The 72089-nt window shown below is 33.7% G+C and overlaps 2 protein-coding genes and 1 long non-coding RNA gene across 13 annotated transcripts; all 3 read left to right on the forward strand.

Annotated features, from left to right (window-relative positions):
• The first annotated feature begins 10515 nt into the window (after positions 1 to 10515).
• On the forward strand, positions 10516 to 15361 carry LOC107959621 (2-oxoisovalerate dehydrogenase subunit alpha 2, mitochondrial). 2 transcript variants are annotated; one of them, XM_016895713.2, is made up of 9 exons: positions 10516 to 10896; positions 11490 to 11627; positions 11723 to 11905; positions 12140 to 12297; positions 12407 to 12506; positions 12870 to 12981; positions 13093 to 13232; positions 13358 to 13543; positions 14120 to 15361. In XM_016895713.2, exons 1-9 carry the CDS (start codon positions 10618 to 10620, stop codon positions 14285 to 14287), a joined length of 1464 nt encoding a protein of 487 aa, XP_016751202.1. In that variant the 5' UTR covers positions 10516 to 10617; the 3' UTR covers positions 14288 to 15361. The 2 variants fall into 2 exon arrangements, with proteins under 2 accessions (XP_016751202.1, XP_016751203.1); XM_016895714.2 differs by lacking the exon at positions 10516 to 10896 and having other exon boundaries at positions 11487 to 11627; positions 11728 to 11905.
• A 6514-nt stretch (positions 15362 to 21875) lies between these two features.
• LOC107959620 (cation/H(+) antiporter 15) lies at positions 21876 to 24803 on the forward strand. The gene is made up of 2 exons (XM_041114401.1): positions 21876 to 22237; positions 22325 to 24803. Exons 1-2 carry the CDS (start codon positions 22016 to 22018, stop codon positions 24614 to 24616), a joined length of 2514 nt encoding a protein of 837 aa, XP_040970335.1. The 5' UTR covers positions 21876 to 22015; the 3' UTR covers positions 24617 to 24803.
• An 8605-nt stretch (positions 24804 to 33408) lies between these two features.
• On the forward strand, positions 33409 to 38421 carry LOC121229648 (uncharacterized). 10 transcript variants are annotated; one of them, XR_005927534.1, is made up of 8 exons: positions 33409 to 33625; positions 33815 to 33912; positions 34011 to 34258; positions 34345 to 34688; positions 34790 to 34914; positions 36815 to 36911; positions 37019 to 37162; positions 37472 to 37845. It is a non-coding gene; the product is annotated as an uncharacterized lncRNA (long non-coding RNA). The 10 variants fall into 10 exon arrangements; XR_005927529.1 differs by having other exon boundaries at positions 33422 to 33625; positions 34787 to 34914; XR_005927527.1 differs by having other exon boundaries at positions 33432 to 33625; positions 33759 to 33912.
• Positions 38422 to 72089: the final 33668 nt, after the last annotated feature.

A 72089-nucleotide genomic window follows, 5' to 3' on the forward strand; every position in this document is an offset into this window, starting at 1 on the left:
TACGTCCTCGGACACTAACACCAGATGATAACTTTATTATCTCCAAAATATTACAAACAAATAGAATTCCTTAAGAATTCTCAAATGGGAGAAGAGAGAAAACTAAGAGAGAAAGATTGGTTGGGATAGTTGAAATGAGAAATGGTTAGGCCTATTTATAGTTAAGGTTCAGGGACTAACTTGCAAATGGCCTAAAAAATTAGGGACCAAAATTGCAATTATCCCATTCAACTTTAAACTCAACTTGCCAACCACTTTTTACTTTCTTCTTTCAGTGCCAATTGCACCTTCCACCATTTTTGACTTTTCAACAATCTCTACCTTGAAGATTTGATTAGGATAATCACATCTTCACACACTTCCTTCAACTCCCCAAATTTGATAAAATTATCTTTTGTAGTGCCTCCAAATGCGCTCTTAAGCGCCATACACCTGAACGTGCTCAAATTCTCAGGATGTTAATCAAGTTCAAACAATGATTAAAGTTGATTGTTGTTACCACCTTGGTCATCATATCTGCGGGATTATCTGCCGTCGAAATCTTCTGAAGTAGAATTTTTCCTTTTTCAAAGACTTCCCGCACAAAGTGATATCTTACGTCGATATGCTTGGTTCTTATTTTTCGCTAAATGAATAGCGCTCTGACTGTCACAATATAGACTAATGTGACTTTGAACAACTCCCAAGTCTTTCAACAATCCATCAAGCCAAATAGCCTCCTTAACAGCTTCTGTAACTGCCATATATTCTGCCTCTGTAGTAGACACAGCTACTGTAGACTGTAAGGTAGACTTCCAACTCACTGGGGCTTTCGCAAGAGTAAACAGATACCCCGTAGTTGAACGACGTTTATCTAAATCACCAGCAAAGTCGGAATCAACATATCCAACTACAAACTGACCAAGTGTTTCATCCTGCTCAAAAATTAAACCAACGTCTACGGTTTTTCGAAGATACCGTAGAATCCATTTCACAGCTTGCCAATGTCCTTTTCCAGGATCATGCATATACCTGCTCACAACTCCAACAGCTTGTGAAATGTCAGGCCGCGTACACACCATCGCATACATCAAACTCCTAACTGCATTAGCATATGGGACTTTCGCCATATATTCTCTTTCTTCTTCAGTTTTCGGAGATAATTGAGCACTAAGTTTCAAATGAGAAGCAAGTGGGGTACTTACATGTTTTGTGTTTTCATTTACACCAAAACATTGTAATACATTTTTCAGATATTGCTTCTGATTCAAACAAAGCTTGCCTCTCTATCTATCTCTACTTATTCCATGCCGAGAATCTTCTTAGCCTCACCTAGATCTTTCATCTCGAACTCTTGATTCAACTGAGCCTTCAGCTTATCTATCTCCTTTTGGCTCTTCGAAGCGATTAACATATCATCAACATACAAGAGTAGATAAATGAAAGATCCGTCATGCAGCTTCTGCAAATACACACAATTGTCATATTTGTTTCTTGTGTACTTTTTCCTTCTCATAAAGCTATCAAATCGCTTGTACCACTGCCTCGGGGATTGCTTCAATCCATATAGCGATTTGTTCAGCTTACAAACCTAATTTCTACCACCAGCATCTGTGTATCCTTCGGGCTGAGTCATATAGATCTCCTCTTCTAACTCACCATGCAAGAAAGCCGTCTTAACATCAAGTTGAGCTAGCTCCAAATTCAACTGTGCTACTAAGGCCAACAAAATTCTAATGGAGGAATGCTTCACAACAGGGGAAAATACATCATTGTAGTCAATTCCCTCCTTCTGAGCGTAGCCTTTAGCTACCAATCTTGCCTTGTAGCAAACATCTTTCTTGCTAGGAGATCCATCTTTCTTTGCGAATACCCACTTGCATCCGATTGCCCTTTTACTATAACATCCCGAAATAGGGCCTAAAAGGAATAGTGGTTGCGAAACCACAAATCCGATGTAGAAAATTTTATTTTATTATTATTTTGAGGTTCATGGTATGATTGCATGATTGTGTGAAAATTTCGTGATGAAATTCTATGCATAAAGTGCTTAAGTTGAGGTTAGGGACTAAATCGAATAATTTGCAAAACTTGCATTCTAGAAGTTTTTAGTATGAAATTACTTTGGAATATTAATTAGGAGGGTTTAAATAACAATTTGACCAATTTTAAGTTCATGGACAAAAATTAGGACATGGAAGGAATTTTTGAAAGTTTAGTAAGGAGGGGTAATTTGGTCATTTGGATATTAAATGAATTATAAAGGGAAAAATAACACAAAAATGATCATCTTCTCAATTAGTTTCTGCCGATTTTTTTTCTCCTCCATAGCTGGGGTTTCTTCAACTTTCAAGCTTCATAGTAAGTGATTCCAAGCCCCGTTTTTAATGATCTTTACGTTTTTTGAGTCCCGGTAACTTGATTAAGCTTATTCTAGCAATAATTCAACCTAGGGTTCATATTTGGAAAAATACCCATGGCTGAAATTTGTGTATTTTGGTGTTTTATGATAGAATATGAGGTTTTAAATTATGTTAAACAAATTATGCTACTCGATTTTAAGTGAAAACGAGTAAAAGGGCTTAAATTGGAAAAAAAATACCAATAGTCATAAGTATACGTTAGAGTGTGATTTTGATATTGCCATAGAAGGGAAAAATGATCAGCATGTCATAAAACATAAGAAAATAGGATGAAGTTTAATTTACGAGCCTTGGGGCAAAAGTGCAAATATGTGAAAGTTTAGGGGTAAAAATATAATTTTTCCAAAGTTTGGGTCAAGGACTGTTTTAATAAATGTGAATATTAAATAAGTTAAATTTGCTATTATATATCAAGAAGAATGAAATTCGGGATTAGATCAGGGAAAAGAAAAAGTAAAGGACTAAATTGTAAAGTTTAGTCACATTTTGTATCAAGGTAAGTTATAGTAAATAAATGCAATATTCTTTTATTTTACATTATTATTGTCAACTTCCAGCATTTATATATTTATGTTATGAAAATATTTAAAGTCGAATTTAAGGTGAAGTGACAGAGGAAAAGTGTTAGAAAGCCCCGGTTGAACCCTAGGAATGTTAAGATATTAGGGTTGACAGGACAGAACAGAAATGAGCCATGTAAGTCCATATTAGAAATATGGCTTTGGAGACAGGATTGAGCCATGTAAGTCCATATTATATATGGCATTGGAGACAGGAATAATTCATGTAAGTCCATGTCAAAGACATGGCATTGGCAGGATATTGATAGACAGGAACGACCCTAGTATCCTTAGTATTCTGAGTGGTTCAACGGGTCAGGATACGAGTTAGATTACAGTGAGTTAACAGCAAAGAAAAAGTAGAACTTATGAAAAAGGAAAGGTCAGGTAAGAAAGAAGGTAAGGGAATAAAGAAGAAGACATAAATTAAGAAGTAAAGAAATTTATGACGTTAGATGATATTATGCATAATTATCCATTATGTTGAATGTTGTGATTTATTTGCTTGTAAGCTTACTAAGCCTAGTGCTCAATCTCTTTATTTTCTTCTTCTTATAGTACTTATCTAGTCATTCGGGGATCGAAGGAAACGTCGGAGGCCGATCACACTATCAAAGAAATAACTCGGTATAATTAGACGTTTTGTTTTGGATATGGCATGTATAGAAACTTAGCTACTTTTGGTATAATATGAACAATGAATGATGTGTAAATACTTGCTAGTGATTAGCTAATAAAATAGCCAATGATATACATGTTTATTAATATGTATGATTGAATGGTGATTATCACATGAAAATTATGAAAAAAATGTGAAAGTAACCTAAAAACAGATTCAAGTAACAGAAATGACGTAACTTTGAAAAATCACTAAAAATTGTAGAAACATAGTTTGAAGATTAATAATATATGAAATTAAATCTTATTATGTATATTTTCTTATGGAATAAGCAAAAAGGGTAAAGGTATTATATTTTATGAGATATCTGAGTTTTAGTGAAACAGGGTCAGAGCGATTTCTAGATCCCCTATTTCAACTTTGGAAATTCACCATAAATTGTAAAAAAACTAATTAGAAGGTTTACTTTATATGGTTAAAATCCTTGTTGAATCTAGTTTTAACAGAAACAAACGGCTTAGTCATATGAATTTTTTACAGGAAGAAACATGGTTCGAAGTAAGAACAGGTCAGTGCAGTCGAGTTTTGAAATAGGGGAAATTTTAACTAATAAACTGTACTAATTGGCCAAGTCAAAAATTCTAGAAAAAAATTAATAGATAGATATATGAGTCTAGTTTCAGGAAAAATTTACGGATCTTAATTTTGAGTTTTGAAACTCGAGAAATGAATTTTTAAGCAACCGTGATGCAGAAAAATAGTTTATTCCAAAAATTAAAATAAGTGGTTTAGAGTTGTTTAAAAGGTAAGATAAGTTTAGTAACACCTCAAGCTTGACTCCGGTGACGGTTTCGGGCGTGGGGGTGTTACATTTACCTTCCGGTAATTGCGCCAACTCTCAAGTATTGTTCTTCCGGAGAGACTGCATTTCTTCATCCATTGCGCTTTTCCATTTGTCACTTTCTAAACTTTGCATTGCTTCTTAATAAGTGACAGGAATATCATCATCAACAACGAGAAGGGCGTAGGCTACCATATCTGTAAATCGCACAGGTCTACGAATTTCTCTCTGTGACCTTGCAACTGCAACTGGTTCTGGTGTACTTAATGGTTCTTGGGTCAGAACCTCTTCAACCTCTAATTCCTCCATTGTGGCTGGAGAATTAGACTTATTAACTGGGCAAATCCCCATCTGCTCAAACTCCACCTGTTTTGGAGTACACTCCACCTGCTGTGGAGTATCGCTTGTCTGAATATCTTCATTTGCTACCTTTTTCAATTTGGCAAATTCATTAAAGGAAACATCTCTGTTATAGATCATTTCTTTGTGTCTAAGCACCAAAGACGAAATTCCTTCACTCCAGAAGTGATTCCCATAAAGAGAGCTTTCTTTGCCCTCGGATCTAATTTTGACTCCTTCACATGGTAATATGCAGTGGATCCAAACACATGTAAGGAATCATAATCTGTAGCCGGTTTTCCAGACCATACCTCTATAGGAGTTTTTCTTTCTAATGCAGATGATGGCAAACGATTAACAAGATGGCCAGCGTATGTCACAGCCTCAGCCCAAAATTGCTTGCCCAACCCAGCATTAGACAACATACATCGAACTTTCTCTAGTAATGTTCGATTCATACGCTCTGCCACTCCATTCTGCTGTGGTGTATCCCTAACTGTGAAGTGTCGAACAATACCATACTCTTGACACACATCGAAGAACGGATCACTTTTATATTCCCCTCCATTGTCCGTCCTAAGCCGCTTGATTTTCTTGCCAGTCTGGTTTTCGATCATAGTTTTCCATTTAAGAAAAACTCCAAGCACTTCATCCTTAGTTCTCATGGTATACACCCAAACTCTTCTGGAAAAGTCATCAACAAAAGTAACAAAGTAGTGTTTTCCTTCCAACAAAGGTATTTTGGAAGGCCCCCACACATCTGAGTGAACATATTCCAAAATACCTTTTGTATTATGGATAGCAGTGCCGAATTTCACTCTCTTTTGCTTTCCCAGAACACAATGCTCGCAAAATTTTAATTTGCAAGTCTTTGCACCTTTCAACAATCTTTGCTTTGCCAGAATTTGCAAGGATTTTTCACTGGCATGTCCCAACTTCATATGCCACAACTGCATTGAGTCCAATTCTTTGTTACCGAAAGCTGCAGCGACTGCTCCAATAACTGTACTGCCTTGGTAGTAATACAAGTTATTTTTCCTGATGCCCTTCAATATCACAAGTGCGCCAGATGTCACTTTCAAAACCCCATCTCTCATAGTAACAACTGAACCATTGGATTTCAAGGCTCCTAATGAGATGAGATTTTTCTTCAAACTGGGCACGTACCGAACATCAGTCAGAACTCTGCTTGATCCATCTTGATTCTTTAATTGGATTGAACCTATCCCAACAGTTTTACAGGTATTGTCATTGCCCATATAAACAACTCATCCATTTAGTTCTACTAAATTAGAGAACCACTCCCGGTTAGGGGACATATGATAGGTACAACCCGAATCCAATATCCACTCATCTGAATGGAACGACGATGATGATGCAACTAGTGATAGTTCAGAGTCACTGGTATCATGCTTTACAACACAAGCATCTACAGCAGCTTTTCCCTTATTCTTCAGCTTTGGACAATTTTTCTTCCAGTGTCCTTTCTCATGACAAAAGGCACATTCATCTTTCCGAAGTCTGGACTTTGACTTTGATCTCCCCTTCTGAGTTTTCTTCCGAGTGTACGAACGACCTCAGACTACTAAAGCTTCTGTATCTCTGATTGAGTTTTTTTGTTTGTCCTTCTTTCTCTGTTCATAACTATATAAGGCCGCACAGGCTTCGCTCAGAGATATATCACTCCTGCCATGAAGTAGAGTAGTTTCTAGGAACTCAAACTCCTCAGGAAGTGACCCCAACAGCATCAAAGCCAAATCTTCATCTTTGAATGTCTCATCCATATTTAGCAAATCAGTGACTAACTGATTAAATTTGGTGATGTGATCATTCATTGTGGTACTTGGGACGTAAGTGAAGTGAAACGGTCTTTTCTTCAAGTGGAGCTTATTTTGACTGTTTTTCTTCAAAAATTTTTCTTCAAGTGCCACCCATAACTTATTTGCAGAAGTCTCTTTTGAAAAAGCATACCTCTACTCTCGAGAAAGGCATGATCGAATTGTGCCACATGCCAACCGATTGATCGCCTTCCAATCTTTCTCCTGTACATCATCTGGTTTCTTTTCATCAATGGCAATGTCTAGACCCTGCTGAAAAAGGGCATCTAGAACCTCACTTTGCCACATACCAAAATGGCTTGTGCCATCAAAGATCTCCACGGCCAATCTTGCATTTGCAATTGTCGGTCTTGTCCATATGGACGATGTTAAAGCTCCTAAACATTCCTTTTTCTTCATAATCTTTCAATATACCTAAGGAAATTTTTTCTGATGTGGAAGATCAGTTTAAACTGCAACCACAGAGCATACTACGATTAACCTTCGGCTCTGATATCACTTGTTGTTCCAATAGGGTCGGAAGCGTGTAAATTATTGTACTAAAAAATCATACAAAGTTCAATTCCCAGGAAAGAGAGGTGGATCACAAGGATCTCTTAAGTGCCAAGTCTTTCCTTAGTCAGAATATCCCTTTTATCGTAATTTAATAGTACAATTAAATACTACTATTATACCCTCAAATATTGAAAGAAAAATAGGACAAGAAAAAATACAAGAGTTTTAACGAGGTTCGGTAAATTATACCTACTTCCTCGGGCACTAACACCGGATGATAACTTTATTATCTCCAAAATATTACAAACAAATAGAATTCCTTAAGATTTCTCAAATGGGAGAAGAGAGAAAACTAAGAGAGAAAGATTGGTTGGGATAGTTGAAATGAGAAATGGTTAGGCCTATTTATAGTTAAGGTTCAAGGACTAACTTGCAAATGGCCTAAAAAATTAGGGACCAAAATTGCAATTATCCCATTCAACTTTAAACTCAACTTGCCAACCACTTTTTACTTTCTTCTTTCGGTGCCAATTGCACCTCCCACCATTTTTGACTTTTCAACATAGGGGGCATGGGGTTCGGGGATTTGCATTTCTTCAACCTTGCTGTTTTAGCGAAACAAGGATGGCGTCTCATTCACAATAAGAATTCACTTTGCTATAAAGTCTTTAAAGTTAAATACTTTCTGAATTGTTCCTTTATAGAAGCCAAGATTGGTTGCAACTCCTCTTTCCTTTGGAGAAGCATTTGGAACAACAAAGCTATTTTTCAAAAGTGCTAGATGGCCTATTGGAAATGGTCTCACCACACGAGTTAAAGAAAAAGTTTGGATTCCAACCCAATTAAATTCCTTGGCTCCATCCTCTTGTACCAACTTCAACGAAGTCTAAGGTTTGTGAACTTATCGATGCAAGCTGAATGGTTTGGAGGGATAACCTTATTAAGAGGAAGTTCTCTAAAGAGGAAGTAGAGGCAATTTGCAAGGTTCCATTAATGAACCAAAATGCTGAAGATAAACTGATTTGGAACTGGAATGCTGATGAGAATTACTCACTTCAAAGTGGGTATAGCTGTTTGCTTCAATCGGCTAACGAGTTGGGACCTCATAGAATTGTATAGAAATTGATATGGAAAGTGAGAGTGAGCAACAAAATCAAGATCTTCTGTTGGAGAGTCTGCAATAATATTCCCCCCTCAGGTTGTGCTTTGAATGCACGAATACAAAGTGCGAGTTTTGCTTGTTTAAGATGTGTAAATGAGTTAAAAGATATTATGCATGCCCTACGTGAATGTCCTATTGCGAAGAGTACATTAGCCTTAAGTGGATTTTCGAATCAGATTTACGATGGGGACGTGAACAGCGAAGGAAGATGATTTTGACAGGTTCCTTTTTTTTATTTGGAAATTATGGAACTCGAGAAATTCTTCATTTTTTCCAATTCCAATGATATCAATGTGAGAATTGCTGAAAGTGACAAGAATTGCTATAAGGATTTCACTGAAGCAAATATGAGAAGCAAAAAATGTGATGGTTATTCACCTTGCTGCCAATGGAGAAGCCCAACCTCCAATTTTGTTAAGGTCAATTTTGATACTAATTTTAAGGCATCAAACAATAATGGAGGGGTGGGAGTTGTGTTAAGAGACTTTGAATGATTTGTGGTCAGTGCAACAGCTTTAAAATTGCCAATTGTAGCAAACACTGCTATTGCGAAAGCTATTGTAGCCGTCAAAGCCATTGAAACAACTATTGACATGGGATTTTCTTATGTTATTTCTGAAGGTGATGCAAGAGTGATTATGAAAGGATTGGTTAGTAAAGAAGAAGACTTTTCCGAGATTGTACCAATTCTTGACAAGGCCAAATCCTTGCTGCAACAATTTGATAAGTGTCATATCAACCATAAGTGACAAGAAGGCAACAAGGCTGCCCATGAGCTTACAAAATTTAGCAGTACTCTAGATAACGATTTGTATTGGATAGAGGACTATCCTGCTTGTATCCAGCAAGCTATTTTGGATGATGCTGTCAATCTCTAATGAAATATTTGATGTTTCCATTCAAGAAGAAGAAGAAGAAGAAGATATCAAAATCACAATTTTAAGTATGATAAGGGACCAAGCACTAATCTATAATGAAAAACAGAAAGAAAGCACTATACCATGAGGTGCCACATGTCAATAGAAGAAAGGTTGACTTATTTAAGGTTTGCTTAAACTTACCCTTCAAGCATTAGAATTGATAGCATTAACAACTACTTGACTTCGCTAATTATTTCATTTTCTTTATAAGAACATTTTTTTCTTGTATAGATGAATTTCATTCCTTCAACTACTTTTGAAATTTTATTTTGTATAAAAAAATATAATATACAATTTAATTAACAATGAAATATTTTTTTAACAAACAACGATTAAATATTATATCTACACTTTAATTAATAATTCATAATTAATTGATACTAATTAGATTTGATTATGGGCCGGGTCGATGTAAAGTTTTATCTCAGACCTGAAAATGGGCATAAAATTCTGTCCAAACTCGGTCCAGATTAAAAATGTTAAACCTAACCCCCACTCAGTCTGGCCATATTAATTTTTTAAAATTATTTTTATATAAAAATAAATTTAAAAAAATATAACACATCAAATACACTAAAATATTAAAATAAATATTTCTCAACAAATTAAAAATATATTAAAAAATATTTTTATACTTAAATGACATTAAAATAGTTATAACTTAATAAGCAAATACCTTTAAAATAGTAACAAAATTAATAATAACACAAGAGTTATACAATATCTAAATAATAATAATATAATAACGAAATTATAACAAAATAACAACAAACCAACTTATTAGGGCCAAATCAAGCCAAAATAAAAAATTTTAGCTAAGACCCTATTTGTTAGAAAATAAACATTATTATTTTTATTGAAATATATTTTTAAACGAATCTAAACGAATAATTCGACTCATTGGTTTAATACGAAAAGAAAGCACGCAGGTAGTTATTAATAATAAAAGAGACGGAAAGAAGCAGATAAACGGGTGACGTAGGAGTCTACATGGAATCGTTATCGTGAAAGGCGTTTTCAACCTCTATTAATTCTTTATTATGCACATTATATTATATTATTAATATTAGAGTCATTATACTGTCTATCTTAATCAAGGACGTCCACGCTCCTACCATTACTAGTCATTATACTGTTTATCTTAACCGACTGATTAACTGAAATTAGTTCAGTTTGATATTTAATTCAGTTTTGAACACTGTAATAAGTAAAGAAAAAAGGAAAAAAAATAAAATTCTGTTTGGCCTTTGCTAGCGAGTATGTTGTTACGCTCAAACTCGCGCGTGGTAATAATAGCTTTAATCTCATTGATTAAATCCATGAAGCGTATCACGTCTAGAATACCTATCCTCGTCGGCGTATTAACCATCTAAAAAAGCTTCCTTCCTTTATTTGTCCTACGAAAATTTTGTTTTGACCATCTAACTTGAATCTCTTTTCCATGGCTTTCAATTTGAAAAATCCAAGAAACATTATCAACAACCTTAAATCAAAGGTCGGATTATGGAGTTTAATGAAGCAGAGTCATAGTACTTGTTGTTACAGCTCTTGTCTGAATACCATTCATCTTCACCGTTTCCTCCCATTAACTACTCTACCACAATTCACAAACCCAGAGTCTATTTCCCATAAAAAAGGACATTTTCCCCATTTTCAGCGTTTTCAATCCACCACAACTGAGAAACAGATTGATTCTGTCCCAAATGATGAACACAATCAGGTCTGGATTTTCCTTTTTTTAATGTTTTACTATAAATAGTAAGGGTTGTTGTTTCAAGAATTTTGTTAAAATTTATGTTTCTCTCTTACATGTTTCAGGAGTCTTGATCGATCAGTTGTTATCTTTTTGAGACCATTAGTTGTATACATGTTAAATTTCCTTTATTTGTTGTAATTCATTGAATTAGATAAAAAGCACTTAACTTTTGGCTGAAATTAAAATCATAGCCAACTAAGGAAGGTTGCCAACATGATCATTGGGATCTAGATTTACTTATCTGTTCTGTTTTGGAGCTTTTCATGTTTTACTGATATTACAAATGGGTGGTTTGGTTGGATATTACTACATCATTTATGCTGTTTAGGTTTCTTGGATTCCATTGGTACTGATTATGAGAGAGATATCACTTGGTTTGCTATTGGAATGACGAATCCGTAAACGAAACTAATCGATTGCATGATCTTGTACTGATGCTTTATAAGCCTTTGCAGCAGATGATAGAATGGGACTCTGTTTCTGTACTTTTTATTCTTCAATGTGTTGACAACGTAGAATAGTTTTAAAGGCTAATGAAAGCTTTCATTTCATGTAAGGTATTGGATTTTCCAGGAGGAAAAGTTGTTTTTTCTCCTGAGATGCGGTTTTTATCCGAATCTCCTAGTGTGTATTCCCAGTGCTACCGAGTTCTTGATGATGCTGGTCAGCTAATTAGTCACAGCAACTTTGTACCGGTATATTCACCTGCTCAAATCAATCATTTCGTATCGTTTCTTTTAAATGTATCATTTCAGCCAAAAAGAATTTTATGGATTACATACTAAATTAGGTCAGTGAGGAAGTTGCTGTTAAAATGTATAGCAACATGGTCACCCTTCAAACTTTGGATACCGTATTCTACGAAGCTCAAAGGCAAGGAAGAATTTCCTTCTACGTGACCTCCATTGGAGAAGAGGCTATCAACATTGCATCGGCAGCAGCACTTACATCAGATGACATTGTTTTCCCCCAGGTTAGAAGAACATACAATTCCTTCGAGCTTCATTTTTCACTACCATGCATAGAGCATAACTTTTAACGATTTACGAATTTATTTTCATCCCACATCTTGTTTTTAACCCTATGTTCACAGCATACAATTTCTCGTCTACACTAACCGATATAGACAGCTTATTTAATTAAAGTATAACTGTTGAGAAGTTATACGTGACCACCATGGTTGAAAATTAAATGATGTGATTTTCAGTACAGGGAGCCAGGAGTTCTATTATGGCGTGGTTTCACCTTGCAAGAATTTGCAAACCAGTGTTTTGGAAACAAAGCTGATTATGGGAAAGGCAGACAAATGCCTATTCATTATGGATCTAACAAGCTTAACTACTTCACCGTATCATCAACTATTGCGTAAGAGATTAAACTTATCTTTGTGGGAGTTTGCCGGATAGAACTTTCTTAAAATCTTAAGATCTAATTCTGGAAATAAGGGCTATAAACATTCCCCACTGTTTTGCAGTACACAAATTCCTCATGCAGTTGGTGCTGCATATTCTCTGAAGATGGACAAAAAAGATGCATGTGCTGTCACTTACTTTGGTGATGGTGGCACAAGTGAGGTAAATATGAATACTGAAGTTCAGTTTTGATTGAGAAAAATATTTGTTTCTATAATCCATACAATTGCCTCATATGCTACTTATTGTAACTAGACAAGCATAATTTCAGTAAATGAAAAGCTTTTTTCTTTCCCGTACAGAGCTGTACAACTTGAACTAAAATCTCCGACTAAACTCCACCTCACCCTTAGAACTCCGGCGAAGTCTAGGGGGAATAGATGGAATCCACTGGTTATATCAGAAAACCTTTTTGTCCCTCTATTCCTTTCTGTTCCTTTGGAGCAGGATATATATACTGAGTCTCATTGAATTTTAGCTTATGCCTTCTGGTGCTTTGTTTCTAACACGACCAAATAATGGTAGGGAGATTTTCATGCTGCTATGAATTTTGCGGCGGTCACAGAGTCTCCAGTAATTTTTATCTGCAGGAATAACGGATGGGCAATTAGTACACCCACTTCAGACCAGTTTCGAAGTAATGTTGGATCTTTTGTTTTTATGTGCATTTTTTTATTTTAACAATCCTTGAATCTATCAACAATTTATATATATCCCATCATATATTTTACTTTTGCACATGTTGTAGGTGATGGGATTGCTGTTAGAGGGCAAGCTTATGGAGTCCGGAGCATTCGTGTAGATGGTAACGATGCACTTGCGATGTATAGTGCAGTTCGCTCTGCACGTCAAATGGCTGTAAATGAACATAGGCCCATTTTAATTGAAGTAAGTCTTCTGTTGTTAAGTCTTTTCCATCAGTGGCTTTTCAGCAGAACCAAGAGAGGCGTACGCATAATGCTGAAACATAAATGGGACATCTGTTCATCTTTTCTTCTACCATTTCACTTTAGGCTGTTACATATCGAGTTGGACACCACTCCACATCAGATGATTCCACCAAGTACCGTCCTGCCGATGAAATTGAATGGTGGAGAATGGCAAGAGACCCTGTAACAAGATTTAGAAAGTGGATTGAGATAAATGGTTGGTGGGGTAGTGAGGCTGAGTCACAGCTCAGAAGCAGCATTCGGAGTCAGGTATAACACTTTCCCTCTATTCTTCTCTTCTATTAATCCTGCAACTTTTGGACAATAGTCTCAGAACATAAGTGCTTGGAACTGAAACAGCATTTCTTGCACCATCAACCGAGAGCAGTAGGCTAGCAGTATTTGTTATAAGTTGTAGCTGATAAAATAGTAGTACTTACTTCTCAAGTGATAAACTCTGATAGCAGTAAGCATCAGATACACTTTCCCTCTATTCTCCCTTTCAATTAACAATTTCCTGCTACTTTTGGACAACAGTCTCAGATCATAAGTGCTTGGAATTGAAACAGCATTTCTTGCACCATCACCCGATAGCAGTAAGCATAGCAATATTTGTGATAAGTTGTAGCCAGATGCAATAGTAGTACTTACATCTCAAGGTGCAATGTATGTGATAAACTCTGATGAGCTATTAGAACTGCAAAAGTCTGAAGGCTGTTCATTTCTTGATTTTTTGTGTTCTTTTGTTTGTTTTACATGCCCTTTAACCCTTGATTAAATTATTTTATACTGCTGGTTGCAACCTAAATTCTGAAGTTTCTTACTGACAGTTAGTCTTCTTGACAGTTATTGCATGCAATTCAGATAGCAGAGAGAGCTGAGAAACCTCCAGTTAATGACTTATTCACGGATGTATACGATAATATTCCGTCCAACCTGCGCGAGCAAGAGAAACTTCTGAAAGAAACCATCAATAGACACCCCAAAGATTACCCTGCAGATGTTCCGATTTAGGTGAACCATATTTACTTACAAGCAGTGATTAGTTTTTCTACGAAGCTTGAACTTGTGATCCTGCAATTAGTTACAATATGAAGCAGACTTAATTATGATGAAGTATTAGAAAGCAAGAAGCTTTCTTGGATTCAAATGCCTGGAACAGTGAAAAGGATGAAAAACAAATTTGTTTTTGGATAAGTAATTTTATAATCCAAAGAAGCAGGATGACATGCAATATCAAGACAATGCACTGTATGCAAGTAAAGGAACAATCAAACAATATTCTACATACGATGCAAAAACAACAAGCATAACAGAATACTATCTAGCCTGTTGCAGAAAAACTAAATCTGAGATTCTACAAGCCTCACAGTTCCCTATTGGTTGAGTCTGCTGCAATTCCCTGCAGACCAGATAACCTCATCTTGATGGTATCCTTTCAGGTCAAGTAGCTGCATTACTTGCTGCTTCCCAAACTGCCTATATCTTATGTTCCTCTCCTACCAAGTCTGGTAGATGCAAGCTGCCGAAGCAATCCTTCAACTTTGTTATCGACCGACTGAGCTTCCCTTGCCAGTCAACAACCGTCCTCTGAAATAACTATAGGATTTGTTTCCATATTTCTTTGGAAAAGCTGCAACTAAAGAACGGGTCTCTTGGACTCATTGTCCTGTCTGCATAATACACAAGGTGCTGCCATCTTTTATTCGCCATTTCATAGGCTGTCCTTGGCAATCTATCGAGGATTGCCATCGAAACCATTATGGCATGCTTTGGTGTGTGTATTTTGCACCAAATCAACCGATGCGATGGCACTTTCTGCTGCTTAGGCCATGATATTGTTCCACGTTTTGGTAGTGGATTGAGTTGCCCCCTGTCCTCTTCAGTCTGCTCCAAAGCAATTCATGGTGATCCTCCTTATGCAAACATGGACTAAATGACTATTAATTTTTTACACATGCATCAAGTAGTTAATGTTTATCTAGTACATACATGCATCTTATTACAAGCAAACAACAGACCCAACATTCTTTTCTTCTTCGGTAAATGTAGCTTGTTTTTTATTATTGAGACAACAATCTTTTTGCACATGCCCGAACTTCTTGCAATTGTAGTATTGTTGCTTGCCTCTATTCCAACAATCTTTCTCTTCATAACTATTCTTTTTACAAATTCGACACCATTTATTAGATCCAATATCATTGTCTAATCCAGCATTGTTGTTGCTTCTACCTCGTCTATGTGAATTTCTTCCTCTGCCTCAGCCTCTTCCAAATCTACCACCTCTAGGAGGCTTGCCTTTATTTTTCATTGAAGATTTCTCTCCATTCTTGGAATCAATGGTAAGCTCGGATTAAAACACACTCAACGAAATTTTGTAAGTGACATAACAATCTTTACTCATAAGATTTTAATGAACCCATCAACCCTTGAATAGTCATGATGGATAGATCCTTAGTTTTTTCAATAACAACTACCATGGGATCAAATTTTTCTGTCAAGCTGAACAGAATTTTATCAATGACTCTACGATCATCAATCATGTCTCCATGTGCTTTCATTTGATTCACCAACTCGGACAATCTACTATGATACTCATTTATGCTTTCGTGCTATTTCATGTTTGCATTCTCAAAATCTCTTTTGAGTGATTGGAGTTTTAACAATTTTCACATTCATGTCTCCTTCAAATTCTTGTTGTAGAATATCCCAAACTTCTTCGGATTTCTTTGCTCTTATGATTCTAGAAAATATGACATTCGATACTCCTCTTTGGATCAGCCCGAGAACTCCAGCATCCGTGATCTTATTCTTTAATTCTTCAGGTTGTTCTTTTATAGCATCTTCTAGATCTTCATAGCCTTCCTTAACTAATTCCAAGGCATTCAAGGAAGTGAATAATGTCTCCATCGCGATTGCCCAAAAAATCGTAATTTTCATCTTTGAAGATAAGAACTTGTATATTGCTGTAAGTTGTGCTTGCAGAAGCCATGACCAATTTTATTTTTTACACACACTCACTTTGTAAGGATCACTAACTCTTGACACTACTTTGTTGAAGAGAATTTTAGAGATGGTAAAAGAAAGAAACTTTGTTCTATTTTTTAGTTCACTCGCATCATATTTTCTTACACTATTACATTTTCTACATCACTTACACCCCTTTATATAGTTGTTACAATAGACTCTTAATTTTTTATACATGCATCAGGTAATTAATGTGTATCTAGTACATACATGCATCTTAGACAAATACATTCATGCATCTAGAATTTCTTAGATTCATCCACCTTAGTCTCTTTGATTAAATGCACATATTGATGACAATCACATTATCTAATATCTATCAATATTCTCCCAAAGGATCTCTCGGGAGTTCATGGCTCAGGCATTACTAAACTTGGTAAACAAGTTCTCAACTTTTGCTGCTTTTCCAAGGGATTATTCGAGACTGGCAACAATCAAAGGAGCATCGACCCTCTAGAAGAGAAGTTGAACGAAAGAGAAGATGAGTTGTTTGAGATAGATATGCAGAAGGCATAGATGCGTTCCACCATGGAGAATGCAAGGAAGCTGGCTTACAAGATAAAGGGAGAATCAAGAATCCGACTACGGAGGACGTTGACAATTTCATATTCATAACAAAGATGTATGTGTACCGTGCCTCACCACTGTTGGATCAACTGCATCATGCACCTCAAACAGTTCTACTTGTTCTCATCAACAGTTGAGCAAGATGGAGATTGGAAACCCTTCACGCTAGACTTGAAATTAAGTAGCTATGTTTTTGCAAGGGTTCATCTTTAAATTAGATGATGAAATTTATTTGATAAAAATTTTATTGTCATCACATAGTTAAAATCAAAATAAAAAACCAAAAGGTAACCTATTAAAATAATTACCCAATTATTAATATATTTCTGTTTTGGTCACTTAAGTTTAAAATTTTCTATTTTAGTCACTGACATTATCAAAGTTTAATATTTTAGTCACTCTTCTGTTAAATCACTAACGATGACTTTTTTTTTATTGGCATAATAAAAAATTTAGCCCTCTAATGTTAGCAAATTCTATAAATTTAGTCTTAACCTAAAAAATTTAACAAATTTAGCTATTAACTTTGCACATTTTGTTAATTTAGTCTTGATTATTAAAAATTAAAATTTAAAAATTAAAAATAAAATTATTTAAAAGTTCATTTTTCAATAAAAATACATAAGATTTTATAAAAATACATATAAAATTATAAAAGAAATATTTATGAATAAATGTATATCTATTTTTCTCATTTTCTAACATAAAATTTATTTCTTAAAATAAAAATTTTATAAATAAAATAATAATCTTATACGTAAAACAATTTAAAGGAAAAACCCATGAAGAAGACTTACACAGATTCAACTTTTCCCCTTTTCTTTTTCAACATTAACGAGCATCATGTTCAGGTTGGGTCAAAAACCATAGCCTAAGGTCAAAAAAGGTGAGAACCAATGTCTTTAGCTTGTTGCCTAGAATGAGTATGTTGCGTTTGAAGTTGTTCTTGAGAACGAGCATAATCGAGGATATATAGATGAGTATGAGGTCTTGAAAACTAATATCTGGAAGGCCAAGCTAACAGCTCCACAACGAATTCTTAGTAATTCAATGGTGTGATAATGGAAGATGTGGAAATCAAGGAGATCAAAGTGTTATTGGTGTTAGTGGTAGTGGCAAAGGTGATGGTCAATGCTAGACAATTTTGGCAAGGACTAAGGAGCAAGGTTAAACGTATAATAAAATGTATTATTTATAAAATAAACTATAAAAAAGAAAAGCTTAAATATGGTTGAAGTCTTGTTTGAGGGTCTTTTAAAAATAATTTATTTATAAAAGTATTATTTTAATAAATAAAATTTATGTCTGAAAAAGAGAAAAATAAGTATGTATTTATTTATAATTTTGAATGTATTTATTTATAATTTTGCATGTGTTTTATTAAAAAAATAAACTTTTAAATAATTTTTAATTTTTAAGAAGTAAAATTAAATTGACAGAATGTGTAAAGTTGAGGATTAATTTTTGTTGAATTTTTTAAAATTAATACTAAATTGATAGAATCTTTAAACATTGGAATGTTAAATTTATCATTATGCCAATAAAAGAAAGGTCAACACTAGTGATTTAACGTAGGAGTGACCAAAATATTAAATTTCAGTAACGTTAGTGACTAAAATCGAAAGTTTTAAACTTGGGTGAACTAAATAGAAATACACTAATAGTTAGATGACTATTTTTATTAACTTTACGTATTAACTGGATATGACTAATCCTCTTGCCACGTGTGCTCTCTTAAGAGGTAAACATACATCTGGGCACGAAAATGTGCTCCATTTCTTTGAGCAGGAATAAACTCCAATCACATGATTAAAAGATATTATGAGCAATCATCGCGCTAAAAAAACTTAAGGTATATGTACAGCCCAATTAACAGAGCCCAAACACCAAACCCGAGGCCCAAATTCGGAGCCCAAATCCAAAAAAAAAAGGGAAACCTAATCCCCCTAACCCTAGCCTAGCGCCGCACGTCCTTGCCCCTGGCCTCCTCACCTGCTCCGCCGTTCACCTGCTTTCTGCCATTGCCCACACGCCACCACCAACTCCTCTGGCACCTGCAATCAAAAGAAAAAGAACAGAGCAGAGCAAGGCAGCAAGCAACAGTAGCCACATTTTCTTAATATTGTAATCGGCTATAAAGCCTAAAGGAGATCAGTTCATAAAAAAGGGGGATTTTTCTTTTTTTTTGTTTCGGTATAAAGAAACCGATTGCAAACCATTGTAGAGGGGACAACAGTTTAATAAAAACAGAATGCAAATCAAAGATTTAAAATAAAAGGTTGATTCTTGCGTTTCATTTTTTCTTGTTCTTGCATTCTTCTTATTTTATTTTATTTTTATTTATTATTTTTACTCATTTGTAACGAAAATAAAAAAGAGACGAGGAGAAGAGGCCTTACCTGCGCCGTGCCGGACGGAGAGGAGACGAACGGCCTCCCTTCGTTTTTCTCGGGTACGGTGCTCATCTCATGGGATTCGGCCTCGAATCCATGTCCGAGAGACGATCGGCTCTAAAGGGGACCAAAAATGGCCCATTTTGTGCCTCCAACCACCGTGTGCGATGGCCGACGGACGTCGGCCCGATGACCGGAGGCAGTCAGATTTGAGAGAGAGCTCCAAAGCTCTCTGATTTTTTTTTATTTTTTTTTTAAAGAAGGATCTGAATCTGTTTTTTTTTAGGTTTTTTTGTATTTATACTAAATGCTAAAACGGCACCGTTTTGATAGGGTCAGGACAGCCCCAAAACGACGTCGTTTTGGGCTCCTGACCCGAGACCCGACCCGTCTGCCTTAGGGGATCCGCGTGTTTTAACGGAAGGGCTAATTGCGCGTTTAGCCCTTCCGCTTTTTTAATGCTTTTAAAATTAGGTTCTTTTAATCTTTTAAATTTACCCAAAATTTTTTCGTATTTTCAACTTCGTCCTTACTCGAACTATGCCGTTTTAAAGGAAGGGTAATTTTCTTTGATCGACCCTCCATGTTACATGCGTGTTTAGATCAATCCCTCCCCTTTCGTTTATTTGCGCTTTGAACTCCCCGAATCTTGTTTAATGTTTAATCTAATCCTTTAGTGATTTTGTTTATTTTCTTTACAAATTTTATATTATTATTGTTATTGCATTATTATTATTATTATAATTGCTTTTATAGATATATACATATATTATTATATATTTTTACATATACTTATACACATTTTTTTGTAATATATATATATATACATATAAACATACCTATTTTATAATTTATTTATACATGCATATATATTTATAATACACATACATATTTCTAACCTTTATAAATATATAAATACATATTTTTACATATATATATGTACATATTTTATATATTTTATAATTCATACATGTACATATTTTTCATACTTCATAGCTTAAAACCATCTATGTATATCTATATGCATTTTTTATAAATACATGTATATAAAATATATTTTCATACACCTTTATTATATATACATATTTATATACTTACATACACTTCATACATATTTATTTTTTCTTTATATTTTAAAACATACTTTATATATATTTCATATATTTTGTAACTTACGTATACACACATATTTTAATTTACATTTCTATACATATATATATTCCTTTACGTTTTATTTGTGTTCACTATTTATTTCATTTTATTATCATTTTGAATGAAAGTTTTGATTTATTTGTTTATATACATTGTTATTTTATATGATTGTAGGACTAACGTTTATTTATTATCGTTGCTATTGCTCATATCATTTTATACTTTTGTATTCATTATGATTTTGCCATGAATAACAACAATGCAAATTGCTTTCACATTTTACTACGATTTTAGTGTTTTATTTTACTCGACATAACATAATTTGTTTTGAATAAATAATATTTCGTCTTTAGATTCGAGAGGATCGTATCTTAACTTACTGGGTTTCGATTTTCACGATAAATCTAAATGACGAATCTTTTTAAACTCAAATTTTAAATGATCTCGGGATTAAAAAATTGCGTCCTAACTTACGGGTCGTGACATCATTTTTAAATCCGAGATGGCTAAAATATCTTTTAAATAAGCATTTTTCATTTGCGTGTTGGGAATTTGAGACATTGTATCCTAACTTACTGGATATGATTCTCTTTCTCGATTAACGTGAAATATGCTACTTTTCCCAAAAATTTTCATTTTAATATAAGGATCGTATTTTTAAAGTTCTTCAAAGTTTTCGACATTAAGACATTAAGTAGTCAACTAGGTACCAATTTTGGGCGTTACGAGGGTGCTAATCCTTCCTCGTACGCAACCGACTCCCGAACCCGTTTTTTTAAGTTTTGTGGACCAAAACCGTTGTTTTAATAAAATCAAATCATTTATTAAAAACAACCGTTTTTCGAGGTAATCCAATCACACCTCATAAAAAAGGATTGGTGGCGAGTCCCATTTTTGTTTTCATTTTCCAAAACCCAAGTTAACCCCGTTTTCATCCAAAAAATGGTGCCAACAGTATATAAATTAATATTTCGTTAATTAATCATTATTCAATTATTAGTATAAGTGTATGAGTTAGTATTTTGTATAATTAATCGTTGTTTAATTGTTAGTATTGCTGGTTAGTTTTAGGGATAGGAGGAATTATGGAAAAGTTTAACTCCTCAACAGAAGTCTCTTTTCAATGCATTGTCCCATGTTTTAAACATGTATAATCGGAAACTAATTGTACCAATTTTGATATAATATGGTTGAGAATAAAGTTTTAACTGATTTTACATCGAATGTGACTTGTGGACCGTAAAAGATTAGAGATTTTACCAAATGGTACGGGCAACCATCAGAACCCTCCTACTTTCCCTCTTCTTCTCCAACCTTCTTCCGCCTTTGCAATTAGCAAACAAGACAAACAAAACAAACAACAAATTTTTACAAAAATTATGATGATTTTATGATAAGGGGTCGTGTTTTTTTTTTTTGGCTTAATTTGTTATAACAAGAAAAAGTTTCGTCATGAATATCGTCAAAGTCCATGGTGCTGGTGATAAAAATGAACGTTGCATGTAAATTTACAGTCACAAAAAGTTAAGAGTCAAAGAGGTGGCGGTGGTGGTGGATTTGGTTATATAATATATTGGAGGAGACGGTGTTTTAATAAAAAACAATGGAAAAGGCGGAATATACGGTGGCCAACAAATCAGATGATACGGTGGTTTGCTATTCACCCACCATGATCACTACAAATGGTGTATGGCAAGGTGATAACCCTTTGGATTATTCGCTTCCTCTCTTCATTTTGCAGTTGACCCTGGTGGTTGTCACCACTCGCCTGCTCGTTTTCATCCTCAAACCCCTACGCCAACCTCGAGTTGTTTCTGAGATTCTCGTAAGTTAAATTACTCGTATAATCAACAATCAAGCTCTCGTTGTTTTTATGTATCTCTTTTTTTTTTTAATAGCTGGTTTTGTACAGGGAGGAGTATTATTAGGTCCATCTGTGTTAGGACGGAGCGTAAACTTTGCCAACACATTGTTTCCTTTGAGGAGTGTGATGGTGCTTGAAACAATGGCGAATATCGGCCTTCTTTACTTCCTCTTCCTTGTTGGTGTAGAGATGGACCTTTCGGTGATTCGTCGAACGGGAAAGAAAGCTCTCGCCATTGCCATTTCTGGCATGATTCTGCCCTTTGTAATCGGCATCTGTTTCTCTTTCATTCTCCACGGTAACGAAGCCGAACCCCTTGCTCATGCCACCTACATTCTTTTCCTTGGAGTTGCTCTCTCAGTCACAGCATTTCCAGTGCTTGCTCGTATCCTTGCGGAGCTGAAACTTATTAATTCAGAAATCGGCAAGTTGGCCATGTCTTCTGCTCTTATCAATGACATGTGTGCATGGATTCTTTTAGCTTTAGCCATTGCCTTGGCAGAGAATGATTCTACTTCCTTAGCTTCCCTTTGGGTTGTTCTTTCCAGTGCTACTTTCGTTGTCATTTGTATTCTCGTTGTTAGGCCAGCCATTTCATGGATGATTCGAAGAACACCTGAAGGAGAATCATTCAACGAGTTTTACATATGTCTTATCCTAACAGGGGTTATGATCTCAGGCTTCATTACAGATGCCATTGGGACACATTCTGTGTTTGGTGCCTTTGTGTTTGGTCTCATCATTCCCAATGGACCACTTGGGGTTACTCTAATAGAAAAGCTTGAGGACTTTGTTTCAGGGCTTTTGCTGCCTCTCTTCTTCGCCATTAGCGGGCTCAAGACAGATGTAGCTTCGATCAGAGAAGGTCAAACATGGGGGATCTTGGCTGTTGTAATCGTCCTTTCTTGTGCTGGAAAGATAGCTGGAACTGTTCTTGTGACAACCTTTTACCATATGCCACTTAGTGAAGGGTTTACACTTGGGTTACTCATGAACACCAAGGGCCTCATTGAAATGATTGTTCTCAATGTGGGCAAAGATCAACAGGTCTTAGATGATGAGTCGTTTGCAATCATGGTCATCATAGCGGTGGTTATGACTGGGATCATTTCGCCCATTGTAGCAACCATTTACAAGCCGGCAAGGAGGTTCGTACCATACAAACGTAGAACGATTCAAAGATCAAAACCAGACGGTGAGCTACGAGTGCTGGTGTGTGTCCACGGCCCTCGTAATGTCCCAACAATAATCAACTTACTTGAAGCCTCCAATCCCACCAAGAAGTCTCCAATATGTGTGTACGTGCTCCATCTCGTTGAACTCACTGGTCGTGCATCTGCAATGCTTATTGTCCATAACACCCGTGGATCCGGTCGACCGGCTTTAAACCGAACACAAGCTCAATCAGACCACATAATCCATGCTTTCGAAAACTTCGAGCAAAATTCGAGTTTCGTCTCCATTCAGCCCCTCACAGCCATTTCCCCTTACTTCTCCATGCACGAAGATATTTGTGGGTTAGCCGAAGACAAACGTGTTGCCCTCATAATCATCCCTTTCCACAAACAACAAACAGTAGATGGAGGAATGGAAGCAACGAACCCGGCCTTCCGAACAGTTAACCAAAATTTACTTGCAAATGCGCCTTGCTCGGTGGGAATTCTAGTTGACAGAGGCCTAAGTGGTTCAACACGCTTGGCAGCAAACGAAGTGGCACACCATGTAGCTGTGCTGTTCTTTGGGGGTCCAGATGATAGAGAAGCACTTGCATACGGATGGAGGATGTGTGAAAATACAGGAACTAGCCTCACCGTGCTGCGGTTTGTCGCGAGCGACGAGTCTCTCGCCTCTACAACAGAGTTGCCACCTCATATCCACGATCAAGATGATCCAAGGATTCTAACAGCAGAAACAGACGGTGTTCAAGAAAAACGGTTTGACGAAGAATACTTAAACGAGTTCAGGACGAAGAGTGCGGAGAACGAGTTAGTTGTATATGCAGAGCAAGTTGTGAATAATGGGGAGGAAACAGTGGCTGTCATTCGGTCATTAGACAGCGGGCACGACTTGTTCATCGTCGGGAGAGGACAAGGAATGTCATCACCGGTCACGACCGGACTTACTGACTGGAGCGAGTGTCCGGAGCTCGGTGCAATTGGTGATATTCTAGCGTCATCGGATTTTGCATCGACGGTGTCTGTGTTGGTGATCCAACAGTATGTTGGGTTAATGCCCCATGAAACCGCAGCAATACCAGATAGCCCACCTGGTCAACCAGATGACAAGCCTGCCAACCGGTGGACACCACAAGCAAGTGGAACTGCAACGCCTGTTTTCTAACTTGTACAAAATTAGACAACATTAGTGGTGGTATTGTAACATATATAGGATACTGATCTATCTGACTATAATTAAGAACACATTCAAACCAAAACATGAGATACAAATCACAGTTACCTCCATGATTTCTTTGTCTTCTTAACCAAGTTTCTTTTCACTTTCTTTCCACTGTTACATAGAATTCTAGTTAGAGGTTGCTTTTCATTTTAGCGAAATGTACATAGAAACAGAATATACGGTTCACAATTTGCATACGCGTTTTTATAAATTAAATCAATTCTCATAATATAAATTTTAAAAAATTATAAAATATATTATTTAATAAATTTAAAAAATAAACAAGTAAAATTATTTGCAATATACATAAAATGAGAACTAGTATACATAAAAAACATAAGTTGACAAAAACTTTTGAATTGATGAAATACTTTTTATTGTTAATTATATTACTAAACTGATATTAAAATAATAATTTATTAGTATTATTTTTAAATAGTAATATAGGCTTTTTAAACGAATCAAGTTGAATCAAACTTGGACAATTAAAAAAAAAAATTCAAACCTCCATATGAGCTAATTAAAAAGCACAACTGGTTTAAATAATTGTTTCCATCGATTTTTTTAAACCTACTTAACTGATATTCATTTGAAAAAAATTAAACCAACCAAATTTCTTTATCAAAATCGATAAAACAAAACCGACATTGATTTAATTGGTTAGAACGGTATTTTCGATTTACCAAGTAATTTTAATGCTTTTTGTTTCCTTTCAGTTGCTGCTGAAAAAATAATTCATGCCTACATAATCCTTAAAAACACATAAAAGACAACATGATTGGTTCGACGGCATGGAATGCTATTCTATGCACTACAATGATACATTTGTTTGGTTGAAATTTGACTGTCGAATCGTTACTCCGTGTGGGCCTTATTATGTGTAAACATTGCATATCCATTTAAAGGGTCGGGTTCTGAATTGCCTATTCAATACTTCTCGTAATAATTCCTTTTTTTTTAAGACGAAAATCTCCTTCCACCTTCGCTCATCATTCCGATAACAATAGCAAGAGATTTTCTTGGGTTTTGCATAAAATGCATCAGAAGACTCTGTTTTTAGGTTTTGCGTGTGGCAGATTTGCATAGGAGTGAGTATTCGATCGAGTCGAGTCGAATTGGGTCAAAAAATTTCGAGTTAATCGAGTTGAAGAATTCTATTTTTGCAACCAAACTCAATTTGAATTTTTTTTGAATCAAACCAAATCGAGCAAAAAAATTTCGAGTCAAGTTAAGTCAAGTTAATGAATCCTATTATTTATACTCAATGTTGTGTTTACATGGACCGATTATTTAACTAGTAGATAAAGTATAAGATTATTTAACTACATAAATAATATAATGGTTTTTCCTTTCAGCTTTAAAAAAGTTAATCATTTATCAAAACGATTTAGTTTTACCTTTTAACTAAAAAGTTTTGACTTTTAACTTTAGAAAAGTTAAACATTTATCAAAATAGCGTAGTTTTACCTTTTCTTATTCAGATTTTTGAATAACTTGATTAACTCAAATAACTTGAACTATTTAAATCAAAATTTGAATTTTTTATCGAGTTTTTTTGAATCGAATTGGATTTTTTTCACTCCTAAATTTGCACATAGTGGAAAATAAAGAGAAATTGATGTCGAATGAATCAACGATGATGTGAAAGCCGAGAAGGGTGAGACTTCTTCGGCTGCTGTCATCGTGGCAGTATCTATAGCTAATAGTTAGCTCTTGTTTTCAACTATTTTTTTTTTTTTGAAATTATTGCTCCGATTGGGCTTTTATTTAAAACCATATTCAAAAACAAAAACACATAAGTCCAAGTAAAAAATAAAACATAAAAAACGGCCCTACAATTTAGTGGCCCAAATTGAAATAAACAGAAAAGAACACTCTAGAAAAGAAAATCCTCATTGTTTGCCCAATCAAAAAATCTGTAGTCGTCCTGTCGTTTTATCTACCATTGCTTGTACAAAAGAGGCTATTTTACTAAAATAATCCAAAAAATTTTAATATTTATAAAAATAACCCAGGTTCAAAAACAATCACAAAAATAACCTGAAATGAACAGTAAAATTAGGTTTTGGCCTGTCAATGGCCGGCACCAACTCGTATTTTGTACCCATGATTGCCAAATAATTGTGTCAGGCTTTAAAAAATTAATTTTTTTAGTTCTGGCCAATCAATGGCCGGCACCAGCGTATTTTTTTTAAATCGTATCATATTGGTATACAAAATACGAGTTTTAAAAAAAAAAATTGGGTGCTGGCCTGTCAATGGCCGGCACCCAGTACAACAAAAAAAATTTCGAAATTTTTTTCAAAATTTTTTTTTTGCTCTCTAAAAATACGAGTTTTAAAAAAAATTTTGGGTGCTGGCTTGTCAATGGCCGGCACCCAGTACAACAAAAAAAAATTCAAATTTTTTTTCAAAATTTTTTTTTTTTGCTCTCTAAAAATACGAGTTTAAAAAAAAATTTGGGTGCTGGCCTGTCAATGGCCGGCACCAAATTTATGAAATCTATATATATATACGTATTTTATCTTTAATTTGAGTTTTTGTTTTCTTTAAAAATTTTAGTTTTTTCTTTGTTAAGAAGAAAGCAAAATTTTTTTAAGATGAATTTTTAAATTTTGTTTGTTTATGTTCATTTTGATGGAGAAATGATAAATACAACTGAGGAAGGCTGTGTATTTTGAAGTCGGAAAAAAATAGGAATGAGATTCAACAAACGTGTTTCATTGTCGGATTTAAAACAGAAAATCAGTACAAAGATAGCAAGCCGTTGCGGAAAGCAAATGTTAAAACTATTTTACAAATTTCCGGTTTCAACTGATCTGCTAAAATTCTCAGAAATGGAGCTTGAAGATGATGATGATCTAGGGACAATGATAGCAATTTATTGCCCCCCTGAGATAGAAAATCCCAACCCGATTGAGTTGTTCGCGGAGTTAATTGAACCAGATCCGATTCAAGTTGTAATTCCAGCAAGCCAGTGCTCTGGAATTGATTTTGATCTTAACGTCTCCTGGGAAGATCAGTCGACTTTTGATGGTCAATGCACTGTCGAAAATCCAAACACCGGCGGATGTTCGTATAACTTCCCAAACCTGTGTCCTCGTCTGCAGTGTTGGCATGCTTATACCGCGAACTTTGTCGAGCAACAAAGTCATCTACAAAAACAATGGGCGGTTCTGCCTTCTACTGTAGTCTTGGGCATTATATCGAATGCTATTTCTAGCATCAGTGAGCCACCAACCGTATGTCTGGCCACTCGTTAATAGGTACATATATAGTTCAATTTTGCCATCTATTTTTTAATTGTATACTCTAGTATACTTATTTTTTTCATATTGGAAATAATACGATATTTTTTTCTTTTTTTTTAGATGGGCAACTGTACCAGGAATCGGCCGATCTTTCACGGTACCTATGTACCGTATGATGATGGAGACTCATTCAGGGGATGCTGTAAAAGACGAAATCGAATTTCTCTTTTTTAAATACAATAATTGCGCAAGAAAAAAAATTTAAATATAACGTGTTCTTTATATTATGCAGTTCATATGGATGCCATATAATGAGGAACATATCGCAGCACTCATACCATCATGGGTTACCGAGCAGCAACAGTTGTTCGTGTCAAATGTGCCGTTGATTAATTTCCATATGGTGGAGTGGCACGATGGAAGTCAGGTTTTGAGGCAGTTTGGTTGCGCACAACCTATCCCGAATCCTCCCGTCAACATTAAAGAAGTTCACGGAATGGACAAAAAGGGTTCGGGTCGAGACGCTTTAAATTGGGATAAAAAACATGAACCATATATTTTTCTATGGAATATGCGACATTCGAGGCGCCCTCTCTTGTATGCCTTAGAGGGAGGGTTTTCTTCTACGCCCGAGTACGCAGCATGGTATATGGCATACGGAAAACCCTTTATATTCCAAGGTCAATACATGTTGATCCAAAAAGACGTGCAACCGGAATCTTCTCGATGGCAACCAATGAACGCACAACCGCGCAGTAATCGAGTTCTGCCATTCGGTGACGTCGAGTCCGATGCTACCTCGAACCCCGATCTCGAGTCAGAATATGAAGCATCCGGCTCATCATCGCACCCCCTGGATCCGGATCCACTGCGAGATATTCCTCCACTGTTCGAGAATATTTTTGGTGACGACATGGAGCCTCAACATTCGACACGATCTGGATCGTCCTCATACCACCCGGAACTCCCGGAGCTCCATCCCGAAGCACGTACACCCACCATCGAGGATATTTTTCCATCGGCACCTCCGATCACGCAAAACCCAGTTACTCCCGATTATGGTGTATATGATTATTCTACTTTTTTAAGTACACCAGACGGGACACCGGAGTCTGGACCGAGCAATTACCAAAAGCCTGAGCGAGGTGCACGACATCGCCGACGGAGGCATCTCGACCGTTACACGTAGGCACCGGGGATGTCACCGGGATCGCAACAATTTTAAATTTTTTCTGTTAATTTTTACTTTATTTTAAAATTATTCTGTAAATATTTCTTTTATAATGAAATTATTCTGTTTTTTAATATTAATTTTATATCTCTAAAATAGTTATTTGTTTAAATAAATGACTTTGAAATATTTTAAAAAAATTCGAATATGTAATAGTACACGACAATTTTAATTTACATGCACAATAAAATACAATAATTCTACAATATTAATACAAAAAAATATAAATCCAAACAAAAATAATATGCACTACATTAAATTTAAACACTCAACAGACTACAAACAGATAGGTAAAATTAATACACGATAATTTGAAATTCAAAATTTATATATTACAAAACATTCTAAGAAATTAATACATGAAAATATAAAAATTAAACCTTAAATCCTAAACAACTATATTAAATTTAAAGATATAAAAAAATAAAAAATTCTTAAGAAATAAAAAAAAAATTTATATTAGTTTTTTCACAATTAATCGTCTTCTGCTTGAATCAAGTCTACGTTGCATCAGTATAAGATAATTGAATATCTGAAACAGTCAGTAAAATTAAAAAGAAACCTTTGCATGGAGACTCTGCCAACCGGTTCAAACCACAACTTAATTGCGGAATAAACACCATTGAACCATAGATAATGTCCATCTGCGTTGAATAACTTGATTAACAATCTATGACGAAAATAATTGTAACGCCCCTTACCCGAGACCGTCGCCGGAGTCGAGCACTTAATCAAATTCAGATAATTTATATCATACTTTTCAGACAAGCTGTCCAACTGCGTCATAGTTGCTAAAAAAATCATATCTCGAGTTATAAAACTCGAAATCCAAATCCGTAAATTTTTCCCGAATTTAGACTCATATATCTACTTACCAATTTTTTTATATAATTTTTGGTTGGTCCAATTAGTACAGTTTATTAGTTAAATTCTCCCCTATTTCAGGGTTTGGCTACTTTGACCCCTGTGCACTACGAACCAAATTTCTCTCTGTACAGAATTCGAATGATCATGCCGTTTGTTTCTCTTAAAAATAGACCCAACGAGGAATCCATAAATATACAGTATGACTCATAATTATTTTTGTGTAATTTTTAATGATTTTTACAAATTAGAACAAGGGAACTCGAAGTCATTCAGACTCTGTCTCACAACAATTTAAATATCTCATAACATAAAATCCAATTGCATGCACCGTTTCCTCTATATGAAACTAGACTCATTAGGCTTTAATCTCATTTTTTCCCAGCCCTTAACTCAATTTCCACAATTTATGGTGAATTTTCAAAGTCAAACTACTGCTACTTACCAAAACTGTTTTAGTACAAATATTGTTAACTAGTTCATAACATCTTTACTTCAATTCATTCAAACTCTATACATGCCATATAAATCTTTAAACATAAAACAAAAACTACCAGAATTGATCTGAATAGTGTGCCCTGTTGTGTTGATCCGATCTACCCACTTCACTTCAAGTTAATCTACATAAAAATATTAAACACACACAAGTAAGCTTATTGAAGCTTAGTAAGCTCATAGGCATATAAACACAAATCATATCAAATATCGTACACAATCATATATCTATTAGTTTAACTATTTCATCATCCAAATCACAATTTCATTAATAACTCATTGGAATAATTTCCATATGGCTACTCACAATTTAACTCCCTTAGGCCCATTTCTCATTTACTTCATTGTCAAATTAGGGAACAATAAGGGAATTGAGTGCTTCATTATCACATTGCCATAGTAAACTATGGACTTTCACATTGTTACGCATCACACACTGAAGCCATAGCCTTGCCATGGTCTTACACGGTTCACATATCATACCGAAGCCATATCCCAGGCATGGTCTTATACGGAATCATATTATCACATTATACCGATGCCATAGCCCAGCTATGGTCTTATACGGAGTCACATTATCACATTGCACTGATGCCATAGCCCAACTATGGTCTTAAACGGGCACACTTACCACATATTTTTCGTCAATTCATCAGGGTCACAGAATAGAAGCACTCAAATCCATTGTTCCTACTAATTTGTACTTTTAGTTACACATTATTCATTAGTTAATGCAAATTGATAGTATTCATCAACAATAAAATACTTTAACAATCATAAGATTTTCATATCAAAACATTAAACTTTGCCATATGAACTTACCTGGACTAATTTGCAAAAGTCGTAGAAATTCAGGGACTATTCTTGAATTTTCTCCTTTCCACGATTCAGTTCATTTTCTTGATCTATAATTATAAAATTATTCCTTCATTAGCATCCATTTCAATTCTATTTCACTTCACAATTTATGCTGTTCAAATTTCGAAATTGCACTTTTACCCCAAAATTGAACTAATTTTTCTCAATTAACACTTTATTTTATCATTATAAACTATTTTAAAACCTTTTATATTCTTAATTTCAACAGAAACCTTCAATTCACAACTTTTTCACAATTAGGTCCTAAATATAATTTCCTATCAAAATCACTTAATAAAACCACCTTAATATGAAATTAGAACTTAAATTTTATAATAATTCATCATAAAATTCCCTTATCCATCCAGGGTAACTTCCAATTTCACCCATAAAATCAAAAACTAATGAATTCTACAAGTGGACCTAATTGTAAAAGTCATAAAAACATAAAAATTATCAAGAAAAGTAAGAATTAAACTCACATGATGTAAAAATATGAAAAACCAACTTTCTCCAGACCTTCTATGGCGTTTTGGCTGAGAAAATATGAAGAAATGTCTAGATTTTTCAATTACATCATTATTTAACTATTAACTTTTATGCTATTTCCAATTTTACCCCTTGTTCACATTGTTTTCTTGCTTATTTCATACCAAACCGTCCAGCCATTAACCTTTGGGTCTAATTGCTCTTTAAATCCATATTTTTAAATACTTAAGCTATTTACTCACAATTTAACAAATTTTGCGCTATTTTCAATTTAGTCATTTTTAATTAATTAGCCATCCAAACGTTAAAATTTTCTAACGAAACTTTAATACTAACTCAATGGCACTCCATAAATATTTATAAAAATATTTATAGCTCGATTTTCAACTTTGAGGTCTCGATACCTCATTTTTGACCCGTTTGACCTAATAAATTCTTTTAATTCACTAATTTCACCATTTCACAAATTCTTCTAAATTCTTACTTGACTCATAAATATTAAATTACTATCTTGTTCAATCTTATTTGTCAAATTTAGTGATCTCAAATCACCATTTCCGACACCACTAAAAATTAGGCCGATACAATAATTATCCAACCCTTAATGGCATAACCTTTAGGGTGGAAATGACAGTATATAATTCAACCTCGAAATTCGGTTGTACACTACGAAAAACTCCTACCTACAATCCACTACAAAAAAACTCATTTGATAATATCCTATAAAACACTCTCATTTTGATTGCTCTCTCAATGTTTTTTTCTAATTCCATTTACACTATTAGAACCAAACCACCCACTATATATAAGGTTTGGTGCCGGCCAATGACAGGGCAGCACTCAAATTTTTTTTTAAACTCGTATTTTTAGAGAGCAAAAAAAAAATTTTGAAAAAAAATTCAAATTTTTTTTGTTGTACTGGGTGTCGGCATTGACAGGCCACCACCCAAATTTTTTTTTTTAAAATTCGTATTTTTAAAGAGCAAAAAAAATTTGAAAAAAAAATTCGATTTTTTTTGTTGTACTGGGTGCCGGCCATTGACAAGCCAGCACCAAATTTTTTTTTAAAACTCGTATTTTTAGAGAGCAAAAAAAAATTTTGAAAAAAAATTCGAATTTTTTTTTGTTGTACTGGGTGCCGGCCATTGACAGGCCAGCACCCAAATTTTTTTTTTTAAAACTCGTATTTTTAGAGAGCAAAATTTTTTTTTGTTATACTGGGTGCCGGCCATTGCAGACCAGCACCCAAAATTTTTTTTTTAAAACTCGTATTTTGTATACCAATATGATACGATTTTAATAAAAAAATACCCTGGTGCCGGCCATTGACAAGCCAGAACTAAAAAAATTAATTTTTTAAAGCCTGACACAATTATTTAGCAATCATGGGTACAAAATACGAGTTGGTGCCGGCCATTGACAGGCCAAAATCCAATTTTACAGATCATTTCAGGCTATTTTTGTGATTATTTTTGAACTTGGGTCATTTTTGTAAATATCAAAATATTTTGGATTATTTTAGTAAAATAGCCTACAAAAGACATTTCAGATTTCCAAGGAAAGATTTTACTCTACACCTTTTGATCTACTTCTATTATTCTTTCCTTCTTTCTTTCTCGTTTCCGCCCATTCTCTGCTTTCATTCTGCTTCTTTCCCGACTTCATTTCTGTATTTTTATCGGGTTTCCATTTCCAGGTGACTCATCTCCATCCCCGATCTATTTCCGCTTCCGTAATATCATTACCATCGTACCCAGGAGCAAGGTATGTATTTTTTTTCCCATTTTAAGACCTTCTGATGCCAGATTATGCGCTGTTATGTTCGGTGATCTGTTTATGTGTTGAAACTGACACTCATGAAAACCTGCTTTCTGATTTTTTATATCGAAAATAAAAGGTCCTATTTCCGATCTGTCTCTTTTTGGGTTTTGAACTTTCTTTATTACTGTTAAGGAGTCCCCCTCAATAATCACCTGCTTTAAGCCCAGTTCATGACCCACTTGGACTGCCTGAAGGCGTGCGATGGCTTCAGCCGCAAAACTAGAAAAAATGTTAGTATGAACTTTAAATCTAGATCCTATAACTTCGCCATTTGAATTTCTGGCTATTATACCTGAACATGATCTATTCTGTCTGTTGTCAACTGTAGCATCGAAATTTATTTTGTAAAAACCCTCTTTCGGAGGCCACCATATCTCAGATTCAAGACTCAAGGCAAGGTCTTTTTTCTCTATGTTTTTTTTTATTTCCTGCATGTATTTTCGTATGAAGTTTGTTGTTTCTACTCCAGATCTCCTGTGGCCTTCGCACATCCATTTGTTCCTAGCCGACCATATAGCCCATAAAACGCAGATGAAAGTTCTACTTGCTTCCGTTGTGCTGTTCACCAGGGTCCAGGTAAACCATTCCGTAAAATCTAAAAGAAAAATATTTGTGGCCATGCAAAACCTAACGTTTCCCATGTTTCCTTTGTGATAGCACAGTCACGAAAAACATGCTCCCTGGTCTTTAGCCCTTGCTTGCACCTCTGACAGGAAGCCTCATTTATTAATCGCTTAGCTCTTAGGTTTATTAGAGTAGGAAGATAGTTGAGGGTGGCTCTCCAAGCTATAATGTTGATTTTTGAAGGGAGGTCACTTCTCCATAATTTTTTGTAGCATCTATTAATCTCATTGTGCCTGTAATTTTCATGTCGTTGTAAAAGAAACTTATATCCGCTACGAACCGTGTATTCTCCTAAAGCCTCGCCCCCCAGCTGAAAAAGTCTTCATGAGAGGAAAAAGCCAGTGGGATCTGCATAATTTTTTGAGCAACCTCTACAGAGAAGGTATTTAAAATCAGCCTCGCTCTCCATGTTCTGTTTCTATTATCTATAAGATCTTCAACCTTTATGACATTTGGCCGATTAACAATTTTTTTTATCAGCAGATCTTCCCCATTCGGGACCCATACATCTTCTTCAATACTGATATTGCGCCCATTGCCCACCCTCCATCTGAGTCCTGTAAGCAGAAGTCCTTTTACCGCCCATATACTTTTCCAAGTATATGATGGTAAGTTTCCTAAATCTGACCTTAAAAAATCAGAATTCGGGTAGTACTTAGCCTTTAGAGTTTTTGCTAAGAGGGACAAAGGGTTATGAATTAATCTCCACCCTTACTTCGCTAGAAGGGCTAAGTTAAATTTTGCTAAATTGCGATATCCCAATCCACCATCATCTTTTAATTCGCATAATTGACTCCATGGGCACCAATGAATTCCGCAACGACCTTGACCCTTTCTCCACCAAAAGTTTGCCATTAATTGTTCCATTTCATGACATATTGATAATGGCAGTAAGAAGCATGACATTGTATATGTTGGGATTGCCTGTAAAACAGCTTTAATGAACACCTCTTTTCCTCCTTGTGATAGCAACCGGGTACACCAGCTATCAACTTTCGTCTTTATACGATCTTTCAAATGTTGAAAAGCCCTTCGTTTTTTCCTGCCTATCATATTTGGCAAACCCAGATAGTTTTCAGCATCATTTGATCTTCTAATTCCCAGCTGATTTGAAATAGTCGCCCTAACTGGCTCTGCTGTATTTGAACTAAAAAACACAGTCGATTTCCCATAATTGACGCATTGACCAGAGCATTTCTCATACTCTTTAAGAACTCTTTCAAACGTCGTAATACCCCTTTCCATTGCTTCCCCGAACAGAATGCAGTCATCCTCAAATAACAAATGAGAGATTGACGGCCCTCGTCTACTTGCTTTAATCCCTTTTAGTCTTCCTTCCTCGGCTTCTAGCCTAAGTAAAGTAGAAAGTCCTCCATTGCAAATGAGGAATAATAGAGGACTAAGAGGGTCACATTGTCGTAATCCTCTCTTTGGGATAAAAGTTGTCCCTGGAATTCTATTTAAGACAACCGAGTACGAAACCGTTTCAACACACTGCATGATCATGTCAACCCATTCCTCACCAAAACCCATTTTGATCATCATTTGTTTTAAGAACCCCCATTCCACCCTGTCATATGTCCTGCTCATATCAATCTTGAGAGCCATTAGCCCTTTTTTCCCTCCTCTTTTGCTCCTCAAAGAATGTAGTATTTCATAGGCTAGAAGGACATTATCTGTTATTAGCCTTCCCGGGACAAAAGCACTCTGAGCTGGGTCAATACAGAAATCAAGTACTTTCTGAAGTCTGTTGGCAATGGTTTTTGAAATGATTTTATAAAACACCGAACAAAGACTAATGGGCGTAAAATTAATAGGATTCGTCGTGTGAGCATTTTTGGAATTAACACTAAGTCTGTTTGATTTAGATAGTTCAAAGACTTACCGTTATTAAGAATATCCAAAAAATAAGCACTGATCTCCTTTCCTATGATATGCCAGAATTTCTGGTAAAAAATGGCTGGAAAACCATCAGGTCCAGAGGCTTTTGTCGGCCCAATACTGTTCAGTGCTTCCACTATCTCTTTCTTCTTATACTCTGCTGACAGTAATTGATTCATATATATATATTATTATTTGAGTTTAATTTCAGTTAATTTGGATTTTCATTTGATTTTTTAGATGTGTTCTTTCACTTCTTACTTCTTGATTCTTGAATTTACAAGTGCCCTTTTAGTGATTTTGATTCTTGATTATTGAAGCGTTCTTTTTGGTTTTTTCTTTTCAATTCATGAGTTTCATTTTGATTGAAATTGGATTTGGTTGTTTTAAAGGTTCAACGCCAATTCTTTTAAAATTTTTTCTAGGTTCAAAACGAAGTATCTTTTTCATTAGGTCATGTGTTTTCAATTTGTAGAACTCCCTATGTTAAATGTTCACAAAAGCTGGGTGAACAATCACTGAGCATTTCCAATGTTGTTGAGAAGTGGGTCTCCTTTAAAAGATTGAATTCAATTTATCAAAATACTGAATTAGAAGCCCAAAGTTACTAAATTTTTGAGGGTGCAGGAAACCAGTGAATAAGGTTGGAAAGAACGAGCATCACTTATGGGAGAAAAGAGATTCAACTGGCTCTAGACAAAAGGCACTCAATCTTATTAGAATTGTAAGTTTAATTTGCTTATCCGTTCTATATTGGGTATGGTTTTTAGTTATAGTATGTATTTAGTACGTGAAGATAAAGATCCACACTGATTCTATATGTAAAAGTAGGTTTCTCAACTTCCTAATGGAAAAGAGACAGTTTATAGAGCCTTGGACAAATGGGTAGCTTGGGAGACTGAGTTTCCATTGATTGCAGCTGCAAAAGGTTTACGAATTTTGAAGAAGAGAAGCCAATGGTTGCGTGTTATTCAAGTAAGTTGGTATTCTTGCTTTGTGTTTTCTAGCTTCTTAAATGCATTATTGATGCAGTGAAGCTTTATATGTTCAATAATTTTCCATTAATATATATTATAATAAAATAGCATTGTATTATCATATTTGATTCTATAGAATACTCTCAATCAGTACTTTAAAGGAACCTTAATGCTATTCTTTGTGAATAGATACATTTCTCACGTTGAACGATTCATTTAATGATTATTTGGTGTACTTCTACTGATTCAATCTATTTGTTCAAGATACTATAATTTAAGCTGTGGCTGACGACTTGTTTATGTTTAGTATTTTCTTGGGTTAAATTAGATTTCATGAAGTCTCTGATACTCAAGTGACAAAGTGGATGTTGAGCAAAGGCCAAGGAGCTACGATGGGAACATATGACACCTTTCTCCTTGCATTTGATATTGATGATAGAGTGGATGAGGCTGGATCATTGTGGAACATGGTTTTACATGCACACAATCGTTCTATCTCAAAGTGGTTGTTTTCTAGATGATTTCTTTATTTGATCATCATAGCATGCCAACTAAGATAATAGAGGTATGCCAATCACCATCCCGAATGCCATGCAAAACCAATTATGATGTTTTTACTTGACACCACTATTCTATTTGTAAGCATTTGTATCAAATGAAGCACAATTATGTTGGTTCTGAGTTATTGGTGTTTTTTTAAGGTATTTGTAGACATGGAGGAATTATGTGTTAGACTAGATGAAACCACAGTCAGGAAAGTAGTTTGTGCCTTTCAGGAACTCGACTTAGAAGGTAAGCAGAAGTTGTTTCTTAGAAGATACATGGGCAAATGAAATTATATCCACTTTAATGGCGAACAGATTAGAGTGAAAAGATAAACATCAGATAAAGATTGATGTTCAATTCAGTGAGTGCATTCTCTTGGCATCAATGGCATAATATGATTATGTATCTGTTGAATTGGACCTTGCCAATTAGGTATTACAACACCAATTCATCTTATTCACTTTCCTTGAGATAGACAACATACACTTGAATGCTATATGAATAGTTTATCATTTCTAGGGGGTTGTTCCCTGTATATATCTGTAGCTTGGATGTTGTAAAGCTCTTCTCTAATTTCTGGGGATATATATGTTGTAAGAGGGCCGAAAACGGTTTTTGCTGTTAATGTAGGACATCGTTTTGAGATTTTGTCTTTATAAAACTCTTATGTCTTTAGATAATCATTGATTTAATTGAAATATTGAATAGTTTTTTAAGAAGTCTCCAATATGAATTATTAGTTATTTTCTGAGTGCCATCACAGTGTTTCTAGAGTGACATAACACAAATTGATGACTGTGATGTGTGCTTGCAATGCAATTGTTGGATGTAAAATATAATTTTGAAGCTATTTATCAGAGTGTTTACATTTTGATCATTCAATTTCAAAAAAATACAAAATGATCACTAAATTTAATTAAAGGATACATTTTGGTTTTTTAATATTTGTACGAAAATAAAAACATAATTATATTCAAAATGTCATTAAATTTTATATTATTATAAATTATATTTAATAATAATCTAATTAAAATTTAATAATAATGACAAAAAAAATTCTGTTAAGGGTGCTTTAATCATTTTAGCTTTTTTCTTATGTTGTTACAACCTCTATTTTATTTAATCAAATACAAGAATACTATTATAGTTCTATTCCATTTCATTTAACCAAACAATTAAATTACTAATTACAGCTCTTATTCATAACCAAATATGGTGTAAATGTCCAAAATAGATTTGGGGATGGGAGAGCAGTCAAACATAAGCATGATAAATGCAAAAAGCAAAATGATAAAATTTACCCATTTTTTAGGGTTTTTTTTGTTTTATTTTTAATTGGGTTAGTAGTTTAGTGGGTTAGCCATCTAGTCCATTTAATTAGAGATTAGGTTATTGGGTTGGGTTATTATTTAGGTTACGACAGTTTTTATTATATATCTTTCTTATAATATAAATATATTTAAAATAATTAAAATATAAAAGTAAGTGAATAATTTCAATCGAGTTAATTTAAAAATTAAAAAATTATTAACTGTTCAAAAAAATTAAAAAAACCAAAGGTACAATAAAAAAATCACCTCACCTAATTAAACTGACACTGACCAAATTGATTGGATCAATTTTTTCAGTTTAAAATGAATTGCTCTCCTAGATCTATAAGCACCATTTTTGATCATAAAATTCAAAGATTCCATTTAGATAATTTTAAGTACACAAAATAGAAATCATGTGATTAATAATTTTATTTATTAATTACCCAGTTTAGTTGAAAAAACTACCGACAAATGAAGCCTACATCATCATTGTAAAAGAGCCTATTACTTGCTGCTATTTTCTTAATTTTTAAATTAACACTTTAATAACTTAATAATTAAACAAAAATCATATCCTTAGAAAAGAAAGACTTGGAACCTCGTCATGACTTTTGAATTATCTTCCAATATTATTATTTCAAAAAGTAATGTCCAAGTAATAAATCATTGTGTCTTTTGTTTTTATTTTACTTCACTTTTTAGGAGGAGAAAGGAAAAGATGGATGGGAAATTAAACAGACTCATGTATGCATTATTTATATATTTTTAATTAAATTAATGTTACAAATTAATTGAAAATTAATTTAATTAGAAAATTTTAAAGATAGTATTTATAAAAAATAAAAAGTATTAGAATGAAAGTACTTTTATCTTTTTAATTTTTGCATAAAATTTATTAAAAAATTTCAGAATATATCTAGAAAAACTTCACACATGATAAAACTTAAACTTAAGACATTACACTCCTTAAATCTTCATGTTGGCTATTTCAATCAAAGCTTTGTTTTTATTTTATATAAATTTTTAAAATGTTTGAAGATAATTTTTCATCAACATGCTATAATCTAATTAATTTTAATTATTTGAAAATATACAACCACATTCAAACGTAAAAAAGAAAGTTAGGGCGAAATCTTTATCCTAATTCAAGTTTTATTTTTATTTTTAAAATTCTAAGTTATAACAAGTTGAATAATCAGGTTTCAACTGAATTATTAAATTATTATAAAGTTTTTATTTTAAGGAAGTCATAAAATTTAATTTAGGGGTACTTTTTTCTGTTTTATATAAAATTTAGAGAAAAAATATATAGGTTTATGAGGAGGTTTGAACTCAAAACATTAAAAATAAATTCTTCCAACTTTATCATTTCAATCAAAATAATATCTAACTTTTATGTCAATCCTTGATAATATATTATATAATTATGTTCACCCAAATTGTGAAAGTACCATATAATCTAGACTAGAGGTATTAATGGGACGGGCCTAACCAAAAATTTAGGCCTATTTTCTAGGCTCAGGCCCAATTTGAAAAATAGGTCTAAAAATTTATTCAAACCTGACCCAGATAAAATGCTATAACCCGGTCTTGGCCCGGCCCGGCCCACCCGTATTAATTTTTTATTATAAATTTTAAATATATATAATACATCAAAATACTAAAATGTTAAGATAAATATTTCCTAACAAATTAAAAATAAAATTAAAAAATATGTATACTTAAATAAAACTAAAATAGATGCAACTTAACAAACAAATGCCTTTAAAATAATAACAAAATTAACAATAAAATAAGTGTTATATAATATCCAAACAATAACAATAAAATAGTAGCAACGTAATAGTGAAATGGTAGCAAAATAGGGAGAAAACGACAAGAAAATAACATATTTTTTTGTCCTTTTGTGAATTCGGGCTGAGTTGGGCTCGAGCTAAAAATGCCTTACCCGAGGCCTGGCTTGTTTTTAAGCGAGCCTCATTTTTTTTGCTAAAGCCCATTATTTTTGCTCAAACCTTCGCACTTTTTGGACGGGCATTCGCAGCCCAACCCATGAGCAGGCCTAATCTAGACATAATATCTCTCTCTCTCTCTCTCTATATATAAAAGTTATTTTAACCATCCATTTAATTTTTTTCTCTTTTAGCCATTGAATTTACATTGTGAAATCATTCCAAAATGGATGGAAAATGTAACTTCTTTTAATTTGTTGACGCGATGTGGCATGGCATCCATGTGTGTTTCCACGTTAACAAATAATTTTTTAAAGGTTAAAGATATTTACTTTTTTAATATTTTTTTTTTCAAAATTTTTAAATTTAAAAAAATTAATTAATTGCTGACATGACATACACATGAATTGTCACATATATGCTACATCAATGAAGTTAATAGATGTGAACTTTTCCATTCATTTTGAGATATTTTAATAAACAATATATGATTAAAGCGTAAAAGAGAAGAAAAAAATAAATAAAAATTAAAATGATTTTTTTTTTATAAAACTGAATGATGAAATAAAGATTATATATAATCTTATATACAACCCCTTCTGCCACCTTAAGAAAAATTGAGGATAGTTATGATTGACTGGCATGTTTTTACATTATAAGATTTGTGATCAATTAGTGGATGTAAAGAGTTGTAATGGAAGACAAGATAGTGTTCAAAGTTGAAATGTTTGAATGGTGGCCAAAACAAATGCATAAATTATTCATATGAATTCTCCCCCAATAATTTTATGTTGGGCTTTTGTTTTATCCTATTGTCATTGTCATTGTCATTGTCATTGTTTCTTGGATCTCCCAATATTTTCCTTTCTTGCTTACCTATCTTTCCTGTTTTTGAGGCAACACAAGTTTTGGCAGCCTTCTCATTTCATATATAATAGGGTTAATGACATATAAGAATGTCTTTTCTCTCACACTTTTGTATTTGGGTATTTACATAAAAATAAACTATTAGGTACTAGGATGGGTAAAAGAATAAATAAAAAGTTTAATAGTATAAAAAGTCATTGAAATGTTTTTCAAAAAGGTAATTTGAATTTTTGTATTTAATTAAGTTCTTTCGTTGACAAAATTCATTAATTAGACCTTCTAATTTTTAGATTTAACGATTGATCATTAGATCTCAACAATCTTATTAACATGATCGTTAATAGTCTTTGTTTGAACCTAAATGAAGGTCAATTGTTTGATTCAAAGAAAATTGATTTTTCTTAGATCCAATAGGAGGAATTAACTTGAAAAGCAAGTCGAATTTATATTTAAAAAAAAAAACATTTTTCTTTGGAATTAAGTCTCAGCATTGTTTTTTTCTTTCTCTTTTTTTCTTTTTTACAAAAATAGTCTTAGCATTGGTTTTTTAAAAGAAAAAGGGAAACTTTCTATCTGCTTTACTTGACTAAATATTAATTCTCAAATTTAAGATTTTATTTGACTTGCTTTATCATTTTGGACTCTTGACTTTTACAAAAAAAATATATGATTGTCTTAAGGAATTGTCATTTTCTAATGAGTTTTGGGACAATGATATTCTCTTTTTTTAAAGTGAAATAATCTCATTTAGATTCTTTTTATTACCATTTAAATAATCTTTTTCAAACAAATAAGAAATAAATTTGATTTAATTATGGCACAAAAATTACTTGGATATTTTAAATTAAAATGATAATTTACAATCTAGAATATCACTTATCATAATTGCATTGCAATTAATCAACTACTACATGTAGGGTTGATCAATCATGTAAAGTCCACACTTATTTTTGAATATGATTAAATAATAGTAATATTATAATAAAAAGAATTGTTGGTGAAATAATGAAATAAAAAATAATAATAATTAGATTAATTTGTTGAATTGACAAACGATAACCATATTGAGAAAAAAATATGATTAATGAGATATAAAATGTTTAAATTTAAAATTTTATACGAAAGATAGTATTATTAAATCTGTTATATTTACACTTTACAAGTCTATACCGATGAGAATAATATTGTATTGGTCTAAAACATATTTAACTAGTAGAAAAACCATATTGAAATAGTAAAAACGAATGTGAAAAATACAATAAAACAAAACAATATATTTCTTTATGATTAATGGGATTTAAAACGTATTATTAAGTCTGTTATACGTATACTTTATGAGTTCATACCGCAAGCCCATAATCCTATAAGTCAACATCTTTGACTAAGGAGACTACCTTGCCAGGGGCATAATCCTGCCGGCCCCGTAAATTGAAAATTTTTTCATCTACACTCTTTAAAATTTTTAAAATTTTAAATTACTAAAAGTAAAATTACACTTTGCCCCCTAAAATGATAAAATTTTAATTTAATTTTTTAAAAATTATAAAGATATAGGCTATTAAAATGGTAAAATTGTATTTTTACTATCGTAAAAATTACAATTTAATTTCAACTCTCCTAAAAAATTTCCTGACTTTACCCTTACACCTTGCAAACTAAGACATCTACAAGCTCAAGATCTTGCAAGCACAAAACCTGGCAACCCGAACCAATAAGATCACATATCTAACATGGACAAGACATTTGTTCTCCAAATATGATAGCTCATACCTACCACAACAAGACACCAGTGGGATGGCTAAATTTGAGAGAATCCAGAATCAATACTTTAAAAGCTTACTAGCCAAAAAAAAAAAAATGGGCAATGGCACTCATTTCTCTTACACTCTCAACTCTTTCCCTTATTCTTTGATCCTTTTTCAGCATCCACAATCCACTTATCTCAATCTTTTTATGGCTCTCTGCACAAATAGCCACAATCTTTTCATTGTATCAACAAAGTCATTTTTTTATTAATTATAATTTAATTAATTGAATCGATATTAAATAAAAAAATTAACAAACTGATCCGATTCAATCTCTAATATAAGTGAGCGTATAATGATGATGAGAGGAGATGTGATGTGATGAAAGGAGAATTGTCTATGGAGCGTAGCAGCTGCCATTGATTGACTGAAAGAGAGTCAAGTAAGCTTGGGCATTGGGCAGGGAGTCAAATGTGTTCGATTATACACAATGACTAATGACCCACCCCATAGCCATTAGCCACCTCCCCCTCACACTATCATTCTATTTTAGGATAAGGGTTTGGTGACTAACTTGGTGTTTTATACTATGAAGCTGACTCTAATTTAGCATTGTTGTTGGGAAAAAATTGGATGAAAAAATATGGTTTAAAAAATTTTAATGTTTGGCATTGCTTTCCAAGAAAAATGTATATATATTTAATAATAAAACTCTAAAGACGCAAACACAATAGAATCATTTCATTCAAAGGCCACCTTTAAAAATTCAATAACTTCAACTAAAAGTTTCTGGCAAGAAAAGATAAAAACTAAAATTCTGATTTTTTTTTCCTTCAAAATTTAAAATTGCGTTTACTTGAAAGCAACTTTAAATTTTTTTTTTTAAAGTTTGGTGATGGGTAAAACCAATGTTATTTGAACGGTATAGATTGAGTGAAATGGATAAAAAATTGATTAAACTAAATTTTTAATTTTTTTTTAATTTTTTAATAGTTTTTTAATCAAACTAGTTGAACCAGTCGGACAGATTAAACTGACAAACTGATGACTTGACCGGTTCGATCACTGATCCAATAAAAAACATTAAGTAAAACCAAACAAAGTTGAGGCCAAGCTCAAAGAGGATTGTAACACTTCATGTTGTTACCTAGATTGGAGCTTGGCTCAAGTGGCCCAGATTTTTGCCATTAATTTGTTGCATATTATTCACCCAATCGCACCAATATTCAAACATAACCGATTATTGGCAAGATTATCAAAGAGATGCTTTAATTTGATTTTGGGTTAACTACCCTGTTAGTCACTTTAAATGAGATTGTTTCTATTTTGATTACCTTAATTTTTTTTGTTAATTTGGTCACTTAAAAAAGAAATTGATCAAATTAATCATTTCACCATTAATTGGTAACAAAATGGTGATTATGCATTTCCTATTTTGAAGGAAAAAAGAAAAAAAAATTATAGTGCATTTCCTATTTTGGTTAGTCTAAATAAGTGTCATTTCTATTTTGGTCACTCCAAAATTAGTGTAAATGGCTTCGTTAGTCACTCTAAATAGGAGTTGTTCCCATTTTGGTTGCCCAAAAAATATATGGAAATTCAAAATTAAGTCTTCCGTTCCCATTTTAATGTGGAGTGACAAATTTGACCAATTTCTTTTTTTGGGTTACTAAATTAACAAAAACAAAATTTATAGGGTGACCAATATAGGAACAACCTCTAATTAGAGTGCCTAACGAGGTAGTTTACCCTTTGATTTTAGGCAAAATAATACATTAAAAATTTCTAGACTTCAGCTAAGTCTAAACAATTTACAAGCTATAACAGCAACAATGAAATAAATTCAAAAAGCTTTTAGGATACTTGTTCTTTCATGGAGGTTCCAGCGCATGGAAACACTTGCACATGGAAAAGTAATAGAGACGAGCTAGAAGCAATATGGGAGAAACTTGATCGAGTATTTTGTAATCCATCTTGGCTAGAAAGCCACCCAAGAGCTTACTTAGTGAATTTGCCAATATTAGAGTCAAATCATGGCATGATGATATTGAATCTGAATAAGAGGATTTCGTTCAAACATCGACCATATAGATTTGAAGCTACGTGGTTAATGGAACTGCAGTAAAAAGAAAGCATAAGACAAGCGTGGAGAGTGATCACACAAGCTGACATTATGAATTAGCTCACACAAGCTAATATTTATGAATCGAGAATCTGCAACAAATGCTAAATCTCAAATACCATGTAAATCCCTACCCTAATGACATGCCATACGTATCCTAATCATTTACTAAGTTCATACATATTTTATTATTGTAATCATATCAATTCAATCCTCATAATAGTATATACATATTATGTCAATCATATAAATATTTCATATCCATTCGATACCTCTACATATTCATAATTGCCATATAATTCATACTTTACAATTTAGTCCATTTGATGCCAAAAGTCATTACATTAACATCAATATAGAAGGTAAAATAACACAATACAAACATAACATGAATTAATATAGTACGTTCCATATGAACTTATCTAACAAAACCACAAATGAATAATCTTTAAGGACTAATAAGTAAATTTGCCTTTTCCCCTATTATTCTTGTTTTGATTCAATTCTCGATCCATATAGTAATTCAATTCAATTTATCACTTCCACACATCTTATAATATCCTATTATATGCAAGTATTAGTTCAAGTTCATTATTCGAATGCCCCTAAATTTTTTGCATTTTATTCAATTTAATCCCTAAAATCAAAATTGCCATAACTTTCAAATTTGAGCTTCAATTTCGAAACTAATCCCAATTACATCCTTTTAAGACTCTAATGTCCATAATTGCAGAATTTTTTTATGAATTTTGAAATTTATACTCTTTAGTCCATATGTTCAAAAAACTAACAATTAAACTTTGCAAACTAGTCCCTTGTCACTTCTAAGCTTAAAATATAACAATTTAATACCAATTTCTTCAAGAAATCATCAATGAAAACTTTTTTAAACTTTAACAATTTTGAAAATTACATGGACTAGCTAAATCAAGCTCCCATGCCCACAAAAACATAAAAATTATAAGAAAATGACTTAAAATTGCTTACCAATTAGGGACTGATGGTAAAAGCTTGAAAAAGGCTTCTCCTTTAGGTTTTTATTTGATGTTCCAGTGAGGAAGAAGGAAAAATAAAAGATGCCAACATAATTTTGGCTGATGTACTTTAATTAACTTATAATTAATCTTAATTAATTTAATAACCTTTAATTAATTAAGTTTAAACATAATTAAAAAAGTTGATGGCTTACAACTAGCCTTCACCATCTATTGACCAATTTAAAATGGTCAAATTGCTTAATTAGTCCTTTGGTTAATTAAAAATCCATAGTGATGAACTTTTACAACTTTTACAATTTAGTCCTTATACCTTAATTAATTATCAATTTGAAAAAAAATAAAGGACCAAAAATTGATAAACTTTTATACTAATCATGTAAATACTAAATAATAATATTTAAAGACTCGAACATTGGAAATGAGATTTTGAAACCGTCGTTTTTGATACCACTAAAAAATGGGCTGTTACAACTGCATAGTCTTATCAAGTCAAATCCCATTACATAGGTGTAGTTTAAATAAATCATCAAAGACTTGAAAGAGCAAGCTCACAATAGCTTGAGAAAAATGAGTTGTTTTAGACTTGATTACACAAGCCCTTAATGATTTGGGAAAGCTTGACCATCACCCTCATAAGAAAAGGGGGGAGAGCTAAAGGCACACAAAATGCAACCCAAAGCTATTCTCCAAAAGCTAAATGGAAAAAGCCAAAAACAATGGAAGGAGGTGGATAACGAGGAGGATGCCAAGGAAGGAGAAAAAAAAAGGGAAAAAGATAGGAGAGGGTGGTGGTGAAGATAAAGAAGAAAAGAGGGAAATAGGAAAGGAAAGCATGGAAGGGTGCCAAAGGGATGGTGGAAGGGGCTTATGAGAGGAGAAGGTTAGAAATGAGAGAAATGGAAAGGTGTGGAAGGAAAAGAAACCAAGAAGGATAAAAGGCGGGAAGAGAAGGGAAAATGATAGAAGGTGGCGGCAATAAGCGACCAACAACCAGCCTAAAGGCCAATTCTTTCACCGAAAAGGCAAATGATTGAAAATAGAGTTGAGCAGCTAGCTATCTTGGAAAGTTTGTTTCTCTTGTGAAGGAAGAAAAATATTTTTTAGCAAATTTATTCACTCCAAATAAACTTGAATTTGATGCCTTAAAAATGATGAATTGAAATAAATTTTAACTATAAAAATCTTAGTTGTCAACTTAAAAGAAAGCAAAAGGATACAATTCTTTATCAATTGTTTTAACATGTATAGACTTAGATTATTGTTACATTTATAATTTTAAATATAAAATAAAACATTACATGTAATTATTATATATAATAAAAATATTAACCATAAGAGTTAGGTGAGATGGCAATGGTTTTTCCTACCTTAACTATTGGTCTAAGGTTTGACCCTCGCCTTGGGTATGGAGAGGCTTTAAAACTCGTGGTCAACATCTACCCCCTTAATGGGCTTACAGAATGCGGAGGATTAGTTACTAGGCTCGCTTCAATAGATTTCTTGATAAATAAATAAAAAAGTATTAAAGATGTTTTTTGTGTTTGGGTTATACTAGGATCAAGTTTGAAATTTTTACTCAAACTGATTAATTGAAATAAATTTTAACTATAAAAATCTAATTCAAATTAATTTGATCAGCTCTTGCTATAAGTACCAATGTTTGCTCTATGTAACACATTGTTTGTCTGCTCATGGTAGCACGGTGTTCTTTTTTTCCTTTTGATTTCGTTTGTTTTGTTGTCTTTGTATTTTTTTTCCATTTCTGGAGACAAGATCTAGGCAGTGTGGGTGTTGACTGGGGATTTTTTTGGTTTTATCTTGGCTATGTAGGAGGAGATAGCCGGTTTAAATATTGATGATAGGGAAGAGAAAGTGTTGACTCTTTCGATTGATGTTGGATCTCAAAAAGTGGCATATGAGTTTTGTGTGGTGGGTTGTTTCCTTACGAATAGTGTGGTTCGTTTTCGACCATGAGAAACACAATGGCAATTTGTGGCACCCGTTAGAAGGAGTACAAATCTCAGATTTAGGGGGAAGGAGATATCTTTTTAAATTTTTCCATGAGTTGGATATTGAATGGGTGATTAGCAAGGCTCCTTGGATGTTCAATAATCATCTTCTGATCTTCCACCATATAGAGGAAAATGATGGATTTTCTCATCTTTTTGGATTCAGATCCATGATCTTCCCCCAGGTTTTTATTCAAAAACTGTTGCAATACAACTAGGAAATTTTATTGGTAGCTTCTTGGAGTACGATACAACATCACTAAACAGGGGATTGAGGAATTACATGCATATACAGGTCAAAGTAGATATTAGAAGGCCTTTGAAACGAAGATAGAAAATTTTGATTTCCCTATTGAAATTTATCTATGTGAACTTTAGATATAAAAGGTTAACTCTATTTTGTTTCTTATGTAGGAGTTTGGGTCATAATGATAAATATTGTCCAGTTAGGTTGAATCAAGAGTCGAAGGTGATAGAACTTGAGTGGGACATATCTTTAAAGGCACAGTTAATGAGAGCAACCACGACGAATTGTGTATGGTTAAGGGAGGAGGGTGAAGAAATGGCTAGGGAGAAGGGTTTGAGATGCCCAGAGATTGGAGGGGTTTCAGTTGATGGGATAAGAAGGGACCCGTGGATGAATGTTAATCCTATTTTGGGATTCAATTTGGAGGGAATTGAAAAGGTAGAAAATGTTGTTTATGTTAGGTCTTCTAATGGAAATGAGAGGGTGGATATGGACCATGATTCAAATGAGAACCCAATAGAAAATAGAAATGGGAAGAAAATGCCTCAAATAGAAAGTATGGATGCCAATCTTTCTAAGATGATAGATTTGTTGGAAACCAATAATAAGCAAAATTTGGCTTATTTCCAAAAGTTATTGGTGGCTGTCAAGAGGCAAGCCGACCGGGTGCAATGAAAATATTAAGTTGGAACGTTCATAGTTCGAGGAATCCGAGGGCTATTCGGAGGCTTTAGCACATGCTGAAGATTTATAATCCCCATATGGTATTTTTTATGGAGATAAAGCTGAATGGAAAGTGTTCGAAAGAGATGTTGTTTCCAAAATAAGATAGATGTTCCAACTGATCGATTTAGAGGGGGTTTAGCCTTGCATGGAATGAGAATTATTTGGTTCAAGTGAGAAGTTACTTAAAGAATCATATAGACATGGAGATCAATAAAGGTGACGATAACCCAAAATAGAGATTCATAGGGTTTTATAGGGATCCTACAGTCCAAAATAGACATGAATCATGGAATTTACTAAAACAACTGAGAAGGAATTGCAAATTACCTTAGGTTGTTTGTGGTGACTTTAATAAGATCATATATGCATATGAGAAAATGAGAGGAGCACTGAGGGAGGAGAAACGTCTGGAGGATTTTCGGAAGGCCTTAGAGCATTATAATTTGGTAGATATAGGTTTTTTGGGGCCTTGGTTTGCATAGAAAAGGGGAATTTTTCTGAAATAAACATGTGAGAAAGATTGGATATAGTTGTGATGAATATGGGGTGGCTAAATTTGTTTTCTGGGTTCTCGGTTAAACACCTACCTCATTCTTTTTTTGATCAATATCCATTTATTATTGAAATAGACTAAAGTAAAAGGCAAAATGAGAATAAAATGTTCAAATTTAAAGCTTGGTTGGTATTGGAAAATTCATGTAAGGAAGAGGTTAAGAGACTTTAGGAATTGAGTTCTGGGAATGTATTGGAAAATTTTTTGAAGCTTCGGGTAGGATTGCAAAATTGGGTAAAACACCTCAAACAGAGATGATAGGGACAGATGGAGATTCTGATAAGAAGATTGGAGGAATTGAATGGTCTTGATAGAGACGATGACATACTTGTATAGTTAGTAAATTTTAAAATACATTTAAATTTAGAGATAGAGAATGATGAGATTTCTTAGGAACAAAAGGCAAGAGCTAATTGGTTGAAAATGAGAGGATAGGAACACAAATTTTTTTCACAGATTTCCATCCCAACGCAAATGAATGAACAAAATTTGTGGTTTGCAGAATGATCATGGTGAGGTAATGACGGAAGAAAGAGAAATGGAGTCAATAACTCGTAATTATTTTTGGAATTTATTTTCTTCAAAAGGAAGTGACGATATGGACCATATTTTATCAGGTGTGAAGCGATGTATCACTGATAACATGAATCAGATGTTATTGGCTAGATATTCAAAGGAAGAGGTTTATATAACTTTAAAATGCATGGGTCCAACAAAAGCGTTTGGGGTTGATGGTTTTTCAGCTCTTTCTTTTCTTTTCTTTTTAATATAAATTTTGGCACATTGTTAGGCGAGATGTGATTTCTTATTGTTTGGAAATTTTGAATGGAGGTAAGTTTTTGGAATCTTTAAATCTTACAAATATTGTGCTAATACCAAAGATAGGGCAACTGAGGAATTTAATGAATTTTAGACCGATTAGGCTTTGTATGGTGTTGTCGAAACCATTTTTTAAAGGGGGTGTTTGAAAAACGGGGATCGACTTTTGAAAAACGAAAACGGGATTCGCCACCAATCTTTTTAGGTGTGATTGGATCACCTTATAAAATGTTTTGTTTTAAAACATTAATTTTAGTCTACGAAATTATGAGAAAAATAGGTTCAGGAGTCGGTTACGTACGAGGAAGGATTAGCACCCTCGTAACGCCCAAAATTGGTACCAAATTGAATAATTTTTTGTCTTAATGTCAGAAAATTTGAAAAGATTTTAAAACTTGAACAATTTAAAGTTGAAACTTGAGATTCCTTTGTTCCGAAAGTATACAAACATCACATCCAGCATGTTAGGACACGATGTTTTAAATTCTCGTAACTAAAATTATCTCATGATTTTGAAAATTTATTAAAAGGATATTTGGTTATTTAGTCAAACGAAAAAAAATCGCAACCCAGCATATTAGGGCATTATTTTCTGAATTTCTAAACACCAAACATTGCCTTATTTAAGAAAAAACTTTTTCAATTTAATGAAATATATTTTTTAAAACAATGAATAATATAGAATTTAATAAAAAAATAATTTGATATAAATACTAAAATTATTAAAAAAATAAATATAAAAGAGAATTAAAAAAATTAAGGAGATAGGGATTAAATAAAAAGGTTGAAAACGAAGATGAACAAAGAATAAATAAGAACAAAACATAGAAAATAAGAACGCAATAGGGAGAGAAATTTGAGTGAATGCTCTCAAGAATTCTTATTGCTTCCCAAAACTCAAGTGAAGTCAAGTTGTTTTACAATGAGGGGAGAGGCCTCTATTTATAGTTGAGCCTCCCCAAATCTAACGGCACAGATCAATTACATCAACGGTTAAGATTAAAGTATATCTCTAAGATTACAAAATCATATCTTTTAAGATTGTATATCATATCTAAGATTGCAATCATATCTAAGATTGCAATCATATCTAAGATTGCATATCACATCTAAGATTGCATATCATTGAAGATTATATTTCCATATGAGTCAAACTTGTAGATGGGCCTTAAATCTTTTTAAGTAATGGGCCATTCCGATCGGCCAAATTATATTTGTAATTCTGGACTGAAATCTTCGTTTTTAGACTTATTTCTGGGCCCGGGCAAAATTGAGTGTCTACAGCTGCCCCTCTTTGCTCATTGCTGTGTAACAGGAATAGAGCAAAGACTATAAAAAGACCAATTTTGCCCGGTCTTCCCGAGTCTTGAGTTCTTGATCTTCTTTAAATGGCTACTTGACGGGTTCAATCTGCTTCTTGCAAACTCATGACTGTCATGTTGATATCTTCGATCTGTTCTCCATCGAACACAGAGACGCCAAATCTGTTTCTTCAATTTGTTCACTGACAATACAGAGATGCCAAATCATCTTAGATTTGCTTCAGCGTAAACACGCGAAAGCCAAATCAGCTATGTCTTCGATTTGCTCCTTGTAAGCACAAGGATACCAAACCATCTTGGATCTGCTTCAGTTTAATCATCTGAAGGTTAGATCTGCTATATGTCTGTCCTCCGTCGAATATGGAGACGCAAAACTTCAATTTGTTCTCTGACAATACAGAGATGCCAAATCATCTTAGACTTGCTTCAACGTAAACACGTGAAAGCCAAAACAACTATGTCTTCAATTTGTTCCTTGTAAGCACAAGGATGCCAAACCATCTTGGATCTTGCTTCAGTATAAACATCTGAAGGCCAGATCTGCTATGTGTCTGCCCTCCATCGAATATGGAGACGCCAAACTTCGATTCGTTCTCTGACAGTATAGAGATGCCAAATCATCTTAGACTTGCTTCAACGTAAACACGTGAAAGCCAAATCAGCTATGTCTTCGATTTGTTCCTTGTAAGCAGAAGGATGCCAAACCATCTTGGATCTTGCTTCAGTATAAACATCTGAAGGCCAGATCTGCTATGTGTCTGCCCTCCGTCGAATATGGAGACGCCAAACTTCGATTTATTCTTTGACAATACAGAGATGCCAAATCATCTTAGACTTGCTTCAACATAAACACGTGAAAGCCAAATCAGCTATGTCTTCGATTTGTTCCTTGTAAGCACAAGGATGCCAAACCATCTTGGATCTTACTTCAGTATAAACATCTGAAGGCCAGATCTGCTATGTGTCTGCCCTCCGTCGAATATGGAGACGCCAAACTTCGATTTGTTCTCTGACAATACAGAGATGCCAAATCATCTTAGATTTGCTTCAGCATAAGCACGTGAAAGCCAAATCAGCTATGTCTTCGATCTGCTCTCCATCGAATATGGTGATGCCAAATCTGTTTCTTCGATTTGTTCTCTGACAATACTGAGACGTCAAATCATCTTGGATCTGCTTCAGCGTGAACACTTGAAGGCCAAATCTGCTATACTTTAACCTGTTACCCTACTACTTAAAGGGTTAAGGCGCACCTTCGATCTGCTCCACTACTGCTTAGGGAGATAAGATCTGCAATTTTGACCTGTTACCCTACTGCTTAAGGGATTAAGGCGAGTCGTCATCGATCTGTTCCGCTACTGCTTAGGGAGATAAGATCTACGAACCTGTTACCCTACTGCTTAAGGGATTAAGGCGAGTCTTCGATCTGCTCCACTACTGCTTAGGGAGAATAAGATCTACAAATTTAACCTGTTACCCTACTGGTTAGGGGATTAAGGCGGGTCTTCGTCGATCTGCTCTGCTACTGCTTAGGGAGATAAGATCTGTGAACCTGTTACCCTACTGCTTAGGGGATTAAGGTGAGTCTTTGATCTGCTCCACTACTGCTTAGGGAGATAAGATCTGCAAATTTAACCTGTTACCCTACTGCTTAGGGGATTAAGGTGCTGAATTTTGTAATTTTCAATCAATCTTGCTACATTGTCTACTGGGGAATCCATTTGTAGAATTGATTTCCTGGAATTTATGCTTATGCCAAATAATTAAGATGCCATGCTCCTAATTAGACATATTATGATGCAAAATGTTTATGAAAATAACTCCTATTTCGGACATCATCACTTATTCATCTATCGAGCTTTCCACCTCGTTCTTCTGGACATATCAATCATACTCTGCTCGTATGCCTCGAATCTTCTCCATCAATTTGGTCTACAGTACCATTCCCCGAATGTTACGACCCACTGAAGATGTTTATGAAATGATCCTTTCTTAAGATCAATATTGCTTAAAACGTCCAACCACCTTTTGGACTGAAGAAGAAAATCTCTCGAGTATCTCCAACCCATACATATGAGAATTCCTTAAACAATTGTCTTGTTTCAGTTTCTTGTATTATCTAGAAATTTCCAGAGTAATATGCAAAACTTCGATTGTGAAGATATTTTAGTTCATCTATCATTATTTCAATGCAACATGCTTTATGAATAATGAAAGACAAATAAATGGATCCTGAGGATAATTAGATTTGGACAAATTATTGGAAGGAATGCGAAAAGATTAACCTGAGAACATATCTTTGCGAAGAAAAAGAATTCAAAGATAGTAAATAGGACAGAAATCAGATGCCCCAGATATCGCCGCTTGAGCGTCTATACACCAGCTCCATGAAGACTTTTTTGAGTTCAACATGTGTTTAAAAGATCCAAAGTAATTCGTTGATGCCTCGATATGTAACATACTTCACTTCTCGTCGAATCCAATATAGCAAGGTCACTGCATGAGTTTCTAAATTTGAGCTGCCCTTTCGGGTTTTCAACTTAAAACTCCTTTGGTCTCAAGGCGCCTTTTGCGGGTTTTCACCTGGGCCTCTCCATTTTTCTTTTTTTCTTTTTCTCTTTCTTTTTTTCTCTTTTTCTTTTCTTTCTTTTCTTTTCTTCTTTTTTTTTCTTTCTTTTTTTTTTTGAAATAGAAGTCCCAAAGTGCTCTTTGCAGTTTTCACCTTGGCTTCCCTTCTCCTTCAGACAAAATACTCCTTGACCGAGTCCGAATTCACTGGATCAGATAAATTCTTCCTATCCATTTCTTGTCAAAATCAGTGCACCTCTAGAGAAAGCCCTCTTTGCAACATATGGCCCTTCCCAATTCGGCATCCTTTTGCATGGGAAGGATCTCTTTCAGCACAAGGTTTCCTTTATGAATTTTTTTTTGGACGAACCTTTTTTGTCATAAGTCTGTGTCATCCATTCTTGGTACATTTGCTTAGGATGAATACTTTCAAGTTAAGTTTACTAGAGGTATTCAATTCTTGACTCCATCAAAGCTTGGAGGAAAAATCTTGATTCATAAACTCATGAGAAAGGGATTGCCCCAGCAACAGTCCTGGCTGTTGTTTATCAAACCCTACAAAAAGATGGTTCAATGATTCTCAGCAGACAAGAATGAAGTTGCTGACTTTATCCTTCAACCTAGAAAGTTGAAGTACAGAGATTACTCTCGGAGCATACATCCCACCATGACTCGATGATGTTTCTGAAGCATCCATAATCTTCATAAATTGCCCCCAACTGTGAAGCTGCCAAATGAGCGTAGCAAATAGGAGCCACAAAAAATATGGCTGTGATGCTCCTTTGATACATATAGGATAGAAAAGGAATAAACTCTTGCAGATCATCAGCCGAAAACCCAGCCTGGTCTAAGAGAACATGATAGTGAGTCTCCTCGTGATTCCAATCATTCCAGCATGGGTACCAAGGTAAAAAATCATTGTTCTTTGGATGGCATACTTTGTTGTCAATGACAGTACCATGTAGCACATTGTCAGGAGATCAATGCTGAAAAAACTTGGTATGATGGTTTTTCGTACAACAATAAGCATAATCTTTAGGGTTCCACTTCTCGTCAAGGAACTTGCAAGCCTCAATAACTTGATCAAAACTTGATTGAATTGAGACTCGCTAACCCCATCCCTGAAAATAATAATTTGATCAGGTTTTCTCTTCCCTGAACTTGTATCGAAGTCTAAGAGAGCTTCCTTCATGATACCGTCATCCACTTTGTTAGAAACTGGTTTTGAAGAAAGAATCTATCATTTTAAGCTTCAGAGACTGCGTACGGCCTGATGCCCCATAGTTTGAAATCAATTGCCACCGCCTGGAGCTAACCATCGTAGCTATTGACGGCACATCACACTGCTCAGGAAAATCCAAACAATGCACCCATTCCAAGGATGATGGTTGGAACCTTTGAAACAACTGTAATTGAAGGTGTTTGCCCCAGCGTAAGCATAGAAAGTAGACGGTAGTTTCTTATGCCAATTTTTACCAGTCTCGGTCATCTTTTGTAATTTGTTTTTTTTCTTTTCTTTTGGCAACCTTTGTTGTACTATGGTATGGCGCATTATCTTTGAAAAGACTGCAAACTTTTGGCATTTGCAGTTATATATAATCTTTTTTCTTTTTTGAAATGGATGACTTTTGACTTTGTAATATTGGCATATGAAGCTATCTCCCCTCCTAATGGAGCAGTTGACGTCCACAAAAATGAGTCATTGTCAGCTTGAAACTTTTGACGAGCTCGGGCCCATAACATACATGCCTCATAAGTCTTGACTCCCTTAAATTTGGCATTCATTGTACAACTGATGCGATCCCTTTTCATGGTGGACCAACAGTGCCCCAAAACCTCATGTTTATTCTGGCAATTGCAAATCCCCCTGCATGTGTTTTTGGACCACATTTTTGAATTCCCATAATAGTCTCAACAAGGTATTGTCTTGTCTCCTCAGCTAATTCCTATTTCACAATCTTTCCTTCCTCTAAGGCTATATTTCCTACCACCACTTCATGGGGTAAAAACCATTTTCAACAAATTCAGAAACAAGTCACAATTTCTGTCACCTTCAAAGTACTGAGATTCCTCTAAACACATATCGCACTCAAAAGAAACTCTGAATCTGTAGTATCGTTGCTCGTGTCATTGATATCTAGGGATATATGATAGCCACACAAAAGAATATACAAGGAATAAATGAATTCAAAAATGACTATTTACATGAAATGAAAATTTATAAAGAATGTCAAAGGTAAAAAGAATCAGAATGAAAGAATATTTACTCGGATGAATAATAAAAGTATGTTTTATTGAAAATAAAAATGTCTGAACATGAGCCCACTTCTCAAAAGGAATCTCATTACTCCTAGGCTTTAGAGCAACAATAGTGTTCTGAATATTACTCCGTAAAATTCCTAAAGATTACAGGAAGTTCTTCTACAGTCCAATTGTTTAAAGAAATTCCCGGTTTGTAAGGGCGAATGCCCTCAAGGTTTTTTTGTTCAGTCCCTTCCTCATGTATGACATTGATGGGATGATTTTCATTTCCGAACACCCCATTCTCCGGGTAAGCTATCCCTCTTGACACAAAAGTCGAGGATATGTAAGGGAACGTCATTAATTCCCATTCAACTTCTTTTTCACTCAGCCGTGACCCTCTTCTCTCTCTCTCTCTCTCTTTTCTTTCTCTTTTTAATAACTTTAACTAATTAGGGTCTTTTTATAGATTTAAATGCATTTGATATGATGCAATGTAAATGCATGAATGCAAAAGAAAAAGAGATGTTGATCTTGAATTCAATTCCATTAGAATAACTTTTCTAGAAAACAGATTTCTTTACATGAAAATAGATTACATATGCGATCTTGCCTTTCATAGTCCAAGTAAACGCTAATCTTTTCTTCATGGTCGAATCCTGTAAATTCTCCAAAAGATGCCTTTGCTAGCTCCTTGCTACTTAATCTGAGCCTCGATCTCTTGCTCGCTTATCTTCATGATACTCATCAAAAAGTGCCGGCTCTTGGATAATCTTCGTTGGCAATTAAATCAAGTCATGTATTCCTTCGTGGACTTTCAGCTTTCTCTCGTCATGCTCTTGGATAACCTTTATTGGCTTGAATCTCTGGAAATTACATCATGTATTCCTCCGTGGACTACCAGCTTTCTCTCGTCGTGTTTACTTGGACTATATTCAGACGACCGCACTATAATCTACTTTATCAAGAAATTTGTTTCCTTATGACAAACTATTCTATTTAGGAATCAAATTTCGAATCAACACCTTCTTTTCTTTGATGTAATGTAATGCAAATGCATGAATGCAAAAAGGTATCGATCTTGATTCAGTTTCATTTCAGAAAACATTATGTAAGGAAAAAAAAATCTTTTCATAAAACGGATTACAAATACGCTTTCACTCGTAGGCCCAAAGTCTTAACCCTATCTAATAACAAAGCTAACTCTCGACCTCTATCTGAATTGTAGCTCATATTGGTGCTCAACATGCTTGCCTTTTCTACCAGTATCTGTAAATGATCATCTATCTCTTGAATTTGAATTATAGCTTCACCTATGAAGTAAGCTCTACAGCCAAAGACACCTCCTCCAATGTCTGTGAAGTTGCTCTGATTACCTTGAAAGAAAGATTAGCGAACAAGTAGGCATTCCAGCTTCGCAGCATACTGCCTTAAAATGATATCAAACATCCTCAGTGCTTCTTGAGAGTCTTAAATTTCTGCCTCCACAGAATATTTCGAATTGCTTGCATGGGTATCTTCGCAGCATAGCTAATCTCCATTTTAAAGGTCTTTAAACGATATGTTCTTCTTTAATCTCTTTCTTTCATGCTCATTTGGGTTGTCCTGGTCATCAGGGCTTGCATTTCCATTATTTCTGATAAGTACAACATCCTAAAGTACCATAGTAAATTCCAGCTTGTTGTTTGGTAGCGGTCCTATAGTAAGTGAGCCTTTCTACCATCATAAGCAAAATTCTTTCCATCCAATTCAATTTTGTAGGTCTTAAACCCTTACCATCCACGAGGTGACTATCTTCATCTGTAATGGTAGAAGTGTCCATCAGTACTCCCCACGCTCACCTTAAATTGTTCATCTATCTTCATGTCAAGCAAATACTGCAATTCCCCGTAACTATTGTAGAACAACTGCTTGGCTTCGTTACTCCATTAATCCCATATTTCCTTTAACTCTTGGAGGTTATTTTGCATCACACTAATGAGAGTGTAGTCCCATAATTCTGATGTGTATCCTTCAATGACACTATTTCCTTTTTCTATCTGGGTTTTCTCTGACCAAGCACAAACGAAAGAGTTGTCCTCCACTTTATGAAGATATTCGCTCCCTATTACAAAACTTTCTAACTCAAAAATCGAACCTTGAATCGACACCTTTTAATGATAAATGACATGCAATGATAGCAAAATAACAAAAACAAGTCAGTGTCACATATATAAAAAAAATATAATAAATAAGAACTTATAAAGGTAGGCACTAAAGGTCATCATCATACTACCTGGGGCAAGCACTTAAAGTTCACTATATGTAGTTCGGTTCTAAAGTAAGGGTACCTAAACCTGCAGATTCCTCGATCCTCACCAATTATAGCCTAATATGGACCAAGTTCGGTTCAAGGGGACACATTTCCCTATGGCCATGCGGAGATGAAAATATCACGAAGACATAGGTACGGATGTATCCCGGAAGTAATCCACTAGCCCATGCGGAGGTGAAAACCTCACGAAAGCATATGCAAATGCAATATGTGCGTAAACAATAACAAATGTATGCAACTAACACATGTAACAATGACATATTTTAAAAAATTTCCAAATTTCTGACATTAAGACAGAAAATAATAAATTTACGGCTTGACTCTCTTATACGTCCCCAGTGGAGTTGTCAAGCTGTCGAAACCATTTTTTAAAGGGGGTGTTTGAAAAACGGGGATCGACTTTTGAAAAACGAAAACGGGAGTCGCCACTAATCTTTTTAGGTGTGGTTGGATCACCTTATAAAATGTTTTGTTTTAAAACATTAATTTTGGTCTACGAAATTATGAGAAAAATAGTTTCGGGAGTCGGTTACGTACAAGGAAGGATTAGCACCCTCGTAACGCCCAAAATTGGTACCAAATTGAATAATTTTTTGTCTTAATGTCAGAAAATTTGAAAAGATTTTAAAACTTGAACAATTTAAAGTTGAAACTTGAGATTCCTTTGTTCCGAAAGTATACAAACATCACATCCAGCATGTTAGGACACGATGTTTTAAATCCTCGTAACTAAAATTATCTCATGATTTTGAAAATTTATTAAAAGGATATTTGGTTATTTAGTCAAACGAAAAAAAATCGCAACCCAGCATGTTAGGGCATTATTTTCCGAATTTCTAAACACCAAACATTACCTTATTTAAGAAAAAACTTTTTCAATTAAACGAAATATATTTTTTAAAACAATGAATAATATAGAATTTAATAAAAAAATAATTTGATATAAATACTAAAATTATCAAAAAATAAATATAAAAGAGAATTAAAAAAAATTAAGGAGATAGGGATTAAATAAAAAGGTTGAAAACGAAGATGAGCAAAGAATAAATAAGAACAAACCGTAAAAAATAAGAACGCAAGAGGGAGAGAAATTTGAGTGAATGCTCTCAAGAATTCTTATTGCTTCCCAAAACTCAAGTGAAGTCAAGTTGTTTTACAATGAGGGGAGATGCCTCTATTTATAGTTGAGCCTCCCCAAATCTAATGGTACAGATCAATTACATCAACGGTGAAGATTAAAGGATATCTCCAAGATTACAAAATCATATCTTTTAAGATTGTATATCATATCTAAGATTGCAATCATATCTAAGATTGTATCATATCTAAGATTGCAATCATATCTAAGATTGTATTATATCTAAGATTGCATATCATTAAATATTATATTTCCATATGAGTCAAACTTGTAGATGGACCTTAAATCTTTTCAAGTAATGGGCCATTCCGATCGGGTCAAATTATATTTGTAATTCTGGACTGAAATCTTCGTTTTTGGACTTATTTCTGGGCCCGGGCAAAATTGAGTGTCTACAGGTGTTATACAAAATGGTTTTTGAGGCAGATACGAATCAGTTTCAAAAGGTTTTAGATTGCTGTGTTGATGAAGCCTAAAGTGTGTTTGTTCCGAGAAGCTTAATTATGGATAATATGATCTTTTCTTATAAAATTCTCCATACATTTAAGCAAAAAAATTGTGTAGGAAATGTCTTATGATGTTGAAACTAGGCATGAGCAAAGCTCATGATCATGTTGAATGAGTTTTTTTTAGAAGGATGATGGTTAAAATGGGTTTTGCTGAGTCATGGGTTGAATTTGTGATGCAGTGTATTAGTACTGTCTCTTATTCGATTGTCTTGTATGGAGTAGTGGGAGAGATGTTCAAACCAGAGAGAGGTTTACGATAGGGGGATCCATTAAATACTTTTCTTTTATTAATCTGTAGTGAGGGGCTCTCGACACTTATGAGATTGGCAGTTGAGGAAGGTATGGTGAGAAGGGCAAAAGTAAGTAGAAGTGGATCACGAATTTCTCAACTTTTTTCGTAGATGATTGTATTTTATTTAGGGAGGCTACTAACAAGAGGGCTAACATCCTCAAGAATATTCTAAAGTCAATGTCTCAATTGTGGGAAATCGACTATGTTTTTTAGCTCAAATACTCCTGATGGTGTCAAGAATTTAGTTTCGTAGAAACTGGGTGTTCGATGGTCTGATAATCTTGAAAAATACTTAGGCTTGCCTAATATGGTAGGCCGAGGGAAGCATTTGGAATTTCAAGGGTTAAAAGATCGTATTAAATCGAATCAACTATTGAAGCATTAAACATTTGTTTCAAGGGGGTAATGAGGTTTTTATAAAATCAGTGCTATAGGTAATATCGATTTATGCAATGACTTGTTTTCTATTACCCAAATCTCTTTGTGAGGGTATAGAGAAAATAATGGAAAATTTCTGGTGGCGAAAAGGGCAGGGTAAAAAAGGTATCCATTGGTGTAAGTGGAGATGGCTTTGTGAGTTGAAGGAAAATGAGGGCCTTGGTTTTCGTTGTTTAACAAAATTCAATTTAGCTCTTCTTGCTAAATAGGGTTGAAGGTTAATTAGCAATCCAAATTCATTATTAGCTTGAACATTAAAACCTAGATATTATCCGAATTCAGACTTTTTGAGCGTAGGTTTAGGAAATATACCTTCATATACTTAAAAGAGTATTTAGGCTACAAAAGGCCTTCTAAAAGCTGGGCTATGCTGGCAGGTCAGGATAAGAACGAAAATCCAAGTGGAGGAAAATACTTGGGTGCTAGGAGATATGGGGTTCAAGATACAACAAAGAATTAATGATCTGAATATTAGGTTGGTTGTTGATTTAATTGATGCTAATAAAAAGGTATGGAAAGAAAATACAATTAAAGATACCTTCGATGATAATGATGCAAAAAGGATTCTATGCATTCTGTTGGAAAAATTCCCACATGATAATTAAATGGTATAGCAAGAGAGGCGTCAAGAGAGTTTTCAGTGAGAAGTGGGTACAAACCCCTTTTACAAGGTATTCTCAATCCTATGGTAGATTACAATCATAATGAAAATACAGATTTTTACAGGAAACTCTGGGGCCTAAATCTACCTCCTAAGATTAAAATTACAACTTGGAGAACTACTATGGATTTCCTACCTACTCTAATTAATTTGCAATACAAACGATTAACTGCAGAAGTTATTTGCCCAAGATGCGGGAGGGAACTAGAAACCAGGGAACATATCTTTCGGGATTGTCCTGTAACAAAAGAGACTTGGAACAAATTTTGGTCACAGGAGTTGAAAAATTTAGATTATATGGAATGGTTTACCTAGGTTTTGGTGCATAACTCTAATGAGGTGTGCAAAATGTTTGTTTGTGCATTATGGGTAATATGGACCGAAAGGAACAAATAGGTGCATGAAGGAAAAAAAAATCAAGGGCATATACCAAATATTTCATCATAAATTACATTTGATAATTGAATGAGTCAGAGAAATAGTTACTTGTCGATAATCAAGCCAGTGAAAGATGAAGACGTCCAGAGCTATCCGTTTGTAAAATAAACTTTGATGCTGCATTCAATAAAAAAAATAGCTCTTATTCGAGAAAAGTGGTACAAGACTCAAGTGGAGGGATTTTGGGTTCAAAAATAGTGATTAATGATAGTATACCCACGACGTTTGCAACGGAGGCCATTGCATGTATGTAGGTGGTTATCTTAGGCAGGGATTTGGGTATAACAATGGTGGAAGTTGAAGGGGATACATTGTTAATGGTCAAGAAAGCTTAAAGTGAGGGCATGGATAGATCGACACTCCGAGCTTACATCTGTGACGTGAAACAGTTAAGTGAAGGATTTAAAAATTGTAGATTTCAACATGTTTTAAGGAAGCCTAATGATTTAACTCATTTTTTGGCTAAGAAAGGGTTGAAAAGGGTTGGAACAATGACGGAGGAGATTAACAGGGTTGGGAGACAGATTCAAATCAGATATTTTAAAGGAGATAAATGGTATGAGAGGTTTCATTGGAGAACTCACAAAAAAGATGATAATGCCAAAAGTTTCTCCATGAGTTATTTGTTGTTTTAGATGGGTTAAATGCTTCTAGAGCATAACAATTCATTTAAGGCTGGATTTGTTTTTATTGTTTTATTATCTTTATTTTATTTTATTTTTTTGGACGATTTGGTTCTGAGCCCAATAATTTGGAATGGGCTTTGTTATTGGGTAATATTTCAATCCAACTATTATTTTTTAAAAAAAAAACTATAAATATCTTGATTGTCATGTCAAAAGAAAGTAAAAGGATGCAATTCTTCATCAATTGTTTTAATATGTGTAGATTTAGAGTAATGTTACATTTATAATTTTAAATATAAAATAAAATATTACATGTAATTATTTTATATAATAAAAATATTAAAGATGTTTTTTGTATTTGGTTTGGGCTAGGATCAAGTTTGAAATTTCTACTCAAATCTCGACTAGTTTAGAAAATAGGCTTGTTTATTCATCTAAGTATGCTTTTTGAGTATTATGTTTTTATCCAAATCCTTACAGTTATTGATCGAATAGCTCAATTCTTGGATAGCTCTACTTTAATAAATTGGATATTAGAAAATTTAGAGTTAAAATTGAATTACCATGACAACTACTCAAATTAAGTAAAATGGATTATTTATGAATAAAAAACTATACAAATTTTAGTATTTTGAACATGTAAATAATGAGAATATGACATAAAAACAATTTTTCCCTCTAAATTAGACTATTGTGATAAAATGTACACAATATATCATGAATTAATATGAACACGATATGAATAGAAAAATAAATTTTTAAATGGAATCACTATGAAAAAAAAAGATATGAAAAAATATATAAAAAATGTAAGTACGTATGGTTGTAAGTTTTGGTAACTTGTTGTGGTTTTCTTTGTGGGCACACATTCTAGGACAACAAATAGTAAATGTTGAAAAGAATACAAGTAGATTTGGTAACTCGGTTCGATGCAGTAATGACTGACAACTTATAATTATTAAATGCGTCTACCATAACCTTCTGACAAACACCCATGGATAATTGCGAGGCATTGCCTAAAGAAAAAATCCACTACTAAACTCACAGTAAAAACAATTATTTAAGCTCTATCTACCATAATCCACACACGACACTCATGAATAATTACAATCTCATAGTCGTACATTTAGTATGAACTCTCCCTAATGAGTCCTTCCTATCGAAAACCATTAACACTCAACAAAATTGGAATTTCAAGGAATAAAATCCCCAAAAAGAACAAGTTAAAAACCCTCAACTTTCTATAACATAAAGGTGAATTACATAATGCAAAATAGTTCCTTACTGTGAACATATGTGTTCGATGAAATCCCCTTGCTTTTCTCATGAAATAGCGTCTTTTTAAATAGGTTGCAAATGTTGAGTTCTCTTGCTTAAGCTTAGAATATCTTCCCTGTAAAGTGGGATAAAAGGTTTATCAATCCTCTTTTTTTAATATATTATCTCCAAGCCTTTTGTATAATAAATTATATTCAAGTAATTTGAATATATTATATCCAAGGTCTATCTTCATTTTTAAGGCTCAAGCTTGAGCAAGGACTTATTTAAAGCTTGCTATTGAGTTACCTTTTGAGATAACTATAAGAACTTTTCAAGGGTCATACTTGAAATATAACTTTTCAAGACTTTCAATTCTCCTCATATGATAGGGATAACTTTTCTTTTTGTTACAAATGAAATTCTACTCTCTTTTTTTACCTATAAGATAATCATAAACATGAAGATAAATAATAAGTAAAAACTGTTAGCTAACAAAATTGATGCATGAGCAACTTGTGGTTCATCATGTGGGCACAACTTGTACCACAAGTCATTACGAATTAACAAACACAATATGCATAGATGAACTTGTTAAAAACTATATATAATAAGTACAAAAAATAAAAAATTATAAGTTTATAATAATTTGAATACACGAAAAAATCATAAATATATTTAGAAAAGACTTTGGCTTCCCAAATGTAAAATGATTTGTTGTAATTTAATACGTCAAATTAGGCTTTCCATTACACTTAAAGACCTTATTCTCAAGCAAATTAGGTGTCTTTTCTTTAATTTTGTTGATTTTTAGTTTTGTTGTTAATAAATTACTTTTTTTAATTTTATACCATATTTTAGACCCAAATTTGTCAATTGTACCATAGGGAACCTAACAATGAGATTGAGTGGTGTAAAGAGTCAATAATGGCCCGAACATGAAAAAAACATCACTTAGAAGGGGTGTATCACAATATTGAGGCATGAAAGTCGTGATACCCCTGACAGTGATGAAATGAAGAAAATTAATGCCAACTACAGTGATCTCACGATACTGAGACCCGCAAGACTCCCAATTTCAAGATTGTTGTGGGTGTCGTAATACCCAAACATGGGTATCTCGATACTATTGCCCAACGGGTGAAAAAATTGTTAGGGCAATTTTATGTCCAACAAGCTTAAGTATATTTTCCATTTAAGGGCATAATGGTCAATGTTAGGTTAAATGTTAGTAGGCTATAAATACAACTTTGTAAGCCTTTGTTTTCAAAGATTTTTGGCAGCTTAACATTTTACTTAGTTTTATATCTCTTGGTTTAGGGTTTTCTTTTCCTTTTCTTTTTTTTTTCATTTTTTAGGTTAGGCTTTCTCTTCTTCTTTTTTTTTTAAATTAGATTTTTCTTTTTGTTTCATTTCTTCCTTTTTGTTAAATACTATGCAAAAGCGAGATGATCAAACTCTTGTGTTTCAATGGATTTTCATCAATCAAACAAGCATTTTCTTTAACTCTTTACTTTCATTTTATGTCTACTATGTGTTTGATAAAATGTTTATTTTGAATTTAAGTATAATTATGTGCTAATTTGTTTAATGGTTGATTGATTGGTTGTTTGTTAGTTTAAGTTAATGTTTATTCTTGATTAATTGATTGTTCGAATATAACAAAATGCTTAATATGCTAGAATTGATGGCTCTAGTGGAAAATCTAGATAAACGAGACCGAGAGGAGAGTTTATCCTTAGATAGTTCGATATAATTGTGTTGAAGAGTGAGACTAGAAGGAGATTTATAGGCCTAGGTGAGACTGAGAGGAGAGCTTAGATGATATCATCTAGTATAGGATGAGACCGAGAGGAGATCCCTAACTAAGAGTGACAAACAATATAATTGATATAGGTTTATTAACTTAGCTAGCTATTAACAAATCAACCAAACATCATTTTATCTTTTACATTATCTAAAGCAATAAGGAATAAAATTTGATTAGATAGTTTAATTAATATCTTAAATTTAGTTTATAAACAATTTATTTTGGAATTTGCACTAATAATTTTCGACTCGATTAGATTAGTAATTGCTTAATTTGCAATTAACTTGATAAAAATATTTATCGGCAATCCCTTAGGTTCGACCTCTTGAATACTTCAGTGTTCCATTGGACACTATAAATATTACAACTGACATTGTATGCTTGTAGTTCAAACCGCACATTTAAAACAATCTTAAAGGTGCGGTTTGAATTGCAAGCATACAGTGTCAGTTGTAATATTTATAGTGTACGATGGAAAACCAGAGTATTCCAAGGGTCGAACTTAAAGGATTGTCGATAAATTTTTCATCAAGTTAATTACAAATTAAGCAATTACTAATATAATCGAGTCAGAAATTATTAGTGCAAATTCTAAAATAAATTGCTTATAAACTAAATTTAAATTATCAATTAAACTAACTAATCGAATTTTCTTCCACTTTAGACAATGTAAATGACAAAATGATGGTTGGTTGAATTGTTAATTGCTAGCTAAGCTAATAAACCTATACCCATTATATTGTTTGTCACTCTTAGTTAGGAATCTCCCCTCGGTCTCATCCTAGGCTAAAAGATACCACCTAAAATCTCATCTCAGTCTCACCTAGGCATATATATTTCCTTTTAGTCTCACTATTCGACACAATTATATTGAACTATCTAAGGATAAACTTTCCTCTCGATCTTGTTTATCTAGATTTTCCACTAGAGGTGTTAACTCTAGCATATTAAGCATTGCGATATATTCAAACAATCAATTAATGAAGTATAAATATTAACTTAAACTAACAAACAACCAATCAACCAACTATCAAACAATTTAGCACATAATGAAACTTAAATTCAAAACAAGAATTTTATCAAACACATGGTAGGCATAAAATAAAAGTAAAGAGTTGAAGAAAATACTATTTGATTGATGAAAACCCATTAAAGCCAAATAGTTTGATCATCTCCCTTTTGCATAGTTTTCAATAAGGAGGAAGAAAGGAAACAAAAAAAATTAAAATGTAATCTAAAAAGAAAAGAGAAAACCTAACCTAAAAAATGAAAAGAAAAGAAGAGGAAAAGAAAATCCTAGACTAAGAGCTATGAAACTAAGTAAAATGTTCAGCCACCAAAAATCTTTGAAAACAAAGGCTTGTAAAATTATATTTATAACCTACTAATATTTAACCTAACATTGACTATTATGCCCTTAAATGAAAAATAGACCTAAGCTTGTTGGACATAAAATTGCCCCTGTAGTTTTTTCACCCGTCAAACAGTGATATCATGATATCCAGGCTTGGGTATCACGATACCCACAATAGTTTTGAGATTGGGAGTCTTGGGGGTCTCGATATCACAATACCATTACTCGGTATCACCATATCACTATAGTCAGCCTCAATTTTCTTCACTTCAACACTATCAAGGGTATCACGACTTTCATGCCTCAATTTTGCAATACCCCCTTCTAAGAGATATTTTCTTCACGTTCAAGTCATTATTGACTCTTCACACCACTCAATCTCATTGTTAGGTTCCCCATGACACGATTGGCCAATTTGGGTATAAAAAATGGCATAAAAACAAAAATAATTTATTAAAAATAAAACTAAAAAGAAAAAAGAAAAAAAAGAAAAAAAAACCTAATTTGCATGAGAATAAGCTCTTTAAGGTTAATGAAGAGTCTAATTTGATGTATCAAATTATGGCAGATCAAACTCCCCCACACTTAAATCTTTGCTTGTCCTCAAGCAAACGTATAAGAAACATGCATAAAAAACGACCCTTGAGCAATAAATGGATATGTACAATGTAATAAATTCTTCTACAATACAACTTAAGAATGTTACATTGCAAATTCACAAATTTGAGAGCAAATCAGTTCACAAAGTTACAAGATAAACAGAAATAGAGGTAATCTTATCAAAACAATAATTTTCACATTATTTTGTCAAAATAAGGTATGTAGATATGATGTATATATACATGAAAGAATCTAACTTATTAATTTCTTATTAAGTTTCACAAGTTTCAATTTTCCGAATATCGATAATAATGTCACATTGGGCTTTTTAGCTTGTAACATTCTAAGGCTTGGGTCGGTATCATTTCAAAGAAAAGATCAGCTCAAAATGGTTCAAGCACTATGAATAGCATAACACATGACATTGCTCCGAATTCCCCCCATATGTAATCATTAAGTTCACCACCTTATTTCTCCTTCTCTCTCCTTCCTTATCTCTCCAATAACGTGGAAGAAATGATTCGATATTGGCAAGTATAAACAACTAAGCAAGTACTTGTACACTATGATCGTGAAAAGATAACTTTACGCTCTTTAATTGATTTCTATTTTTGAGCATAGTTTTTGAATTTTTTTTTGCTCTTTTCACTCACAATGTTCTTAACTCTAACAATGCTTTTTATTCATTCATTTTGCTTTTGACCATCACCATGCTTTTATTCACTCATATTTTTCATTTTATGCACATTTTATAAGAATCTATACATGCCATATCGAACCATCTCTTCACTACTTACTCAAATTCATTTTTATGAGCTCCAAAATGTTTCTACCTAACCCTCAATGTCAATGGCCTAACATCCATTCTATAGTGCAATTCAAGATTAGAGAGTGTGAAAGGTTGAGTTTTTTACTCACTTTAGGCTCGAGGTCTAGAAAAAAAGTAGGCTCATGAAGAAAGAATAATTAAATACTCAAATCACGGGAATTAAGGATAACATAGCATAATGGTTGGTCATTTAAGCTCTAGGCTAACAAACAATACCTTAGGTCATCCCTTAACAATTCAATGAGTATAAAACCAAAGCATTCTTATACTTATTTCCATGAATAATTTTGAATTCTAATGCATCCATTTACACGTTTATCTACACACTTATTAATCATTTGGAAAAAAATTCACATTTTTAACTACATCTACCCTGTTAGACAATTTAACTAATTAAACTAAATAATTTATTCACAAAAAATAGAATTCATCAATCATCATACAAAGTTTGTACATTCAAATAATCAATTGTACAATAGCATACCACAATTCACCAATTGTCAATCCAATCATGTTCAAGCACCATGCAAAAATTGAAATAAAACTAAGACAAACACGTAACCATAAAAACATTGACTGAACATGAAATTTTTCTATGAATGCCCCTACTTAAATTACACATTGTCCTCAATATCTCCCCTACTAAAGATTAGTTTTAAAAAACTCATTCGATTTAAGACTATGTATAGCAAAATGGTAGAGTAGTCCTCAAACTTCGTTAAAGCTCTCAATGTTGTGTAGTTTTCGATGGGTAGACCTACATAGAAAAAAATAACAAACACACCAAAAATAAAATAATCAAAATATGCAAGAAAACGAAACAAAAAATACAAAAAATATTAAAGTCCTTCATAGTTGTGGTGATCCATCTCACCACCGCAAAATAACTTCAATGAGGTTCTCGACACTTTGAATCAGCGTTTATTCTTCATTGTTAAGACAATGACCTCCTCTTCGATCTTCGAGACAGCCACATCATGAGCCACTTCTCTCCAAAGCCTAACCATATCCAAAATCCATTCTGAGGTATTATAACTTCAGGCAATATGGACTCAATGTCATATAAAGTCGTATTATCTTAAACTGTAGTTTCTGCATCGGAAGAAAAATACATGTGATCATGAAGTACGTCGATTGGCTCATCCACAAAAATAGTCAGAAAGTGTGTTGGCTCCTCCATACCTTCACTTAGTTCCCGGTTTAGCTTCTTCCTCTATAACTAACTATATTCCTACTTCTACTCTTACTCCTAATCCTATGTCAATTGGAGTGAAGACACATTCTTTAATTTCCAGAACTTCGTCACGGTCTTCAACTCTGAACACTTGTTGAATGCCCATGCTTAAGTCATCATGTTCAATAACGGTGAAATGGCCCTCATCCTTGAGCTCGGGAATATCATACTTAACCTCTTCTATTAGAGTATTCATTGTGGCTCGGCATTGGACAATTTCTAATATTTGCTCCAACATTTTGGACATGGAAGACACAATAGTTTGTAACGAAGACATGCTCTCCTTCAACATTCCAATCCGTGTAGCAAGAGATGGGTCTTCCATGTACTCTTCACTCTCCATATTACTTTTCGGATAGTAATATAGGGAATACGAATATATGTTGGATAATTGTTCGACAACCCTTAATTATAGCTGCCCATCTCAGATGCATATCCATATAAACCATAAGGATGCTCATGTAGATACTCTTGCCTTCCTAATTGTCATTATAACTCCAATGGTTCGTCGAATCTCTATTGGTTGAACTTAACTACTCGTCATAGTTGTATTGGTCTCCTGACCACCTATATCCATTGTTATTAAACATGATTAAGCAAAATCTTCAACAAGGTAAATTAAAATAAAAACACAAAAATAAAACACTGTACAACAAAATAAAAAGCACTATTTAATTTCCTCGTCTTTCAACTAATATTGCCTCAAGGGAAACTAACTTGACCACACATTTACACTGTTACAATCCCCAACAACAGTGCCAACAACTTGACTGCCTCACCTCGTGAGTGCGTACACCAGGGTTGAAAATCAACACAACTACGAAAATCAAATCAAAATAACTATGTGTGGTGCCTGCAAGTATGACAAGTCAATTGTAATATTTATACTATTACAATGGAACACTAAAGAATTCTAAGAATCAAACTTAAGGGAGTCAATGATTTAATGATTTTTATTTAACAAGTATGCAAGAAAGGATTCTAGCTAGCTACTCACCAATTTCTATAGTACAACAATACATAAATTGGAAATTAATTAACCTAATTAACTACTTAGCACAAAAAAGGACTAAATTGTAAAACATATACAATTAAACAAATAGCAATTAAATGAAAAATAGTGATTAGTTGCCTTCTATGTTGCTAGTTAATCTTCGAATTAGGGAACTAAAAAACTCCTAAATGACTCAATTTTACCTCTCAACCTTAATTTTACCAAGCTAAATAAATTAGTCTGGTTTATCTCTAGACCTCACCAAACTAACCTGGGGCTAAAGAATTGGTGCTCAATAAGATCTCCTCTCAGTCTCACTTACCTAATTTTTTTTAGGGTCATCAAGTCTAAGTTTTTGAAGTCTATTCAATCTAGTCCAGTTTTTAAGATTTAGTCTCTGTAC

The sequence above is a fragment of the Gossypium hirsutum genome, chromosome A05 (assembly GCF_007990345.1).
Source record: "Gossypium hirsutum isolate 1008001.06 chromosome A05, Gossypium_hirsutum_v2.1, whole genome shotgun sequence".
Classification (NCBI taxonomy): domain Eukaryota; kingdom Viridiplantae; phylum Streptophyta; class Magnoliopsida; order Malvales; family Malvaceae; genus Gossypium; species Gossypium hirsutum.

Excerpts from the sequence above, each read along its gene's own strand:
- LOC107959620 (XM_041114401.1), top strand. The coding sequence starts at position 22,016 with ATGGAAAAGGCGGAATATACGGTGGCCAACAAATCAGATGATACGGTG. Across the intron at positions 22,238-22,324 it reads GAGTTGTTTCTGAGATTCTC|GGAGGAGTATTATTAGGTCC; the intron begins GTAAGTTAAATT and ends GGTTTTGTACAG.
- LOC107959621 (XM_016895713.2), top strand. The coding sequence starts at position 10,618 with ATGGCTTTCAATTTGAAAAATCCAAGAAACATTATCAACAACCTTAAA. Across the intron at positions 10,897-11,489 it reads CAAATGATGAACACAATCAG|GTATTGGATTTTCCAGGAGG; the intron begins GTCTGGATTTTC and ends ATTTCATGTAAG. Across the intron at positions 12,507-12,869 it reads GTGATGGTGGCACAAGTGAG|GGAGATTTTCATGCTGCTAT; the intron begins GTAAATATGAAT and ends AAATAATGGTAG.